We start from the raw sequence: 72,089 nt of genomic DNA, 5'->3' as shown, positions 1-72,089 counted from the left end.
AAATAATCACTCCACTACATGAACATACATGGGATACTTTGCTAAATGATTTGTAGTAGACTCAAAGTGGAGTCTACCCGTATTTTTAAAGCAGCATTAATTTTAAAGGTAAAACCACAGTCTTAATGAACAAGAACGATCATTGTTAAATAAAGGTCTGAAATATTCACCTTCGCCAAAAATCAATGAATTCGAACTTTTTGTAGATATACAGAAATAAATTAGGAAACTTGCCCTGAAGAAATTTTTCCTGAATAAAGAGGGAGAGAATGCAAACCATCGATGGTCAGTTGCCATCCCTAATCAGAGGTTCTGCGATATCTATCGATATATATATATATATATATATCGATTGAACATTATATATATATATATATATACACAGTATATATATATATATATATATATATACACACATATAGACATATATATATATATATACACACACACACGTATATACATACATATATATACATATATATACACATACGTGTATATACGTATATATATATACATACGTATATAATATATATACATACATATATATATACGTATATATATATACGTATATATAAATATATACGTACAAATATATATACACACACACATATATATATATATATATATATATATATACGTGTATATATATACATATATATATACGTATATATATATATACAGACATATATATATATACATATATATATTTTAATTGTTCAATTATTTATTGGGGTGGACGGGGAGGAGGAGCTGGGGCTGGAAAGGAGTGGACGGGAGCGCCGGGGGAACATGGCAGCAGCTGCTGCTCCTACAGTGATTTTACTGATCACTGTTCTGAAGCCGCAGCGGGAGGGTGTCCCGCTAGCGGCCTGGATACATAGCAGCGGCGGCGGCTACCAGAGCCGCCGCCGCTGCTCCTTCACACACAGTGATCACTATGTGATCACTGTAGTTCCGGAGCCACAGCAGGAGCGTCTCCCGCTGCTCCTTCACACAGTGATCACTATGTGATCACTGTAGTTCCGGAGCCGCAGGGGGAAGGTGTCTCGCTGGCGGCCCGGATACATAGCAGCAGCGGCGGCTACCAGAGCCGCCGCCGCTGCTCCTTCGCCATGCTTGCAGAGGGACCAGAAGGTCCCTCTGATGTAGGTGGCTGCGGGAAGATTAGCTTCCCACTGCCGCCTAGTGGGCATTTCTGACTGGTCGTATCAGATACGACCATGTCAGGGAAAGCCCAGCCTGGAGCAGTCATATCTGATACAACCGTGCTAGGCAAGTGGTTAAAAAACTAGGAGACAAAAAAATTAAGTTCAGCTTAACCTATAAAGAAAGCACCGCCCTAAAGAATCTGAAGAATCAAAAGGATCTTATTATTAAGCCTGCGGATAAGGGTGGGGGTATTGTACTCTTAAATGTTAAAGACTATGAAAAAGAAGTCTATAGACAATTAGCAGATGGTGAAACATATATGGTACTCAATTAATCCCTCCGGTAGACCAATAGTCTCTGGGATAGATTCAATTACCACAAATCTGTCAGAATATATTAATTTTTATCTACAGCCTTTGGTCATTTTAAATAGGTTGCAATTAAAAGACACAGGAGATTTAAAAAAAAAACTGAGGGATATAAAATGGGAACCGGAGTTTTATACTAGTGAGTGCAGATGTGAGCTCTCTCTATACTATTATCAAACATGAGCAAGGAGTGGAAGCTGTCACATCCCACTTACAGAAATCAGATTACAATCCCCAATTCCAACAATTTTTAATCAAGGGTATTACATTTATTTTACAACACAACTACATTCTTTTTAAAGATGACTTTTATGTGCAACAGGTCAGGACTGCAATGGGCAACAGGCTTGCTCCAAGTTACGCAAATATTTTTATGGGATCCTGAGAAGATAATACCATCTGGAGTAATAACCCATTTGGAGCAAACCTGGTGTCCTGGTCCCGATACATTGACGATATATTTTTTATATGGAGGGGGGACCGAGGACTTTTAGATGATTTTTGTATTTTTTTAAATCAAAATGATAAGACTATTAAATTAATTTTCGATATTCAGGAACAAAGCATTAATTTTTTAGACATCACTGTATATATTGATATTGGGGCACTTCAGAGCAAAACTTTTAAGAAATCTACAGACTCAATATGTTCATCCATGTAGAAAGTTGCCACCATAGGAATTGGCTAAACTCTGTGCCGGGGGGACAATTTAAAAGATTGAAAAGAAATTGTACAGATCAAGTAGTGCTTGAAAAACAAGCTCTGGACATGAAACAATCTTTCCTGACAAAGAAAACATAACACAAGATCTGGTGGACTTTAGGAATGTTAATAGGGATGATCTGCTAAAACCTGAGGTAAAATACCCGAAACAGAATAAATTTTAGTGGGCTTTCCTTTCAAATTACAGCTCTCAATATAAAGAGGTAGAACATATTTGAAAAAAACACTGGCCCATTTTACAGAGGGATCCAGTGATAGGGAAAGTTATTCCCTCCAAACCATTATTTATCTACAGGAAAGCCGCAAATTTGAAGATGAAATTAATGAAAAGTGCCCATTTTGATTTAAAAGACAAAAGGTCGGAGATAAAATCGACCGGCTCCTAGAGATGTGAACTAGGTTGCAGAAACATCCAAAAAAAATTTAATACCAAGACAGTAGACAAAATATATATTAATGGAAAAAACTAAAAATCAGAGAATTTACAACCTGCAATACCTCCAACATTATATATGCCGTTGAATGTTGAAACTTTTATATAGGGAGAACAACACAGAATTTAAAAGTCCGGATAGGAGCGCATCTCCGAATATCCGGAAAGGTTTGGAAACCCATGCTCTCTCCGCTCAATTTAAAACCATGCATAATTGTTCCACAAACGAGATTAGGCACTTTTATGCTATCAAAGCAGTAATTAAATCTAAATGTTGCAAAGATCATCTGGGTCCCCTTGCAAAAGCAGAAATTAAAATAATTTTTAACTACAAAACTTTAGCCCCCATGGGTCTAAACTCAGATTTTTTAAAATGTGATCACAAAAAGATTAATTACAAAATTAATCAAAATAAACAAAAAGCACTAATCCACAGCACTCACCATTCCTAGATTTGGGGTGCAACATGGTATGTAACCACATTGTTTAAATAGATTCACAGGAGCTCTGCACTCACCATAATAACTAACAATAATAATAATAATAATAATAATAAACATAATAAACAGTGATGAGGGCTGCAAGCTTAAATGCATTGATCAATTCATGAACCAAAACCCCACTGTTTTTTAATTAATCTTTTTGTGATCACATTTTCTCATGCACCCCTTTTAACCTGTTTAATCAAACTTGTGTCAGCTGTTTTCCTAGGTGCTTTGCAACAGAAGAGCTTGGTGACTGTCTCACATTTAAAAGCAAAGTTGGTGTAGGCTTTAAAGTTTAAACCATGATAGCATACCCTGAGTTTAATACTAATGTGATAGCTATTCTGAGCAATAGAGTAGGGAGTTGCAGTAAAGTGGGGTCCCATGATGAGGGCTGCAAGCTTAAATGCATTGATCAATTCATGAGCCAAAACCTAACTGTTTATTATGTTTATTATTATCATTATTGTTAGTTATTATGGTGAGAGCAGAGCTCCTGTGATATATATGTGTATTTTTATATTTTTTTATTTTTTTAATCTATGTTCAAACAACCATTTTTTATGTGTATTTTTAAATGTATGTACTATATTAAGATTTATGAACTGCCATTTATACTGGGCTCTATTTTTATACAGAATATGGGACCCTGTTTTATTACTGATAATTTATTGATCTCAAATGGTCGGGACTTCATCATATATTTATATTGACACCGTCACCTTGACAACGAGACAGTAGAGGCTGAAAGTCCACCAAATTTTAGACTTCCCTATGGCAACGCAAGATGTCACTTCCGGTGAGGACAGCATGATGTCCCCTATCTGGGAGCGGGTCTGGAGCATAGCATTGGAGGAGGCGGAATATCCAAAACCGGAACTATAGAAGTGGCACCTTTGAGCTGGGATGATGAAAGAATGTGCACACTATCCCGGCGTCACTTCTGGTGTTGTCACCGGAAGTCACGGCCCGTCTGGATTGTGGCATAGGACAGAATAAGGAGTATGTATTTTACATAAGTCTCCCCATGAAAGGTGGGAATCTGTTATTATACAAACTGATGACGGGGTTTGCAGAATTAATTGTAATTCCAATTGAAGGGTGTATTTAAGGGCGGACCAGGAGGTCTTTTCCCCATACCTTGTGGAATGATTCTTTCAGAGTCGAAACGCGTTGGTGGAGGGGACACATGATTCATTGGATAATGGTATTTGAGATGATATTGGACTGATTAAGGAGCTATTTACCTAGTGTGGAAGTCCGGACCACACTGTATGTTACAGAATTTTTTTCCATCTGACTAGATTTAGTCCTGTGTGTTCCATGTCCATGTTCATGAACTTTGTTTCTTGTTTCTTGTTTAAATAAATACCATTATACAGTACATCATTGTGGAATCGTTTACCATATATGCTGATATATTTTGATTGGAGGAACAAGTTTAAAGATACCTTTGAGTGGATGTCCAAGCTCCAATAGAATTGAGTTTGTGTACGCCTCATTTGTCTTTATTGTTGGTCTGTTTGGAAGTGGCAGAGCATATGGCCATACAGATCCACGAAGAGAAAAGAAACCTTTATATGTGGATTGATTCCCCTCGCTATTGTGAGTGGGGTACGCCATTACTACTTTTCCTCCGGATGCTGTTTATGACTATTGACATTTTATGCTTATATGTATCACCATAGATAACAAAATCCTCCTATGTTTTTCTCTTTTCATTCATTGCATGTTTTATTTGGAGAGAAAACCATGGAGGAATTTTCAAGATACCACTAAAGGATTATCTTTCGATACATCACTGTGCAGTTAAAGTGTTGAATTATATTGTCATTATATTTCTTCCAGCTCCATCCCACCCTTTGAGTCTTTTTTGTTTCTGTAAAACCAGCTTGGTTTTACCTTTAAAATTATTGCAGCTTTAAATATACGTGGAGACTCGCAGGAGTTCCCACATCGGCTGCAGATCGCACCCTATTAAATAAGCCCCAATGGATCAAAGCATAAAAAAGCAGGTAACTTTGTATCTGGAACAAACCATGTTACACTGCAAGGGGTGCAAATACATTTATTGCTGTGCATGCTGGATAAATACTGTCTGCTTCTGCATGAAGCCCACAAATACTGCACAGCTTTATTGTTACACTGCAATTTAGATTTTAGTTTGACCACACCCCTCCCTCCCAAATGGACACCAGGTTGTTCATATGTACTGTCCATGGTGAATAGTGTCTGTCTCTTGTAAGCAGCACCTGCTTAATTGTTAATAGAGGCACACTCGCAGAGCTGAGCCACATATGTGACATAGAAGATAGTCCTAGCATGATATCCAGTGATAAAGGGAGCCACAGTCCCAGCAAATAATACAAAATAAAGCATTACTGACGCATTTTGCCCCTACCACTGGAGGCTTTATCAAAGTCTCTGTCACACTGTCTAATATATTACCTTTTTCTAAATACCTTAAAACATCAATCCCTTGTAGCCTTTTTCCTCTATTTTTTTTTAAAATAGCAATTTAAGTACTTCTTAAGCATGCTTCTTAGCTGTTCTACAATCAGTATATCTTTTCCAAAATCTCTCTGCAGGGCATCCAAATATTTCTGACAGTCACACACACACACACACACACACACACACACACTGCCATCACATGACATCAATGTCGGACTGGAGCATCAAGGGCCCACCAGAGGAATGCAGTGGCAGAGGACCATGCATTAGGGTGTGATCAGTTACCACAGGGGATGATGCCAGCCCCCACAGAGCTTAGACAGACATTAGAGACCATGTAACTGATCCTCAAATAGTGTAACAATGTATAATTCAATTGCGCAGTCTGGAACTTGACATTAGAGCAAGTTGTGGGGCCCACCGGGGATTTCCCCTGTACCCCTGTGGGCCAGTCCAACCCTGCAGGACATGCTGGGAACTGTGAGTCTGAGAGGGGAAAAAGAGGGGGAGGCTATTACAGTACACAAAGCAGATAGAACTCAGTGGTGCGATCCAATGCCTCTCTGCTCAGTCTGTCATGTGCCGCATAACTGTAGCTGCCATTGATGTCCGTGACAAATGGAGAATTATAAATCATTAACAACAGGCTGAAGATACAAGCAAGCAACAGTAAATATTACAAAGTTTCTCACAGCCTACCACAATAATTTAGGTTTAGAAAAACACCTCCTCATTTTTTCATGGCCTTGATGCTTTACATTTATTTAAATAATACATGTTAAAATATTTGGAATTATAGTAAGAATGTGAGACCCTGATTGCTTAGGTAATCTTCAGCTGCACAGAACACATGCGTTACTGACTAGAATAGATGCTGCTCTCATGAAAATGTCATTGGTCTGTGGCATCCATCCTGGCCAGCTTCCTGCACAATCGGTTTCAGGCTTTGCAAACCGAGATTCCGCAGATTATTTTTAGTGCACTAATGTAGTTTACATTCGCTAGTAACATGAGAACAAGGCCAGAAGAATGAGTAACAATAGAAGCCTCTGCTTTGTTTTACTTCTATACTTCTCCTGTCCCTGACAATCATTCAGTGAGGCCTCAGCACTACATCACTTACGACATACGGCAGCTGCATGTTTTTTTCATATAGTGCTATGGTATTATACAGTATATTTACCGATTTTAACAGTATTTCATGTGTGTATCTATGGGGCTTCTTTAACCCCTAGATATCCTGTCTCTCCCTTTATTACCAGACTAATGTTTGCAGTGTCACTGTGTGTCACTAATACCCCTTTTCCACTGCCGCAATAACCTGGGTTATTGCCAGGTCTACCCGGGTCGCGGCTCAGTGTAAAAGGGTCACCAAGTAAACCCCGGGTCGGCAGCATGGTGTGAAAGGGGTCTGTCTCAGGTCTGTCCCGATTTGGAAGCGTGTTCCAAATCCCGGGTTAAACCGGGCATTTGGGTGTAAAAGGGGTATAACAGAGATTAACTTTTTTATTACATAAAATTTATAGGAGCATATTTATCAAAGTCATTTTACAGGAAACCCCCCAAAAATGGATGATACCTGCAAAAATGAAGATTTGTGGTTATGGAAAGGCTTTTATTTTTGTACCATGTTCTTAAAGCTTTATCACTTAGTATATGCTGTTAGAGCAGGAGACCAGGGATAAAAAGCTGCATGCCATATCCCCCCAGCTCACTCTACATTACAGCTTGTAATTGGTCCTCATGATTACACACCTCTACCCATTTATAGTACCTGTAACAAGAACGGAGGCGCAGCTTGAAAAATGACTGCCCCACTGAGCTGGCTGGAGAGGACTGCCCTACCACCTTTTACAATGCAAGGGTCTATGCAGAGGGCTACATAATGTTCACATTTTGGGCTGAAAGCACCTAACTTCAATGTGCAGATGGTCAGCATTGCTAATAAGTCTATGATCAGCATTTTGCCCGCTTTCCTGGCTGATGCCATGATGCCAATATCCTGTACCAGTCAGCCCTTTTTAACAAGTTTGAGAGCAAGGAAATCCCAGTGAGCTGGCTACAAGGTATATGCAATAAACATTATTTTCTATGTTACATTTTCAGGCCTTTGCAATACATGGCTAAATGCACAATTTGGTTACCGATGTTAATATGTGTGCTGTATTTAACTACAGGTGATTCAGGATATGTGTGTAACGTCTGGTTAATGACCCTTCTTTTGAATCCATAGATTCCTGCTCAACTCATATATCTTTTAGGGGTGTGATAGTACGATCCTTTTGACTATTGAAGGTACCTTGACAAATCCAGTGGGTTGCCCCTCTACATCTCTGCAAAGACTCTTGCAGTCCGCTGCACAATTTAGCTTTACACTAATACAGGCCTGAGAGAAAAGACCAACCTCGCAGATCTCCCCACTTCGGAGTAGGAGACGATCCATGGTATTGTGGTCCATGAATGGCATCATCATTGTCCCACCCCTGCTGACCAAGGGTAGGGGCACAATAATACAAGCAACAGAGCCATACCCTGCACCTGGGCCTCCCTCTCCAGCATCTCTTGGCAACCCAAGTAAAAAGTATGACAATTGATTGGAGGTGGACTAATAAAACCTTAATTCTGACTTTTTAGTAATGCATGTATTAAAGGTCAGTCCCAGGAACCTTTTCAAGGGTTAATTTGAATAACAGGATGTGTGATTATCTGATGTAAATCCTGGGGCATAAATACTGGTATATTCTGCACTGGGTTATAAACTGTAAAAAAAAGGCCTGACAGCAGGAAGCTGTCAGTCTGCTCATTAATGCCAGACTGTGCTCTATACAAAGGAATGTGCTGCACTTGCATTTTTGGAGGAAACCACAAGTGGTTAATGAATTCCTCTGGAATGGGCTGCACAGTTAGATCTTTCAGCTGGCTACTTTGTATCACACTGCTGGTTCTCTCCCTCTGACCATCTTCTCTCCTCACCTCACTGATGGGACTCTCACTTTGGCCATTTTCTCTTCTCACTTTAGTACTCATGCAGGCTTTATACAGCTCTTCTCTCCTCACCACACTGCTGTTGCTTACATTATATATACCAAGAGGTGGGGTAGTGGGCAGTTGCAGAGGCCAAGGTCAGCTGCTGAGGGGGACTTTTGCTGCATTGCTGGTGTGGAGGTGGATCTGGATGGGGAATGGAAGGTGATTAGTGCAATTGCCCCCACTTTTCTATCGCTGCCCACTGTTTAGCAGCGCACCTCTGGCAGGGGAAGAGAGGAGAATGTTGCAGCTTTCCTCGACACTCATCCCCTGGAATGTGCCCCTGTGCTGAGTGCTTAGATATGGTCACACCCTGAGCCGGCCCTAGGCATAGGCAGTGGCATTATAGGCAAATGCCTAGGGGCATCCGAAGTCTAGGGTCAGTTGTGGATTGGGGCAGCTGGACGGCGGCAGGCCGCTACTGCAATCAGCTCTGATTGGCCAGCGGTCAGAATCAGCTTCTGCGCATGCACAGAAGCTCATTCTGTCCTAAAAGTAAAATGGCCGCAGGTGGGCTGCTGCGCATGCCCAGCCTCGGCAGCTTCTCCCATAGGCCTTTGCAAAGCTCATGAGTCACACCTCACAGCTCCGCCTCCTGCAGGATTCCCTCCACACACCAAGAAGCCGGAAAAAGCAGGGGCGCCCATGGCTACCTGTGCTTACTATCCCTGTTCCCTGTGATGAGTTTTAAGTAAGCCAGCTGTACTTTGAATGATGGGTTAGGGGTGTGGTCTGTGCTGTGAGGGGAGCTATGGTGGGTGAGTGGTGGTGGGTGCTGTGATCTGTGCTGTGCCAGGAGATGGGTGCTGGGTTGCTGGGAGAGGGGTGCTGGGTTGCTGGGAGAGGGGTGCTGTGAGAGGGGTGCTGTGCTGGGAGAGGGGTGCTGCACTGGGAAATGGGTGCTGTGCTGGGAGAGGGGTGCTGTGCTGGTGGGTGAGGTGTGTGCTGCTGGGTGAGAGGTGCTGTGCTGCTGGGTGAGGGGTGCTGTGCTGGGATAGGGGTGCTGGGTGAGAGGTGCTGGGTGAGGGGTGCTGTGCTGCTTTGAGAGGGTTGCTGTGCTGTGTTGCTGGTAGAGGGGTGCTTGGTGAGGGGTGCTGGGAGGGGAGAGCCTGAGGTGCTGTGCGGGGAGAATGTACCCTATAGAATGCCTTCTAAGGTGGGGGTATAAAGGCCTTCCTCTAAAAGCTGTTCCTTTTTTCTTTAGTTATAGCAGTGTACTGTGAGTGGGGAGCCTGGGGTGCTGTACTGTGATAGGTGAGGGGAGAGTGGTGCTGTGCTTCCAGACAGGCAGTGAAGGGGGCAGTATGTGGTGCCGTGAGGTGGGTAGTGAATGAGGCAGTAAGTGGTGCTCTAAGGAGGGTCAGTGAGTGCTGGGAGGTGGGCAATAACTGGGTGTGCTATATATATAGAGAGAGAAAGAGAGAGAGAGAGACATGGTTGTGTAAAGAGTCCCACATTGGGGAGGCACCAGCCAGGCTCTACACAAATCCCAGTACCCGGCCCCGTCTGAGCTCTCGATGGCCCTGTATATAGCCCTACTCTCCGTATCACACTACTGCTGCTAGCATTTTACATCTCTTCTCTCAGAAGCACACTGATGGTGCTCATACTGTGTAACTCTCTCCACCACACTATTAAGACCGTCAATATGCTGAATATCGACATATATACTACACCCATGAAAAAGATGCTACCTATAGAGCTAATAACCCATCAGGAACTAAATACAACCTTAATAGGTTAACAACTCCAAAATAACAAACTACAGTACCTAAAAATACAGAAAATGTCAGACAGGCTTTTCGGTTATAGGAAGAGGTTAAACAGGAGCAGAAATGGGAAATATACAAATGTAATTCTATTTTTGTTTAGACAGGTGAAAAGGCTTCCAGAGGGGATATGTCTGGCCACAAAACTTTTATTATTTGTAAATCGCTTTATATATGATCACTGTGACAGGAAGTGCACCGGCTGGACAGCTGCTAAAGTGATCACAGATGTCCTTAGACTGCGATATCACAAGCAACAGGCAAAATCTATGAAGCTCTCACCCAGAAGTAGAAGCTGCTGTTGTTTTTATGCTGCCACAGAGATCCACATAAACCACTCTGCTAATAAATAGTCCTGTGGGTGGTCTAGAGGTGGCTTACAAAATGGTGCTATGTGCACAAATTATTGTAACCCATTGCACCCAAGCACCCCATGGTATGCGGGGTCATAACTCCCAGCATTCCGAGAGTCTGGACTAAAGTACTGACAGGTGTTACACAGTCCACTCTTAAAGGGTCATTTTAATCTGGAGGGTGCCTGTGTGCAGATGTCCGTGGGCCCATGAAAAAAAAAGCTGGTGTCAGCACATAAACATATTTCCAGCACTATTATCTGGTGAATGCTTAAAAAAATATGGTTTCATATTTCTGAAGACATTACTGGAACAACGGAGCAGGTGGGAGCTGTAGCAGGAATGGGTGCTTGGTGTGTGGTGTGGTCCCCCCTGCAGGGCCATTTTAAGGTTTGTGTGGGTGCCCAGGGTAACTATCTTGTGGAGCCCTCTACCAATAAAACTATCAATATGATATCCTGGTGATGTTGTTAAAAAGTATAGGGGTCTATTTACTAAGCAGCGTTAGGAGACAGAGTGAAAAGTGATAAGGTGCCAGCCAATCAGCTCCCAGCTTTCAGTTTTCAAGCACAGCCTGTGAGATGACAGTTAGGAGCTGATTGGCTGGCACCTTATCACTTTTCACCATACTTGCCGACATTATTGGGGAGATTTCCAGGAGCAGCAGGAGGGGACCTGCTGCTCTCCTCTTCGGGGGGGCAGGCCAGACGTTAGATGACATTAAGCCCCGCTCCTTTACAGAAAACCCCCGCGATTCACAGGTCCGTGCGGAGGGGGTGGGGCTAAATGACGCGATTTGCATAATTTAGCCCCGCCCCTTCCCTATGGACCGGAAAATGTCAGGTAAAATCTCCCCATCCTGCCCACTGCACTAGGAAGTGGGCGGAATGCGGGAGATATGCCTACTCTTCCGGGGGTGTGGGGGGTTACCAGAAAAATCGGAACCCTCCCGCGATTCCCGGCAGAGTAGGCATGTATGCTTTTCACTCTGTTTCCTAACACTGCTTAGTAAATAGACCCCATAATGTGTAAATACTCCCAGTATCACAAGTGTGCTAATCATACTGTAGTGCCCCAGTTTACATTATGCTATACAGAAAACTTGTTGAAATATTCCACAGTGCCCCCCCCCCCTTCCCCACGCTGTGGGGGATGCTGGGCAGGGATGGATTGGGGGTAAGAATTGGCCTATGTGTGAGCCTGCTGTAGGAGCACGCACACTGAGAAACAGGCATGGTCATGCATCACACGGGCATGGCCATGTGTCACGGAGGTGTGTTTCGAGTCATGGGGCATGGTCTCGCTGCACTCCCCTGTCTCAGCATGCAGGCCCAGCAGAGCGCCTGGAGGCAGAAGAGCTGGACCAGCCCATCAGGCCATTAGCCCTTCTGCCAGATGGCTAGTCCGCCCCTGCCCCTGTGCAACTACCCTGCCTACCCTATTGTTAATAGGGCATGTGCACCCATTGTAAATACACCTATGCACTCTAATCTCATGAAATCAGAACTGTACCACCTAAATCAAGACAGGGTGTATATGTTACAGGCTGCAAATTGTCTGCGAATTAGCCGCTAGATTTAAAGTGGCAATTTAAAAAAAACAAAGAACGGCAAAACCAGGTTGTCCTATGTACTACTGTACATATACCCCTAGAGGTCTGTTCTTGTGCTGGGTATGCATGTATCAATCCAAGCATTTGATAATGAATTGTTAAGAATAACAAGCTGTGCAGGCTGCATTTCATCCACTGTGATCAAACGTAAATGGGCAATCAACCAATATTCTCATAGTCTTTCAGGAAAATTATCATCCACAGGCAATCGGATACCACCCAACTGATGTGTATATTGTTATTGTGTAGCCACAGTCCAATGATCCTACAGTACAAATACCCAAAATGTACTTATGCTGAAAACTACCTACATAGATCATAGGGAATCGGCAGATAGAAATGATGTGACACAGTTTTAAAATATACCAATGTGTTTTATTAATCATATTGTACAAAAATGCCACTGTGTGTTTGGTAAACTTTGTTTCAGCTATAGATCCATTGTACCACACAGTGAGACTGGAGCATAATATCATTACTCTGAGATGGTTTGGTGAATCCTCCACTAATTAACTCCTGCTTGTCTGAAAAAAATCATGCCCCTCATAGCATCATGGCACTGCCCTCCATTACTTCATACTTGCTAACTTCCTGGCTGCCCCCTATAGCTGGCAGGGGACTGCAGCCGGCTTCGGGACACTTGCCCACTTTTCCTGTCACTTGCCCACTCAGTCCTGTCCTCACTTATACCTCTTTTCCACCAAAAACCCAGGTCCGACCTGGGTTTTTGGACATGGTTCCAACCCTGGTCAGACCCAGGTCATACCCATTTACACTACACCTTTGATCTGGGTTACTCCCAGGTCAGCCCTGTTCACACTGAACTCAGGTCTGCCCTGCTAAACCTGTGAGGTTATAAAAAGTGGGAGGTGAATGCTCCACAACCACCAATCCGCTCATTTTAGGCATGATCCAGGTCAGATAACCCGGGTTGCACCGTTTACACTGCACCATTACCTGGGTCCATCCTGGGTCCAACCCTGGTAGCTACCTGGGTTGGATTGCAGGGTCACTTGACCCAGGTTATTTTTCAGGGACCCTTTTACACTGAGCTGCAACCCGGGTAGACCCAGCAAAAACCCAGGTTTTTGCTCTGGTGTAAAAGGTGTATTACACAGTCACATAAGTGGACATGTCACTGCTGCAAGCAAGATCAGTACCCTGGAAACCTCAAATGCTCTGTTCTGCTGTGAACATTCTGATGATCTGATTGGCTAGCAACTTCTCAATCTGTCCTATTAAGAAGTTGTGATACATCTCCCCCATAGTAACAAAGCAAAGTTCTGAGCAACAACCTCAATGCTTTATTTGTTTTCACATATTGGCACCTTAGTAATGAGGCATGTTTTTGCACAGTCTCTATAGAGTCCCATACGTGCCTTCTCTCCCGGTACAGCTGGGAGGCTTCAGAAAATTGGGTGGCGCTCCCAGCCGCTCAGAATAGTGGACAAGTGCCACGGAACCGGCCACCAGGCGCCCACCTAGGCCCTGCCCCCGCTTCACAATGTAAGACCCACTTTCCCGCAAGAGCCCCCATCTCTCCTGAGCTGCCCTGGCAGCCAGGAAGTCGGCAAATACAGTGTAGACTACTAAGTTACTTCACTGTGTCATATCTGCAGCAATATATGGAGAAATTGGCCTTATATAGCAGCATAAACCACCCTCTATGCTCAATTATCATCCAATTTAAATCTATTTTATCAGTATCGGATACTGGAAGGTCCAAGCGCCAGGCGACCTTTATACACTATGGCCCGAATCCGCAAGCTTATTCCTAATCACTGTTATTCTTTTGCTTCACCCTGAGATTAGCAACGGTTTAAAACCTAATTAGATAGGTCTTAGCTGGCATTCAGTCATCCAAATAAAGGATCCTCAATGCACGCGCTGCAAATTGGGTGTAAGGAATGAGACTGTAACCTCACCCTAACACATGTAGGATATTTTAGGTACAACGACTGTGTAAAACGGCTGCGACTCTTTCCATTACAAAGGGCACCTTGTAATGAAGATCCTTATACAGGGAAGCGGTAATAGGCCATGCCATGGAACACAAATCAGGTCTGCCCACAATGCAGCTGGTATCACATTTCCAACAGTCAAGGCCATAGTATAGAAAGATGCTATTTTAACAAACCATTCACAAGACAGGAGTCAATAACAGGGAAAGAAAACCTGCTGGGCTAGATCTCTGTCCCAACTGCACCGTTCTGCTGAGGGTATATACAAGGTAAGAGGTACATCTTGGAAATTGAAATAGCCTTAAAAATAACTTGTCTTAATTGCCATGTGTCCTTTGAGACATATAGAAATATGTGTGTGTGTGTGTATGTATGTATGTATGTATGTATATATATATATATATATATATATATATATATATATATATATATATATATGTAGCCTAAGTTGTTTTTTTACACATGCATATACTCACACACATATACTGTATATCTATATATAATATATCTTAAAGGACACATGGCATATATTTATATATATATATATATATATTATGCATTTAGCTTAAGTTTTTTTTGTTTCAAAGCAATACAAAAATCAATGTTACATTAGTATTATTATTATTTTAATAATAATAATTAATAAAAGTCAAGATATTGTGCAGCACTGCATAACCTAATAACTTAATTTAATTTATGTGGTGTGTTTATGTGAGTATGATAATAGAAGGAATAAAGACATAACTAAGAATTGTAATTGACCTTTTCCATTTGTTATATTTATTTTAAGCTTCAATTATGAAAATGATATATGTTGTATAGCATTTAGGGGACTATTTATTAAACAATGGAAAGCCCTACAGTGTAGCTGTGCTGGCAATAGGATTCACCTGTCGCCATCGTTAGCCCCAGTAATGGTGCGCACACACGGTCAGATAAGCTGTCAGATTTGTACGATAACGATCCTATCTAAATCTGACAGCTTCTGGCCCCTGCAAATGACCAAACGATGGTCGATGCGCGGCCACGTATGGTCGATATCGACCATCGTCGGTAGTCCGTGCAAGCTGGCATACCTGGTTGATATTGAACAGGTTAGCCTGTGTACTATAGGGACTCGCGATCGTTAATCGCGGGTCATTATAGTTGTACAAGGGGCTTGCAGCATGTGTTGGATGTTCGAGAAACGATCATCCAACACATGCAGGACGATCAGATAAAGATCGTTATCGTTACCTGATCGTCCCCCCATCATGTTTAAAAAGCATCTCAGGATGGAGATAACCAAATAAATTCAACAAAAATAACTATTGCTTAAATAATTTGTATTGATTTTTTTAACATACTTTATATATTTTAGTTTGAAATCCCAAGTGTTCTCTTTCCATTCCTCTGCTCATGCGTGATCCGACTAGTCAGTTTTGCACTTGCGTGAGACTGACCCGGCAAAGCGGTACATTAACCCTTACTGCTTACCTTAGGCAGAATTTGATTACAGATTATCACCACAGTTTAATAAACAGACCCCTTAATTCCTGAATGAAACTTACTCCTTTGTTTTTCTTTAACTTTAATCATCAGGTAAATCCTTTCATCTCTAGGTGGCGCAATTTCCCATTTTTATCTGTTGATCTTTTTTTTTTTCATTATGTATCTGTTGTCTTTAATTGTTACTTTTGGATTGCATATAATGTATACCAAGTTGTCTTGTTCAAAGATTTTGAGGACTTCTGTATGGCAATAAACAATAGTTTAGCTCTGTAAAGGCATATCTACACATTTGAATGCCCCATCGCAACATCTTGTAAAAGGACCCCACTTATCCCGCTTTTACACCAAAATTCCAGGTCTGACCCGCAGTTGGAACAGAGGGTCTCCTTCAGACCCGGTCGCAAGCGCCGATGCGCTCGTAACCAGGTCTATGGTTAGCCCTGTGCATGCGCAGTGGCCGCACTGCGCATGCGCAAGCCCCGTAGCGAGAGAGAAACTCTCTCACTCCGGAGCTCTCTACAAAAGGCTGTCGATGTTGTTTGACAGCTCGCCGCGTTTTGTAGGCGGGGCGGGGGTGTGGTTTCACAAACGGAGGCATTCCTTAAGGACTGCCTGCCGTTTTGTGGGCGGCCGCACTGACATCATCAGTGATGTCAGTGAGGAGCTTCCTGCTCGATCAGAGCAGGAAGCTCCCTGGGGCTTGCGGTTGCCGAGACCCAACCTTAGGGTCTCCTCGCAAGCCCCGATGGTCGCGATGGTGCTCACCATCGCGACCTTCAACCTGGTCAGTCACTAAGCTACGCCGCACTAAAAAAGGAAGCGGCCGCCCTCATTCAGAGAGAGCGATCGCTTCTTGCGACCGCCTCTGAATGAGGGCCAGAGTTCCAACCCGGATCAGACCCGGAATTTCCCCCGGCGCCGACCCAGGATATTCCTGAGTCTGCATTGTCCCGGCTTTTCCGGCGTTGAAGTGGACGCTTGGAGATGACGTCATCTCCAAGCACTACTGGCATGCGGCGCACGCCAGGTCATCGTGACCCAGAGCACGCCGTTCACACTGCAGGGTTTCACGGGTCATTCCCGTGTTAAACCCTGCAATTTACCTGGGTTGGATTGCCGGGTTACTCGACCCAGCAATCCAACCCTTTACCCTTTTACACCAAGGAGCTACTCGGGTTGACCCTGCAATAACCCAGGTTTTAGCTCTGGTGTAAAAGGGGTATTACAGTACATGTCCTATCCAAGTCACCCAACAATCCACAACCACCACCAGCCACCAAAAACAACATAATGTTTTACTTAAAGTCATGTTTATAGAGTAAAACAGGTGCAAAGCTACAGTACATTCTTATTCTTGCAAACAATCAGGAATTTCATTCATCTTCTAACTCGTACTAAACCATACCTCCCAACTGTCCTGATTTTAGTGAGACAGTCCTGCCTTTTGGACACTGTCCCACCTGTTGCTGCAGTCAGGGCTGTAAGTAGGGGTGTGCGGCTGGTGCCGACACACAGCGCAGTGCTCTTGTGGGCGGCACTGTCGCTGACCCATGGCCCTTGTTTCTGGCTAGCAGGGCACCATTCCAGCCTGTAACACTGCGGCACTGCTGCCCGTATCGTCCTTCGGACACTACAAGCAGACGCCCAGCTGAGTATGCAGCTGCACAGAGCATCTTGTGGACACTCTGTGCACTACCGCGCTTCTAGGAGCTAGCAGGCACCTTCACTCTGCATAGAGCATCAGCCAATGATTGCCACATGCATACGCTCGGCATCTAAACACTGTAGAGAGAGAGGATGAGAGCAACCCAGCAGCTCGAGAAATGTTGGGTACGCCCCCAGCATGTTGAGCAACTGGGGTGTGATTTACAACCATACCCCCAATGGGGTACACAAAAGGGTAGCATGCAAACATTGGGAGGTATGACTAAACAAATAAAAGCTAATTGCTCATTGATTTATATAGTGAGGAAGCTATTTGTTAAAATGCAGCAATAAGTTTGATTTTAGTGGTGATCACCTAATTTTACCATTATATTATTAAACAGAAAATTTATTAATTTACTCAGCGGTGACTTTACAAGCCATATACGAGTAATTTTGACGATATTTCTGAGGTGTTGTCTTAAGAAATGTTAAAACCCATGGCAAAACCGTCAACAAACAGAGGTTTGTAAAACCGTTTAGTTTAGTGAATAATCCTCTAGGTGTCAAGACTCTCTCCAATTTCACACACATGAGTCAGTCAATTTTAAAAATCAATCTGGTTAATTAAAATAAAATTAGCACATTTAAGTCATTGACAAATATTTCTACTAAGAACTCTACAGCTGATATAAAATTATTTATTTTTAGCACTAGAAATTACTAAAATCAGGTGCACCATGCAAAAACAAAAAACATGTGGATGCACCTATCAACCCCATGAGCATTTGCCGTAGTTGCCTTGCATTTGATTGGTCCAAACTAACTGACATGTATCAATTACTAATATACCTATTTTTCTGTTTCATGAACAGTACTATTACAGGGCTGTTAACATTAAAGTATCCCTACTTACAGTACTGTGGAACAAGTTATAAGGCTGCTATAGAGAATGTTGTTCTTCGAATACTATTGTTTACCACAATGGAGGACACACTGAACATTTAAAGCACTTTGAGTTGTTTTTACCACATTGCCACCTAGGGAAATAATTTTTTAACTAATAATTTGTTTTCAATAAATGGCAAGCACATTGTCTGACGTACCTACTGTCCAAATTTATCTTCATTACTAGCCAAAGAATCTAATCCAGAGTGCTCTAATTTTAACAGCCCCTGTATTTCCCGGAATTCTCTTAGCCTACATAGATTCATGCTTGGAAACTTGTGATGCTCTATGCTCGAGATTCTTTCAAATTTATCAAGAGACCGTAAAAGGTTTTGGAACACATAATGATATAAATTATTTATTCAATTTTCATTTCATTCAACAGCTGTGAACCATTTCCATCATGTCTGGAAGGTAAGGAAGCTTTCTATATTCACATGGCACTTTCAGTAGTGGTATCCAATGTTTTATTTAGAATTCAAATGTTTCTAGTGACTTAGCCTATCTCAATAAAGATGACACCAGAATTTTTGATAATGAGGCATATTAATATTCATTATGCAAAACTTAGAACAGAGGTGGCAATCTGAACCATTCACGATAGATTTCTAAAGTTGACCATTCAGAAGGTAATCTGGCCACTTAAATTTATGTATGACAATATCTAAAGGACCTGAACATTTTTATGCCGGACCAAACATCCAGATCGTAGACTGCATACTGTAGCGTGTTTGGATGATGACCTCATACAGGCGGCAATGTTCAACTACAGATGAACTGTGCACTAATGATCTGGACAATAGACCCCAGTATCTAATGGCAATGTCGAGGTTAAAAGTAAGGACCATGGTACTACACCAACACAGAAAGGCCTCCAGACCTGATTTAATTGTGGCTTGGTAGCTGTGAATTGTAATTGTCCACATTGAAGTTGATGATAGGAAATTGGCACCAAAAAGTGGCATAATGTGTCTCAGTACAATGTATGGTATGGTGCTCACTCCACTATTGTGTTTGGGGTTACATTGGTAACACAAATTATGGAAGGTAAAGATATGACATTCATGTATCTGGGAGAGTTTATTCTTTTAACCATTTGCCTGACGTGGTTGCATCAGGTTGGGTATGAAATACCAGCAGCTGAAAAGCTGCCAGTTCAAATCACGACTATTGAAAATCCAGATGTCGACTGGTAAGTCCCTCCCCTCTACCCCCACTAACCTTAACCCTCCCTTGGTGGTGCCTAACCCTAACTTCCCCGGGGGGTGCCTAACTCTAACCTACCCCAGGTGGTGCCTAACCCTAACCCTGCACCCTAACCCAAATTCCCCCCCTGGGGTCCCTAAAGCTAACCCCCCATCCTGAGCCACCGTGGATACTTACCTGAATCCTTCGTTTGGGATTCCGGAGCTCGGGATGCTGACACCAGTATCCTGATCCCATTAAGGATTTCAGCATCAGCAGTTAGCCGGGTTGTGGGATACCGGAGTCAGTATTATAACGGCTGCCATCCTGCCCGCCGGCATATGCACTACATCCCGGTTGCATCAGTTGTGACCACGCCATGCTGGGCTTTCCCTGATAGAAATGCATACCAGCAGCTGCTGGAAGGTAATTTTCTGGCAGTCACTGGGTTCTGCACACCCGACCAGCCCCTCTGTTCCCTAGGCAACCCCCCAGGCTCCTCCTCCAGGCCAGTTTTGGAAGGGTGATCCTAACAGTTGTAGTGCAGCCTAAGCTCAGTGCTGCTATGGTTGCCACCTTTGTTCTGGCAAAATACAGAATGGGGGCGTGGTCAAAACTGGGATACTTGACATTGCCCCCTCCCCAAAAAATAGAATAAAATACTATGCGTGGGCCACTGCTTTGCTGCAAATGGTACAATGGGACAAATGGGACAATGTCCGTCTCACCATCTGCCCCTGGCCTCCTCCAGTAACCTCCAACAAGCCCGGGAGTGGGTAAAGAGTCTATACTGTTTTTTTCTGTGTACCAAATAAAAATACACCATAACTACTGTATACGGTGGTTTCTCTGCAACGGGGAACCCCTGAAGAAATTGATCCTCCCTGGGCAGACAGTGTCTGCAATCAGTTTTCACTATTCATGTAGGAGATCACAAGGTCCTGAAGATGTCTGTTTGTGTAGGAATATAACCAATGTCATCATCATACAAAAGAGGTTCAACTAGACTTGTGTCTGCGTCCCCTCCAGCCTTCTGCTCCCTCTCTTTCCAGCCGCCTGCCCCATGTGTCTCTGCAGCCTCCTGTCCCATCACTCTAGCCTCCTGTCCCCTCTATCTCTCTTCATCCTCCTGCCCTTTGTGCCTCTACAGCCTCCTGCCCCCTATGTCTCTTCAGCCTACTGTTTCTCTCCAGCCTCTTGCCCTCCATGTATCTCCAGCCTCCTGCCACCTATTTCACTCCAGCCAAATACCCTGTCTTTCTAGCCTCTTGCCCGTCACTCCAGCCTGTCGCCCACCTGTGTCTCTTCAGCTTCTTGTGTCTATATGACCCACAGTGGGTGCTACTATTTGGTAGCAATAATTATTTTGGGGTGACCATTTGGGTGTGGGGCCCCCGGGGTTACTCTGGCTGGGCCTTTTTCAGGGCATCACCACTTAATTCACATAAATACTTTTTCATCACTTTTCTATTTGTTTGTTTATTTATGTAATTTTAATTCTTTCTTATTATATTAACACTTATTGATTATCTTTTACACATCTATCCTTTACACTTCACTATCACCTTTCTTCCATTTTTTGTGTGATGCCCTGGGAATGGTCCTTGGCCGGTTTATTTTTGGGTGCCTTGCTCCTGGGATGTGAACCCGTTAATGTTAGGGACGCCGGTATAGAGGAGCCTTGATGTTGGCCCGGCGCTTAATCATATATATGCAAATGTATGCAACTAATACCTCTGAATTTCTGTTATCATGTAGGATTCAAGTATTTTTGCCAATATTGCTGCAGTGTGCTGGAGGGCATATCCATTTTTTTTCTCTGGTTCAGTGTAAACCCCGCCCATTACAAGCACCTGAGCAATATCATTAAGCTGATTTGAGCGACCACCATACTTTCTATTTGTAAGTTACATAGGGTACCATTGTTTTTTACTTTAAAACCTATGCCAACCCTATGTGAAATACATCAACACGATTCATTCATCCAACTTCGCTTTGGAATTCTAACGGAACTGATTAACCATAGCATGGAAGCTGTTTCTCAAGCTAGAGCCACTGCGATCCGGTCACATGTTCGACACCACAATGTTAACACCACCATGCTTGTCGACATTTCAACCATGTTGATATTCCCTTACGCACATCAATATGATAAATGTCAACCTAGCATGCATGCCACAGCCACTATACCTGCTCTCATAACTAGTATTAGCGGAAATAAGGCTTCTTTTTGAGGACACTATGGCATAAGCTAGATGAATGTATGACAGCTGCCACCTAGTGGGTGGGAATAATGTGATAATAATAGTTATTAATATTAATTGTCAGCACCAAACATTACTTGTTTATACATGTATTTTGTTTTCTTTTGTTCTTTTATCCACCGTCAGTGGTTCAATTTGCTGGCTGTATGAGATGTTATACTGGGCATTCTTCTTTTTACCAAAAGAAAGAAACCATTACCTTGATTTGAATTCTAGCCTTGCTGCCAGTGGCGGAACTACCGGAGACAATGGAGTCATTTGCCGCCGGGCTCCAGCCCCTAAGGGTGCACCTAGCTCCATTGTCCCCCGGGCCGTTCCGGGCACTGCTATGGAGATGGAGTGCCGCTGATCGGCGATCCACCTCCAGCGGTGTCAATACTGGGGGTGCTATCGCACCCCCTATTTGCCGGGCGCCCGCTGAGTGTGTTACCAGCAGGAGCCCGGCTCCTTCTTTCCCCCCGGCGGTAACCGGAGGAACGGAGCGCACTCCTGAGCTCCGCTTCCGGGTCCTGCAATGCACTATGGGAGTGACGTCATGATGTCACTCCCATAGTTCCGAGGAGCGGGCGCCGGGGACGGAAGGCATCAGCACTGGGGTGGGGTTTCAGGTAAGTATAGTGTTTTTTTTTTTGTATGTGTGTGCGCTCGCGGGGGGGGGCTCACTACAGGGGGCATTATTGGGGGCTCACTACAGGGGGCATTACTGGGGGCTCACTACAAGGGGCATTACTGGGGGCTCACTACAGGGGGTATTATTGGGGGCTCACTACAGGGGGCATTACTGGGGGCTCACTACAGGGGGCATTACGGGGGCTTATGACAGGGGGCTTATTACAGGGGGCCTACTACAGGGGGCATTATTGGGAGCTCACTACAGGGGGCATTATTGGGGGCTCACTACAGGGGGCATTATTGGGGGCTCACTACAGGGGGCATTATGGGGGCTTATTACAGGGGGCTTATTACAGGGGGCTTACTACAGGGGGCATTACGGGGGCTTATTACAGGGGGTTTATTACAGGGGGCTTACTACAGGGGGCATTATGGGGGCTTATTATAGGGGGCTTATTACAGGGGGCTTACTACAGGGGGCATTACTGGGGGCTTACTACAGGGGGCATTACTGGGGGCTTTCTACAGGGGACATTACTGGGAGCTTACTACAGGGGGCATTACTGGGGGCTTTCTACAGGGGGCATTATGGGTGCTTACTACAGGGGGCATTACTGGGGGCTTTCTACAGGGGGCATTACAGGGGGTTTACTACAGGGGGCATTACAGGGGCTTTCTACAGGGGGCTTACTACAGGGGGCATTACGGTCGGCTTTCTACAGGGGGCATTACTGGGGGCTTACTTCAGGGGGCATTACGGAGGCTTACTACAGGGGGCATTACTGGATGCTTACTACAGGTGGCTTAAAACTGGGGGCATTACTGGGGGATTTCTACAGGGGCTTACTACTGGGGGCTTGCTACAGGGGGCACTACGGCGGGCTTTCTACAGGGGGCATTACTCGGGGCTTACTACTGGGGGCACTACAGGGAGTTTACTACAGGGGGCTTACTACTGGGAGCACTACACTGGGCTTACTACTGGGGGCACTACAGGGGCCCTTACTACTGGGGCACAGCAAAGGGGGACCACTACTGGAGGTACTGCATAAGGGGACCATTACTGGGGGGCACTACATAGGCGGCACTGCATAGGGGGACCTCTACAGAGGGCACTGCACAGGGGGACCACTACTGGGGAACTGCATAGGGGGCGGCAGCTGGGGCTGCGATAGGTGCTGGGGGTGGTACATTTTAATTTGGGGGGGCACCAACATTTATCTTGCCTCCGGGCACCTGGGATGAAGTTAAGCCACTGCTTGCTGCTGTCCACAAACAATCCTTTACACAGCTTAGCAAAACGCTGACACTAAATAAGCAGCACCATTGTCTCATTAGTGATACAGTCTGAGGGCCTGATTCAGTGTGGATCGCAATTGCAACAGCGAACGCGGATCGGCTGACGGTGCATACTGTGCATGCGTGTATTAGCATTGCGATCATGCATGCAGAAAGAAAGCCATCGCAGATTGAATGACGAGACGTCAGCGTTTGGGGGTGGTGACGGGGGAGTGGTCAGAGAAACGCAGGCGTGCCTGCCCGTTTGACTGTCGTTGTAGGGATGTGCATAAATTAGCCACTGCGATGGCATACGCAGCTTGTGTACTCACTGCGTGCAACAAGACTTGCAATTTCTGGGACAGGTCAGAGCTGCTGTAATTGTGCGTGAGGGTCCGATGTTACTCAATGTTACCGATGTATACGCAGGATTGCGAGGTCTTACGGATGTGAGAAAGCAGTAGTGGGCGTGTCTATGCTGGCTGAGCAGTTGCAATCATTAGCATATTGTCACAGTGGAGCTGCGTGCGTAAACGCCGCTGCGATGGCAATAGCGATCCATGCTAAATCAGGTCCTGAGTCTGATGGTAGTATCTAGTCTTTAGCATTGTTTTAAATTTAAACTAATTTCTTTTCTCTTTTGTCCATCTTCATTTTCATCTGTCTGATGCAGAGAAGTAAGTAGAACATTCATGTACGTTTACCTAATGACTACTCCTCACAATGTAGAAATATCTAACATTTTATTTTCATTCATTCCAGGGTAAATCTAAAATCCCAGCTTCCAGGAAGCTTCTACTCAAGGTAATTTTTATAATATACATTTATATAAGCCAGTATTTTGTCTTAGTGGTTGTGCAGCGCATATTTACTTCAATTTTAAAACCCAGTTTAACAAGATAAATACACGTAATTAGTCTTTTGGCGTGTGGGATGCCGTTGGTCTAAATACTGGCGCCGAAATCCCGACAGGTCAGGATCCCGGCACCAGTATCCCCAACGTTGGCAGCCCGGTACCAGTATCCCAACCGTCGGCATCTCAAAGGTAAGTATCGGGGTGTTAGGGGGAGGTTAGAGTTAGGTAGCGGGGTTAGGGTTAGGCATTAGGGAGAGGGTTAGGGTTAGGCACCTGGGAGGGAGTGTTAGGATTAGGGTGCGTGGAGGGGAAGGTTAGGTTTAGGCTCTAGGGAGGGGGGCGGGGGTAAGGTTTAGGCGGCGGGGAGGTAGGGTTAGGGTAGGGTAAATACTTACCAGCCGTTCCTATGGGTGTCGGGATTCTGACTGTCGGGATGCCACTGTCGGTATTCTGAACAGCGGCATCCCGACAACCGGGATTTCTTATTTTAATTTATTATCTTCTTTACTTTATCATTGTTTTATGCCACATTTAATATAAAGTATTTGGTTTTTTTTGGATATAAGCAGCACATCTGCGGGATATATGTGTGGTTATGCTGATTCACCAGTATTCTTTAACAAACAAAAATACAAAACAGATGTTACCACTTCCATCAGATATGGACAACGATAATAATAATATACCGCACTTCACAGTCGTCTAGATATTGTTGGGATTATGGCCCTGATTCAGAGCCGGACGCTCTGACAGAGCGCTCGCTCTGAATCAGGGCCGGCCTTCTTGTTTGTTAGAGCAGCCTCCTGGCCGCTCGCATAGCTGTGGGTGACCACCCACAGCTATAGCGAGCGGTCAGAAAGGTGGTCGCGATGGTCAAGTCCACCGCAACCATCGTGCTTGCGACTAGATCCTTGTGGTAGGGTCTCGTTACAGCAAGCCCCAGAGAGTTTTCGGCTCTAACAGAGCCGAAATCTCTCCCACTCGTGATGTCAGTGGGGCCAGCCATAAAACGGAGGCGTTCACATGGGAACGAATCCGTTTGGGCAGCCACGCCCCCGCCCCACCCACCAAAGGGGGCGTGCTGTCACTCAACATCGACAGCACGCCCCCTTTGGTACGAGACCTGGAGCGACGGATTGCCCGTCGCTATCCGGGTCTCGTGCATGTGCACGACGGAGCCGGCTCCGTCGTGCGCATGCGCACTGGGCCACCATCGACCGGCTTGTGAGCGGGTCTGAGTCAGGCCCTATGACCACTGTTTTTCTGCTTCATTCCTCTCCCACATCTCCCCCTGCTGGCCACACAAGGCAGTTGGGCCGACATCGCAGCATATGCGGCATGAAATGAGCCGCACTGCCGGATAATAATCTGATCACAATCCATCAGATCAGTGACCTGTAAGGAGACTGCTATCAGTCTGTGGGGGAGGTGTATCAAGCCTTGGAGAGACATAAAGTGGACAGAGACAAAGTACCAACCAATCAGCTTCTAACAGTCATTTTTAAAACGCAGCCTGTAAAATGACAGAAGCTAATTGGTTGGTACTTTATTTCTCTCCACTCTATCTCTCGCCAAGGCTTGATACATCTCCCCCTGTGTGTAATCTCATAACTGGATTACCAGGACATTGTGGTGCCGGACAGTTCCATTCCACCCACCTATTTGTGTGGCCATATACAACATTCTACATATATTATAGCCAAAAAGGCTAAAATATTATCAGGAAAAACATGTACTCTTGATGTTCTGTGCTAGTATTGAAGGATTCAGCCTCCAACCTCAGGCACAGAACTCCTCCTCCTCCTCCTCTTCCTCCTCATCCTCTTCCTCCTCCTCCTTACATTTTAATCTCCTTATATTTTGCAGTAAAGGGTTAATTATATGTTACTAAAGTTTGAGGGTCAATCTTCCGGTTTATGGCCCTCACTCAGAGGCGCTCACAAGAAGCGAGTGCTCGTTCTGAATAGGGCGGCCGCTTGTATTTTTTAGTGCGACCTCCTTGTCGCTAACTAAGCTGTGGGTTACCATCTACAGCTTTAGTGACCGAACCAGGTTGATGGTCACGATGGTCAAGACCATCGTGACCATCGTGGCTTGCGACGAGACCCTAAGGTTGGGTCTCGGCAACAGCAACCCCAGGCAGCTTCCTGCTCTGATCGAGCAGGAAGCTCCCCACTGACATCACTGATGATGTCAGTGCGGCCGCCCACAAAACGGCAGGCGTTCCTTAAGGTACGCCTTCGTTTGTGAAACCACCCCCCTCCCACCACGCCTACAAAACGGGCCGAGCTGTCGATCAACATCGGCAGCTGGCCCTTTTGTAGTGAGCTCCGGAGCGAGAGAATTTCTCTCTCACTTCAGGACTTGCGCATGCGCAGTGCGGCCACTGCGCGTGTGCAGGGCCTAAACATCAACCCGGTTGCGAGCGCTCAGCGTTTGCGACCGGGTCTGAATGAGGGCCTATATCATCTATCGCGGCGCCTCATATGTCTGTTATCACGCAGTACAAATAGGCCAACCCTGTTTATTGAAGCATTGATTGTATTATGAACCACATTACATTAGACAAGGTTTATGGATCCCCTTACATAACTCTGATTCCTTACAGATTGTCACCTCTTATTCCTCATACGATGTACAGATAATCTCATCAGTTCCACTGTATTAGGTGCATTTTTGGGAGTAAAAACAACCCCTCCGCCACCCTATAAAAAATTTAGCTTGAGGAGAAATATTTATGCCAGAGGATCTAGGAGTCGCACATGGAAAATTCCATTATATCCTCATCGTCTCAAAGGGAAAAGGACTTTATCATCCAGAACCGCTCACAGCTCTGGGTACTGAGCGACAAGCAATGAGCTGAGTACATCTGACAGGGCCCTGCAGGCAGCTTATAACGCATCAGTGCTGCTCGGAGTCTCTGACTGATAAGCCCCTCTGATTGTGGAAGCAGTATTCTCTTTACAGGGATAACACATGCACACAAAATAAAGTTCCATAATATATTTTATCACTGTTCATAGTTATTTAGGACTCAGGTTATCACAATTCTCTTGTCAACAACAGTACTATTAACATATACAATATATATTACTCATACTTTCCTACTCTCCCAGAAGTTGCGTGAGGCTACCGAAATTTCAGGTAGCCCCCTCATACCCCCGGAAGAGTATCCGGATCTCTCGCATCCTGCCCACTTCCTAGTAAAGTGGGCAGGATGGGGAGGTAACTGCCGGGAATCGTGGTTCCGTTTGGAGGGGGCGGGGCTAAATTACACTAAATGCATCTAATGATGCAGGAACCAGGCCCCGCCTCTCGAAGCAGCCAGCTGTGTCTCCTGTCCGAGCATCTCTCAGAGAGGAGATATTAAATGTCAGCAAATATGATATTACTGCTTATATTTGTCAAATAGCAGGAAAGAAGAGAAATAACTGAATTGTGCTGGGTGCAGTAGTTATCCAGATAAGTTGGTACATCGGGGTATAATGTATCTGGCAGGAATGTGAGGTATTGAAAAGGCGTATAACGCAGTAGTTGGTGCTGGTGGAGGTTAGTCCACAAGTGGTATGCTGAAAGAGTACACGTGGTATGCTGAGCCAGTACACGTGGTATGCTGAACCAGTACCCGTGGTATGCTGAACCAGTACCCGTGGTATGCTGAACCGGTACACGTGGTATGCTGAGCAAGTACACGTGGTATGCTGAACCAGTACCCGTGGTATGCTGAACCAGTACCCGTGGTATGCTAAACCAGTACCCGTGGTATGCTGAACCAGTACACGTGGTATGCTGAGCCAGTACACGTGGTATGCTGAACCAGTACACGTGGTATGCTGAGCCAGTGCACGTGGTATGCTGAACCAGTACACGTGGTATGCTGAACCAGTACACGTGGTATGCTGAACTAGTACAAGTGGTATGCTGAACCAGTACACGTGGTATGCTGAACCAGTACACGTGGTATGCTGAACCACTACAAGTGGTATGCTGAACCAGTACACGTGGAATGCTGAACCAGTACACGTGGTATGCTGAGCCAGTACACGTGGTATGCTGAACCAGTACACGTGGTATGCTGAACCAGTACACGTGGTATGCTGAACCATTTTATACAGTATATTTATTCAGGCTTGCCTACCCTCCCAATTTTGCTGGGAGCCTCCCGAATATCGGGTGCCACCCCTGACCTCCCCGGACTACTAATAGAAACCCCCTCAGTGGGGTGACTCGAATCGATCTGAATCGCGTCATCGTGGCCCCGCCCCCTGCTTCACAATGCCTTTAATTTCGGCACTGTGAAGAGGGGGCAGGGCAACGATCATGCGGTCACGCTCCTGGCCCCGCTCCAATACGGAGTAATTGCCCGCCCATGCCCCCCGCTGTATGCAGCATTCAGCTCCCTCCCGGAAGGAGGGAGCTAGCTGCATATTGGCAAGTATGGATTTATTATATAACAGGGAATATAACAATTTACAGGCTGTGTTTCAAAAATGTCAGCTATGAGCTGACTGGCCGATACTTTATCTCTCTCCACATTTTCTCTCTCCAAGATTTGATACATCTGCCCCAAAATGAGAACAAATTTATATATTTATCTTATATGGGCAATAAGGCTTTTAGCATAAATCGACCTTTATGTACAGAAACAGTTTCCATGGGAACAGCACATCTTCTGGTAATAAGAGGCTCTCACAGATCCAGCAAGGGGTCCATTCCGATTTTTTTTAAGTGTGACCCTATTATTATGTATCTGTCAGTGTGGAAATGTTCTGCGGTGTGTGAAGAGGTAGCACATGAATAGACTGCAAATTCTGAGTAGAAGAGGTAAGAGGTCTTTCTAAATGAGGCATACAGTAGTTTTATATAGTACATTAACATGTAATAATGATAAGTCAATTTGAGCCCCTGCAGTGCAGAGTACACACAAATCTGCAGAAGTAAAACTGCCATGTAATGTGCTAGTGAACGGGAATTATCTTGTGCAGCAGACTCAGGGCCTGATTCAGACCCGCTCGCGAGCGCTGGGCGCTCGCAAGCGGGTCGATGGTGGCCAAGAGCGCATGCGCACGATGGAGCCGGCTCTGTGGTGCGCATGCGCAAGACCCGGATAGCGACGGGCAAACCGTCGCTCCGAGTCTCGTACCAAAGGGGGCGTGCTGTCGATGTTGAGTGGGGGCGGGCCGGGGGCTTGGCTGCCCAGACGGAGGCGTTCCCATGGGAACGCCTACCGTCTGGGGCCGGCCCCACTGACATCACAAGTGATGTCAGTGGGAGTGCTTTCGGCTCTGTTAGAGCCGAAAACACTCTTGGGCTTGCGGCAACGAGACCCTACCACAAGGGTCTCGTCGCAAGCCTGATGGTCGCGATGGTCTTGACCATCGCGACCATCTTCCTGGGCGCTGTGTCAGAGCGTCCGGCTCTGAATCAGGCCCTCAGTCTTATCTTCCTTCACAAACATGCCCAAAAACAGCACTTAGCAAGTGTCAAACAAAGGGCCTGATTCAGAGCCGGACGCTCTGACAGAGCGCTCGCTCTGAATCAGGGCCGGCCTTCTGTGTTTTTAGAGCGGCCTCCTGGCCGCTCGCATAGCTGTGGGTCAAGACCATTGCGACCATCGGGCTTGCGACGAGACCCTTGTGGTAGGGTCTCGTTGCCGCAAGCCCCCGAGTGCTTTCGGCTCTAACAGAGCCGAAAGCACTCCCACTGACATCACTTGTGATGTCAGTGGGGCCGGCCCCAGATGGTAGGCGTTCCAACGCCTCCGTCTGGGCAGCCACGCCCCCGGCCTGCCCACCAAAGGGGGCGTGCTGTCACTCAACATCGACAGCACGCCCCCTTTGGTACGAGACCTGGAGCGACGGCTTGGCCGTCGCTATCCGGGCCTCGTGCATGCGCATGACGGAGCCGGCTCCATTGTACGCATGCGCACTGGGCCACCATCGACCCGCTTGCGAGCGCTCAGCGCTCGTGACCGTGTCTGAATCAGGCCCAAAATACCAAACAAATAACCGATCAGTAATAAAAGGAAGCCAAGTCACAAAACCAAAACAATCATTTAGTGCGGTAAAAGCATAATTATCAGTGGTACCAGCTCATCTACAGTATGTTACCTTAGACACACGAACAACACATGCTATAAGGCAGCACTACATTAGCTCGGCATGTAGTTATTAGACTGCTGGATGAGATGGCGCTGGTCTAAATGCCGACGGTTCAAGCCCGACACAGGACTTAAGATAGGTGTCAAAATACTGACGCCTATCTTAATCTCGATGCCGGTATCCTGACAGACGCCATCCTGAACAGGGTAAGTCCGGGGCGTCTTAGGAGTTAGCCTCCAGCCTATCAGCAGAGCCAGGGGAGGGGAGTATGTTTTCCTGCTGTCCCTCAACTTGAGGACTTTTCTCTCCTCAATTAGCAGACCAAGGGGAGGAGAGTGTGCATTCCCGCACTCCCCGCTGCTCCAGTACGGCTCTGGCCAAACAGCAGAGCAAAGGAGGAGAGTGTGCATTTTCACAGTCCCCTCTGCTCCATGGACGAGTTCTGGCCAATCGGCAAAGAAAGGGGAGGAGAGTGTGCTTTCCCGCTATTCCCCCATGTGATACCCCTGGCACTGGCAGAAGCCAATGGATGTTGCAGTATAGAAGGCTGCCACCAGGTGGAGCTGTTATGCGACAATACTGAGACTAGTCAGCAACAGGACAGTGGCCCTGATTCAGAGCGAACGCTCTGACCAGAGCGCTCGCTCTGAATCAGGGCCCTCCTCCATTAAAATGGAGCGTGCTCCTGGACGCTCGTATAGCTGTGGGTCACCACCCACAGCATATACGAGCGTGCAAAAAGATGGTCGCGATGGTCTTGACCATCGCGACCATCGGACTTGCGAGGGAAACCCTGCGGTCGGGTTTCCCAGCCTATCAGAGCCAAAATCACTCCCACTGACATCACTAGTGATCAATCAACATCGACAGCACGCCCCCTTTGGTGCGAGACCCCGAGCGATGGAAAGCCGGGTCTCGCGCATGCGCACGACGGAGCTCCCTCCATCGTGCGCATGCGCAGTGGGGAACATCGACCCACTTGTGAGCGTACTGCCGCTCGCGAGTGGGTCTGAATGACCCCCAGTGTGTTTTTGGATGCACGTGCACAGTTGAGACTGGGAGACGCTGAGGAGCAGAGTGCAGAGTGGGATAAGCTGCCACAGGTCTGCTGTGAGGGATAAGCAACTGGAAAAAGCATTATCGCTGAAGTAGTGAGGTGACAGTAGCCACTGAATACCGACTTATGGTGTGCTGAGTGATCGCTGCAGAAGCGCCAGCTGAGATTGAGAGCCAGAGACAGTGTGTCAGCACTGGGAGTCACAGCTGAGATCGGAGGAGGCTGTGGAGCTCATTCAGACTCGCTCGCTAGATGCATTCGCTCGCTCCCAGCGTATGCAAATCCAGCGCACGTCCAGCAAGACAGGCGATCGTACGGCAAAGCATTAGCACACCCACTATGTCTTGGCATTTGATCACTTTGTGTATGCAGACACCCACCAGTCAGGGTTAAGATACCCACTTGCGCACATCTTTTCCAGTAAGTGCATGAATACATTGGTACATCGAGCACCAATGGAACGTCTGGAGTTTGTAGGTGGGGTTACTGACATCACCAGTGATGTCAGTAGTGGACTTCGTGCTCTACAAGAACAGGAAGTCCACTCGCGCTTGCGGCAGCCGAGACCCTACCCCAGGGTCTCGTTGCAAGACCGATGGTCGCAATAATTGCAACTGTCTCCAGCCCGCTCGCACAAGCCGTGGGTGGTCACCCACAGCTTTGTGAGCGGCCGGACACAAACCCCCCCCCCCCCCCCAGATTCAGCAGCGAGCAGCTCTGAATCAGGCCCAAAGTACTGTATAATCCTGCCTTGTGCAAGAGACTGTGGGCCTGATTCAGGGTTGTACACAGTAGTTGCAGCTACTGTGCAATAATATGCAAATGCCCCAGGAGGCATCTTGTGTAAATAGACGCCTCCTGTCAGCTTCTGTGATCTGCAACTGCTACTGAGAATGCAGCCGTCAGATCACTTGCTTGACCATCAGTCATCTGAATAACCTTCAGGTCCCTCCAGTAGCATGTGACATGGCCTTTTGATGGGCTCTCTTATCGCCCATTTTATATGATATAAAAAATGTCAGCGATGTGCCAGCAGCATGCCATGAGTAAATCAGCAATAAGTCCTCAAGCAACTTACGGTATTCACTCAGGAGAGCTCCGGAGCCCACCTGTGATGGGTGAGACTGTGACCGCTCAAACCAATCTGTGTGCCCTCCCTCGATTAATGGTACGAAATAATGCAATGGTGTACCATTTATTTATTACCAGTTATTTATATAGCGCACACATATTCCGCTGCGCTTTACAGAGAATATTTGGCCACATCAGTCCCTGCCCCAGTGGAGCTTACACTCTATATTCCCTACCACATGTACATACATACTAGGGTTAAATTTTGTTTGGGGCCATTTAACCTACCAGTATATTTTTGGAGTGTGGGAGGAAACAGGAGCACTCAGAAGAAATCCACACAAGCACAGGGAGAATATACAAACTCCACACAGTGAGGGCCGTATAGGGAATCAAACCCACGACCTCAGCGCTGTGAGGCAGTAATGCTAACCATTACACCAACTGTGCTGCCATCCATGGTTCCCGTTGGCTGTGGCGCAGGGGCTACTGCCTGACAGCCTAGTAGCTCTGAAGTGCAAATATAGGGAAAGAAAACCATTGAGCCCACAGATACCATAGATGGCGGGAAACTATATGCATCTCTGCCATCAATGGTAAAACCATCTGATATCGGCAGGCAACCATCGATGGTTTCTAATCCCTAGTAAGTAACACTGGCAGGCAGCTGTCAGCGTCTCCATCCTGTGCGTGCCACGTGCTGGTCCTGTTAGCTGGAGGATGGATGGGCAGTAGAGGAAGGAGGAACGAAACACTGCATGCCCTGTGCACTGTTGTGCAGCTATGACACTCCACAGGGGGGCAGGGCGCCATGCTCTAGCCCTCTCAAAATGGCTGGTGCGATAGAGCGGCATGATGCCCGCCAGTCACGCTTATCTCATGGATTCGCCACCCCCCTACATCACTGCCGCACATGCAGAGCTGCACAAGTGCTTCATATCTGAGCAAGTTTGCTCACATATAAGACTGGTAGCAGAAAAATCGGGGGGAAAACAGTATGGGGTTCCCCTGGAAAAATCTGCTACCATGCCTAAACTTTGACAGGCTGGCCGGGAACATTATAACAACTGGAAACTGGAACTTTGGGTCCCCCTGCCATAATGTCCACAAGTCCTAGTCTGTTCAGCACAAGGCTCAATCCTCAAGGGAATCCGGAACACAGAAAAAATTGGGAGCACCTTTGCCCCAGGTAACGTCAGGCCTGTGTTGACAGCACAAGGGCGCTTCCCAACACTCCTCGCCCATGGGTGTTGGAGTGCAATAAAAAGTGTTGTTGTTTTTTTCCTGTCCCAGCAGTGCCTGAAGTGTTTGGGTATGCCGATGCTTGTAGAACTACAAATGGCAGCATCAAATATGTCGACATTCTGGTGTCGTCATTATGAAAATCAGCATAGTCAATGTCGACAATGTGACCGCATACCAAATGGTTTACAAGAGTTTATATTGTTATGTTTTTATGCCATTCTATGCTTGTAACCAACCAAATTAGAGTATTATATAGAAAAAGGTATAAAAGTTTAGGTGTATAACTAACAATTGTCATAAAAGACACAAGATTAGCAGAGTGAGACTACAGTAGTCAGAGATTTGCTGGATACAGGATCGCTGGAGCAGACGAAACATAAAGAGTTTTTCAGGATGTGTCTATTTATAGGTCCAAACTGGTACCAAAATGTTTTTTTGTAAGCCAGTACTGGCCATCCAGGTTAAGAACAAGTTCAAGGGCACTTGTAATTGCAAAAGTACCCTCTGGGGGCTGGGGGAGGCATTATCAGAGTCTGGGTCTCATTCAGACCCGCTCGCAAGCGCTTGAGCGCTGGCAAGCGGGTCGATGTTGGGCCCTGCGCACGCGCAGCGGCCGCACTGTGCGTGCGCAAGCCGCAGAGCGAGAGAGAAATTATCTCGCTCCGGGACTCACTACAAAAGGGGTGGCTGTCGATGGTGATCGACAGCTCTCTCCATTTTGTAGGCGGGACGGGGGGGTGGCTACACAAACGGAGGCGTTCCTGACGGAACGCCTGCCATTTGCGGGCGACCCCACTGACATCACTCGTGATGTCAGTGGTGAGTTTCCGGGTGTAATAGAGCCGAAAGCTCACTGGGGCTTGCGGTAGACGAGACCCTTCCACAAAGGTCTCGTCGCAAGCCCCGATGGACGCGACCATCGCGACCATCAACCTGGCCACTCGCTAAAGCTGTGGGTGGTCACCTACAGCCTAGCGAGCGGCCAGGAGGCTGGCTTAGAAAATGGAAGCGGCCGCCCTCATTCAGAGCGAGTGCTCGCATTTTGCGAGCGCCTCTGAATGAGGTCCTCTGTTCATAACACTTTGACAAATTACCCTAACTCGCAATGCACGCTGTACAAAGGTCTAGTAATAAACTACAATAATCACATTTATGTTATTGTGGTTATCAAAAAGACTTTCTAATTGTGCTTACTGAATGCTATAGCTGCATACACACACACACAACGATTTAGTAAATTAACGATTTTAGTAAACGATTTTCGTTTCTTTTTTTCAAGGGAAAAATGAACGAAAATCATTTACTAAAATCGTTCATTTACTAAATGTAATGATTGATTTTTTTTTAACTACAAACGATTTTTGCATATCCCCTTACTGAAAATCGCTGAGTTGGTCAGTCTGACTGAACTACAAACTACAAACGTGAACGCGTATGAACGATAATCATTCATCGTTTTAACTCAGAAAGTGAACAATTCTTTCAACGATTGAACGATAAATGATATCGTTATCAATAATCGTTCAAAAAATTGTTGTGTGTGTATGCACCTTATGAGTTACCTTGGTGGGGTGTTCCTCCTTCAGCAGCAGCTCTTTCCTATAACACACCCCGGCAGAGAGGCAAGGTTTCCCCGGCCAAACACAAAGAAAGGCAAACAGGGGTTTGCTATAAATAATAAAATGGTGTTTTCCATAACCCGAAAGGGAAAGAATTGATTCAAGAAACTTAAACACACAATGTAATAAAATCACAGACACTATGGGCCTGATTCAGAGCCGAACGCTGATTTAGAGCCGAATCAGGGCCCTCCTCCCTAAAAATGGAGCGGCCTCTTGGACGCTCGCATAGCTGTGGGTTACCACCCATAGCTTATGCGAGCGTCCATGATGATGGACAAAACCATCGCGACCATCGGGCTTGCGACGAGACCCTGCGGTAGGGTCTCGCTGCCGCAAGCCCTGGAGTGATTTTGGCTCTATCAGAGCCAAAATCACTCCCACTGACATCACTACTGATGTCAGTGGGGCCGGACTCAGATGGTAGGCGTTCCCATGGGAACGCCTCCGTCTGGCAGCCACGCCCCCGGCACGCCCACCAAAGGGGGCGTGCTGTCAGTCATCACCGACAGCATGCCCCCTTTGGTGCGAGACCCCGAGCGACGTATTCCTCGTCGCTCGCCGAGTCTCGCGCATGCACATTCGGCCAACATCGACCCGCTTGCGAGCGTCCTTCGCTCGCGAGCGGGTCTGAATCTGGCCCTATATGCACTTTAAGATCATCACACATATGGCAAATATGTAATTAAATTTGACCTTAATACTATGTTACTCACAATATAAATCAATCTATGCAGTCAATATTAAAGTCCCAGATAAATTTGGTGTAACTACAGGGGGTATTTATGTGCACGTTGAGGCACAATTATCTTGTTACAGTTGAATGCAGCTGTAAGCCAACTTTTAGCAATGAACAAAATATTGCAGAGCTGTGTATTAAAGATGGTTGTATCAAACAAACTGCTACTGCTTCCCGTGGAATCCGCTGTATAGGCAGAGCAGATATGTGGACTCTGGGCCTGATTCAGAGCTGAACGCTCTGACCAGAGCGGCTCTGAATCAGTGCCCTCCTACCTGAAAATGGAGCGGCCTCCTGGCCGCTCGCATAGCTGTGGGTGACCACCCACAGCATATGCGAGCGGCCAAAAAGATGGTCGCGATGGTCTTTGACCATCGGGCTTGCGACGAGCCTGCGGTAGGGTCTCGCTGCTGCAAGCCCAGGAGTGATTTTGGCTCTATCAGAGCCAAAATCACTCCCACTGACATCACTACTGATGTCAGTGGGGCTGGCTTCAGACGGTAGGCGTTCCCATGGGAACGCCTCCGTCTGGCAGCCACACCCCCGGCACACCCACCAAAGGGGGCGTGCTGTCAGTCACCATCGACAGCACGCCCCCTTTGGTGCGAGACCCGGAGCGACAGCTTGGCTGTCGCAGTCCGGGTCTCGCGCATGCGCACGACGGAGCTCCCTCCGTCGTGCGCATGCGCATTGGGGTAACATCGACCCGCTTGCGAGCGTGCTGTGCTCGCAAGCGGGTCTGAATGACCCCCTCTATTCATGATGAAGTGAAAAGCCCTGTTATCAGTGATAAAGGGCTTTTCACTTCATTGTCTTATGGATGGAAGGTGTTTACATGGAGAAATCTAACATTTCTCTGATTAGTGTTAGAATCGCTTCCCCATACAATAGTATATGGAGAGTGATTCAGAGAAGAACAGAACATCATGTTTCTGTTTCGCTTCTCCATTTCATTTCGCCATCCGGACATGACTAAATGAGCCGAAGCGTACCTCGGTAGTGACAGAGGATACTTCTCTGTAGCTCCGCCCCTTCTGTCCAGCATGCATCCTTTGACGTAGATAAATGGTGAAGTGCAATGCAGTGCCTGGCGCATGCACAGTGTGAAAAAAAAGTTACCAGGCTAGCAATACTCACTGCTCGCCTAGATCGCACGGGGGCTGCTTATCGGGGGATGTTGCGGATAAGGTAAGTATTTTCTGAATGGCTATAAAACATATGATGCAATATAAAGTGATATTTTTTGGTAGACATTTTATATTTTACAGAACCCATAGGATAGTGTCCTGTGTAGTGGAGCAAATTTTAGTATAAATATCTCACCCAGTCCAATGGATGTTGCTGAGGCAGTTTCTTCTCAGATGTAGGCAAATCAGCGTAGGTATAAAGGGGTTGGGTACTGGATGCCGGCGATCAGGATCCCAGTGGTCAGAATCCCAACGCCTGCATCTCAACATGGTTAGGATACAGACAACTCTCGGTAAGTATCCTAACCCTACCCCTGAAACTAACACTTCCTCATCGCAGCCTAAACCTAACCTCCCCCACGCAGCCTAAGCCACCCACTAGTGCCTAACCCTAACCCACCCACTAGTGCCTAACCCTAACCCACCCACTAGTGCCTAACCCACCCACTAGTGCCTAACTCTAATACACCCACTAGTGCCTAATCCTCCCCCACGCAGCCTAACCCTAACCCTCCCCCATGCAGCCTAACCCTAACCCTCCCCCTAGTGCCTAACCCTAACCTACCCACTAGTGCCTAACCCTCCCACTAGTGCCTAACCCTCCCCCAATGCCTAACCCTAACCCTCCCCCTAGTGCCTAACCCACCCACTAGTGCCTAACCTTAACCCACCCACTAGTGCCTAACCCTTCCCCTAGTGCCTAACTCTAACCCACCCACTAGTGCCTAACCCTCCCCCCAATGCCTAACTCTAACCCTCCCCCTAGTGCCTAACCCTAACCCTCCCCCCAGTGCCTATCCCTAACCCTCCCCCTAGTGCCTAACCCTAACCCTCCCCCAGTGCCTATCCCTAACCCTCCCCCTAGTGCCTAACCCTAACCCACCCACTAGTGCCTAACCCTCCCCCCAGTGCCTAACCCTAACCCTCCCCCTAGTGCCTAACCCTAACCCTCCCCCTAGTGCCTAACCCTAACCCACCCACTAGTGCCTAACTCTCCCCCAGTGCCTATCCCTAACCCTCTCCCTAGTGCCTAAACTCTCTTGTCTCTGACACTTGCTGTGCGCTCTCTTGGCTGAGGGTGTCAGCAGGATCATAATTTGACACCATGCGGTTCTTAGTTTGACTCTGTGTTACTTCTGTAGCACTCCCTTCTACTTACCTTTTCTTTGCTGCTTAGTTCAGCTTTCTGCTTATTTGTCCCCCTTTCAATCTGCTGCTCATCTCTGCTCCATGGCGTCATCATCTCTACCCTCCCAATGGTTCCAATTGTCATTCCTCAAAACTGCTATTCAAAATGGCACTGGCCACACTGCCCTTTTCCAAAATGGCCTTATGTTAATGGGATGTTGCTCAAATTTCACTAATGTGCACCATCTTCTTAGTCATAGCCACAGGTCCTCATACATGCAGCCATTTTTGCCCGGGGCCCCTCCGTTTCTCTCATAGGCCTTGTCTCCACCACCATTGAACTGACACAGAACCATCACAGCCCCGGAAAAACCAGCTACATGTGGTAGCTCTCAGGTCTCCAAGTAGGAGAAGAGGACGCATTAATAAAATGTTTCCTTAGGTGGTAGTGCACTTTTTTTGTAGACCTTTCAGGTCTCTGAAGCAAGGTTTCCCCGGTAATATAAGGCATGTAGGTCTATCGAAAAAATCTGCAAGTTGCTTCTTAGTTTTGCCATTGAATTTTTCCTTTTTCCTTTATTACCTGTGTGTTACTAGATAGTTTATTGGTTGGATTTCTTTAATAGACTCTTATGCTGGCAAAAGCCAGCGAGGATCTAGAAAGAGAGATTAAAGAAACAGAAGAGGAGAAGGCAAGGACACTTGCAGAGAAGGTGTCACCCTTACAGTGCAATGGGCTGAGTCTTCAGGACTTACAGGTAACAACTTGTTTTCTCTGTTTACTCAATAACTAATTATTTACATAGTTATCAATAACTTAATGGGAACTTTTCAAGCATCTTTTGACATGATGGTACAGTACGTAGCTTAACACATGTACATATTACAATTACTAGCTGTTTCCTGCAGCTTCACAAACGATGAAATTGCTTCTGCCAACATTATTTTTATTTGAGGTGTTCTAGTTGTATTGCTTTGCATATGTAACGGCGAGTGTCCCACGTGACCAGCAGCGACTGGTAGCAGCAGTGCCTTCACCCACCACTCACACCAATGTCACTGTGTGCCCTCTGCACAGACTGCTATGTAGCCAATCCATTCAAGTGACTACGGGCTCAAAGCACCTCCTCCCCCACCCATTACCGGTCGCCAGGGCCGTAACTAGGGTAGTGCGCAGGGCAGGGGGCACTGTTTGGGCCTGCCAATTTTCCTGTTTATTATCATTCTCACTTGTAGCTTCCTCTTCATTTATCCCCAGCATCTCCTGGCCTCCCCTGTCTCTTCCCTGGCCCTACCCCATGAGGCCATTGCCCTTTTTCAGGTGCACTATCTTATGTCCCTATTTGAAAAATGAAGGGGAGGGGGGTGCGCCAATGCTCTCTCTGGCACAGGGCACCAAAAAGTCTAGTTACGGCCCTGCTGGCCGTGCGCATGATGCCACACATATCTTTTGCATTGATGATGCCATTAAATTTTGTTTTTGTTCAGCTTTAACTGGACAGATCGATATGAAACAAAGTACTGGTTATTTCTAGGAGTTTCCACTACACAATGATGCCGTTTTCATGAAAATCGGTTTTGCGCCGACTTGAAACAGACAGACACAACTTTCTTATAATAGAATTATAGAATCATTTGTACTTTCAGTTAAAATTCTTATTTTTAACATTCATTCCTTTTTGCAGAAACTATGCGTGGAACTTCATAAAAAGATCGACGTTGTAGATGAAGAACGATATAACATTGAAGAGAAAGTCAAAAAGAATGCGTTGGAAGTAAGTAAAACACAGTCCTCCTTTATTGACAGTATTATGAGAAAGCCAAACAGAATTACACGTAGAAGAATCTGTTCGGCGACATCGTCATTGATGCTGCAGCTATATTACAGGAAACCAAAAATCTGCAAAAGGTACAGTATATAAAATATCAAGATTGCTTCAGGACTAAAACAATAAAATCCAAATTAAAACAAATGCAGACCTGTACAGATGCACATACAGATTTATTGTAGGATACAGTTTCCATTCAATGGTTCACACTAAGGAAAAAATTTATTACTGGATATAAACATCCAATTTTACTATTTTGATCTTGCCCAGGGATATATTAGCGTACCTAATATCTGATTGGCAGTTTTCTGAAACGCCAATTATCCGATCACGATCTACGGAAACCAAAAAATATTTTTTTGATGCTGTATTAGCCCATAACAACTAAATTGTATATTAAAATAACAAAAAATTCCTAATGTCCAATCAGTAAAACAAAGCGATTATCCAAACTTCCCTCAGTCCCAACTGGTTCGAATTATCGTTGTTCTACTGTGTATATATATATAATATATATATATATATATATATACTGTATAAACCTATATGATGGGCGGCATTGTCCGGTTATGTTTCCAGCTATTTTATCAATTTGCTTTCCAGTTGGACATGTGGCTGTGCCCGAATTGCGAGAGGCGACATGGTTTATATATCATTATATTTGGTGTGCTAGTAGGGTCATATTATTCTAATATTCAATAATTTCTCTGAATAAGTATTAAAATATAACTTTTATTACCTTTGTATCTTAAAATGTTTCAGCTAAATCCAAAAATCAAGGCGAAATAATAAAATTGAAAGAGTTTAAAGAATTTAAAGTAGCCATCGGCGAAACGCACATCGGCATCCATGTCGCCGCTGGTCTGCAGCACAATTGAATCCTAAAACACGTTAACATGTATTATAACATGTATCATTTCATATATAACATGTATAATTTCAACCAGATTTACGGGGACTGTTTGTGTTGAATAATATGAGCCGCTGCTCAGTGGCTTTATCAGACAAGCTAGAACACTATGCACAGTACATGTATAGATGGAGTAAACGGAGAGTGAGATACGAGTATATGTGTTGTACAGGACACTGTGTACAGCATATATATATAGACGGAGACACAATGATTTGCAGCCAGTTTGGGGCAATTGGATTCAATATCAAAATATGAGTGTGACAGTAATAATAACTAATATCAGTTTGTAGGCAATAAGACCTTATAAGGCATGTTGGTTGAAGCTGCTGTAGGCTGACCACAGATGACCACTAGTGACCTGTGTTTTCTGATCTTACAACCATGCCAAAAGGTAATGATAAGACCTTGCGTGGCGATTCAAATCAATAATCAATGTCAATAATGCAATAATAACTTTTCTCGACAACAGACAGAGCGTTATATATTTAAAAGCATAAAGCATTTTTATTCCATATTAATGTCCGTTTTATATATACAGTAAGCCTGGCAATCCAAGGGGCCTATTTATGACAGATCAATTTAGTCAATTTTATTTTTTCCAAATCTAAAATGAACTTTCTAGGAGAAGATTACAGCTAAACTACTTCAATCTGTTTCTGTAGAACGCCAAGTTTTTTTTACCATAAGAACATCTCTCAAAGGTCATTGCAATATACCGAATCCTCTGGCCAAGGTCTTACTTGTGCTATGGATCGTGAAGAGATGTTGTTGGGGTCGGGGGGCTGAAACAAGGTTATAGCCTTCAACCCTTAGCTATCTCTCCAAAGGTCACCGTTCTAATCTGCCACCATGTTACACTGGATTGTTCTTTCTTTTTCCACTTAGATTGACAGTTTAAATCAAAAGATATTTGACCTCAAGGGAAAATTCAAGCGCCCTACTCTGCGTAGAGTCCGCATTTCGGCAGATGCTATGCTGAAAGCCTTGCTGGGATCCACGCACAAGGTCTCTTTAGATTTGAGGGCAAACTTGAAATCAGTGAAAAAGGAGGATGAGAAGGTAAGTTGCATGGGAAATGTACATCTGTAATGGACTCATCATAGCATGTTTATACCGTGTCTACTCATCATAACACCAGAATTAAAGAGTAATATTGGCAATGAGGGTTCAAATTCATCATTTTCTGCCTCGTGTCAACACATCGTCAAGTAGAGACTGAAGAAGGGGGTACTGTACACAGTGACAGATCTAATGTCTATGGGATTGTGAATGGAAAGAAATAATAAACTATGGTCCGGGGGACAGAATCAGTATGTAATGCCGGCTGTCGGGATCCCTCCTTTCACAATACCGACAGCGGCATCCCGATGGTTTGTATCACGACAGAGGTCGGGTAAGTATACTTACCCTCCCACCTTCTCTCCCTAACCCTCCCTTCTAGTAGCCTAAAGCTCCCCACCCCTAGCCCTCCCTGTTAGTGCCTAAACCTAAGGGTCTCATTCAGACCCGCTCGCAAGCGGGTCGATGTTTGGCTGTGTGCACACGCAGCGGCCGCACTGCACGTGCGCAAACCCCGGAGCGAGAAAGAAATTCTCTCGCTCCAGGGCTCACTACAAAAGGGGCGGCTGTCGATGTTGATCGACAGCTCGCCCCGTTTTGTAGGCGTGGCGGGGGGGTGTTTTCACAAACAGAGGCGTTCCCAAGCAAACGCTTGCCGTTTGTGGGCGGCCCCACTGACATCACTAGTGATGTCAGTGGGAGAGCTTCCAGCTCTATTAGAGCCGAAAGCTCTTTGGGGCTTGCGGCAGACGAGACCCTACCACAAGGGTCTCGTCGTAAGCCCCGATGGTCGTGATGTTCTTTACCATCGCGACCATCATCCTGGCCGCTCGTTAAGGCTGTGGGTGGTAACCCACAGCCTAGTAAGCGGCCAGGAGGCCGGATCATTTGTTAGATGCGGCCGCCCTCATTCAGAGCGAGCACTCGCATTTTGCGAGCGGCTCTGAATGAGGTCCTAAGGTCCTGATTCAGACCCACTCGTGAGCGCTGAGCCCTCGCAAGCGGGTCGATGTTGGCATGCTACCAAAGGGGGCGTGCTATCGATGGTGAGTGACAGCACGCCCCCATGGGAACACCTACCGTCTGGGGCCAGCCCCACTGACATCACAAGTGATGTCAGTGGGAGAGCTCTCTGCTCTGATAGAGCCGAGAGCACTCCAGGGCTTGCGGCAACGGGACCCTACCACAAGGGTCTTGTCACAAGCCCGATGGTCGCGATGGTCTTGACCATCGCGACCATCTTCCTGGCCGCTCGCTATAGCTGTGGGTGGTCACCCACAGCTATACGAGCGGCCAGGAGGCCGCTCTAAAAATTAAAAAGGACTACCCTGATTCAGAGCGAGCGCTCTGTCAGAGCGTCCGACTCTGAATCAGGGCCTAAGTCTCCACCCTTCGTGCCTAAACCTAACCCTCTCCCCTTAGTGACTAACCCTAACCCCCCCAGTGGTGCCTAACCCTATCCCTCCCCCCTAGGGTTGCCTAACCCTAACCCCCCCCAAAAAAAACTTGAGTAACCCCGCTACATTACCTAAACCTAAGCCTCTCATCCCTGTGGTTAACACTAATGGCTCCCTGGACTTAGCTCATTCGGGCTGCTCCCCTTTACGTGTTCCGGTGTCGGGATTAAGATAGGCGTTGGTATTTCGACACCTATCTTAAGTGCCTTGTCGGGCTTCCTCTTTCGGGATTGAGACTGGCGGCGTCGTGGCCACCAGTCTCATAACTACATCCCCCGGGTGACTGTAGAGGGTGCAGGGTGCATTGCCCTGTGCTCTGTATGGTGGCACCGACCACAAACTCCAAGTTACAGTCCTGTATGCAGCGTGAGACGGGTTGGGTACGGGATCCCGGCGGTCGGGAATCTGGCGGTCAGAACACCAACAGAGGCATACCGACAGTCAGAATCCCGACCCAACTAGGTAAGTCCCCTAACCCTAACCCTCCCCCCCAACAGCCTACCCCTAACCCTTCCCCCCCCGCAGCCTATCCATAGCTTTCCCTCCAGTAGCCTAACCCTCCCCCCTTGTGCCTAACCATAACTCTAAACGTAACCCTTCTTCTATCCCTAATATTTATAATTGGGATACCGATGGTCAGGATTCTGGCACTGCGTTTCCAACTGCTGTTGGGATTCCAGCGTCGGTATTCTGAGCGGCAGCATCCCGACCGCCAGGATCGTAACTACATCCCTGTGAGATCCCCCTAGGCCCCTGGGCCCGTGTGCATTGCACACCCTGCACCCAATATAGATTCACCCCTGGACACTCCCCAATGCTGTTATACTGTGGGAGGATTAATACGCATGAATGAGGGTAACAGGATGGCTCTGGGAAAAGATAAAATACAGAGACAAATAATGACACTCTACTGAAAGCAAACTGTGCAAGTAGACTTACACGTCTATTTATTAAAAGGGAGAAAAGTCCTTTTAAACCGGGATTTTCTGCTTGGCCCTATACACCAATGTGTCCCCGGCAGGGTTAGCTTTCCCAGGATGGAGATAACAGGAGAGAATGAAAGAAAAAAAAATTTAATCTTAGAATAAAGCATTCTCAGTGGACAATATTTTAAATACATTTAAAAAAGCCTGTGTTTTGAGTTCCGCTGCACATGGATGACTCAGGTAGGTGAGCATGTACTCTGAAACTGGCCCCACTCAGCAGTCTCACCAAAATGTTATTGATAAATTACAGTGATAGGAGATTTGCCCTATCACCAGCTTTTAATAAAGGCCCCTTAGTGACATCTTAAAAGAAAACAGGTAACACTTTATAGCATTCTGTATCGTATAATGTATTCCCTACTGTCAATTTTCAGGATATTAGAATGTAGAAGCCACCAAGATGTCTTGTGACCATATAATAAACTATAGAAAAAGTAATGTTCTACTGGTCACAGAAGTCCTACGTAATAATCTACAGTACACGTTTTCCTAATAAACACTCTCAAGCGATGACATCAGATCTCACAGATTATCCCAGAACTCACTGTTTTTACAGAAATGATTTATGCTTGCATTTCAAGAATATTATTATGCATTCGTCTGTAAACATTTTGATTAGACAAAAACAATGGGAAATAATTGAATTAGTGTTTCTACAAATTTGTATCTTACAAAAAAATTGTATTTTCAGTTTTAATGGCATCTATAGTTTTGGTGATAGCGAAGTTATTCACTAACATTTTTGAAACATTCAAATCTATAGCATCCAATCAGACATCAGCTTTCATCTGTCTAGTGCAAATCAAACAATGGAAGCAAATGCCTGATTGGCTGTTGTGGCTTAGTGCAGATTTATACATTTGAACAAGGGTAATAAATAATACTGTTTTTTTGGAGGGTTTTTTTTCGTAATTATTATTTATAACCATGTAAAAGAGTCAGGAAGCTTCCACACTGGACCACCCCCTTATGTCATCATACAGCCAAGCCCGCCATGGTATAAAAGTCAGCTGAATAACACACAGAATACAGATCGCACATGAGCATAAAAAAAAAAAAACCTCTCATGCATCTATACTAGAGATGTGTGTGGATCCCCGTGTTTTGGTTTTGAATCTAGAATAATTTTCATGTTTTGGTTTTGCAAAAACACCCTCAAGTGGTTTTGGATTCAGATAACAATTGATTAAAAACCTAAAAAGATTGCTAAAATTTCCAAATCCAAAACCCGAGTTTGGTTTTTAAATCCGAGTTCCGAACCGGCAACAGATCCGAACCGGGATTCAGCTCCAACCAGGTCACAAAAGTGAATCTGAACCTTGACCCGTTTCTACTCGAAACACCTAAATTCCAGTGTGTTTCTAAAATCCGGACCTTCACATCTCTAATCCATACATACTGTATGTAGATTTGGTATAATTTTGCACAGGAACATGGGAGGGAGGAGAATGTAAGCATTGGTCATGCAGAGTAAGGAGGTGCTCGCACAATTGTGTCATGCAGACCACAAAAAAGATTCATGTGCACCTGTCATCCCTGCTTCAGCACACTGATGATGACCAGAAGCCGCTTCTGATTGGTTGGGCAAGTCTTGATCCCTCCCACTGGTCCTATTACCATTATTAGTTTGACTGATGCAATCTACTCACATTATTTAAATGATATTTGCAATGGGTCCAATGCAGGAAAGCAGATCGTCATTTCTTTTTTTTTAAATGGGAAGATAGTGAATGCTTGTATATAATTGAACTTAAATAGTACTTTAATGTTATATTTCCACCTGTATTTAATTGTATTTTACATGGCAAATGTGACTTTTTATTTGATAATAACATTGTCCAGCCACAGACTGTCTTATGTATATACTACTACATTAAAGTACTTCAGCTTTTGCCATTAAAACTGGCAATCCACATCTCCTGGTGTACACCTGGTGCATGTACTACTGTTCTCTCCTAATGTAAAACCTAGGTGGCATCATTATGGTGCCATCCCCATGGTGTAATACCACAAATAAAAGCATTACATGCCATGATGATAGGAATCACAGCGAATCACGTCACCACTGTCCCACCCACATCACTGTAGACATCGGCGGGATCTGGGAGGATTGTCCTAGCTTCTGGGAGCCCTGGAAAAACCTTCTGATGTCTCCCAAACATTATGGGGTATATTTATTAAAGTGCGCGTTTATAGAAGTGGAGATGTTGCCCATAGGGACCAATCAGATTCTAGCTATTATCTTCTCTAGAAGGTGCTAGATAAATGATAAGTAGAATATGATTGGTTGCTATGGGCAACATCTCCACTTCTATAAATATGCACTTTAGTAAATATACCCCTATGGGAGAGTATGCAAATAAGCTTACATATATTATCCTTGCAGATCTGGATGCATCTTGAGATGCGTCCTGCTCTGCCAACTGCACAAGCTTCTGCATTTTCTTGCATCCAATGTCATAAGCACAGACATAATTATTGAATATCCCCTCCTGCCGTCTCTGCAAGGAGTGATTGTAGGTTGGTAGGCAGGGTTCTCCAAATGACAGAAAAATACCCTTATTTGGGAAAGCCCTGTGACTTAAGCACAACAGATTCCATATGGGTGTATACCTGTAGTTGCAAATAAAACAAAATAATAAAATAATTTCATATAACAATACTGCTCATTATCAAATCCAGCTAAACCTGTTATTTGGCTTTTCAGCAAACCCTGTAAATCTGTTATAACTAAACTAGCAATGACAGTGTTACTAGTGCCCTGCGGCTCTTTGCCTGTGAGTATTATCTATGCAGCACTTTCTCTGTTTTGAAGTGATTAAACTAGAAACATCAGTACCCCAATTCAGTGGTGTAACTAGGGGAATGCGGGCCTCACTGAGTGACACCATCTGAGGGGGTGACACCAAAATAGCAGAGCTTCGTTCTCTGTTATTCTGGTGTCACCTCCTTGGATGGTTTCACCAAGCAGCGGTGATGGATGATACTGGGCAAAACCCCAGCATGATGAGAATGCGGGCATGAGGCCACACCCTTTTGCAAGCGCTTGCACCTTCGGCAATTTGAAGGGGTGCAGAGGTGGGGTTGACAAGGTGAGTAGGCGTATTGGGTGACACTAACCATAGTGACACCACTTCCCCTATTGTCCTACCTGCCCGGGGGAAGGAATGTTTCATTAAACTCAGTTACCACAATAGTGGACAGCCTGTTCCATACATTTGGCCACAGGTAGCATGTCATTGCTATTTGGTGGCATAACAAAAGCTATAGCAGCCACTACCATACTTGCCTCCTCTCCTAGACCAGCCTCCCAGATCCATCCATTTCCCCAGATAGGTGCCTGGTTCGGGGTCTTGATAATGTGCCCCATTCACAGCTGTACAATGCGGCAAATCGGGGCATTGTACAGCAGTGGTGTGGCCATGATGATGCGCTTCACTGTTCTATGTCCCTCACAGCTTCCACCTAGGCTTCTGCTTCTGGCATCTCCCTGGTAGGGATGGCCTTCGGTGTGATGGGAAGCAGTCGTGAAGCCGACGGACGGAATCCCGACCGCCAGCTTCCCGACTGTCTAATCCCAGCAAGGTTTAATGACAGGCGTCAAAATCCCGACGCCTGTCATTTTACCTACGCCAGAAGTCCGACGCCCCGCATCCCAATCGAAGGTAAGCCAGGCGCCGGGCGCAGACAGCCGTGGGGGGTGGGTTAGGTTAGGGGCTCCCGGGGAAACTTAGGGTTAGGCACCCTACGGGAGGGTTAGGTTTAGGCTAGGGGAAGGGGGGTTAGGGTTAGGGACCCCCGGGGGGGATGTTAGGGTTAGGCACCTCCTGGGAGACTTAGGTTTAGGCAGCGGGAAAGGGGGGGTTAGGTTTAGGCATTTAGAGGGGGGATTAGGGTTAGGCACTGGGGGGGGGAGGTTAGGGTCAGGCACCCCTAAGGGAGGGTTAGGGTTAAGGTTAGGGGGGGGGAGATTAGGGTTACTTACCTTAATCACTGTTCGGGCCGGCGGTAAATCATGATAACCCCATTGATTGCACCATTGGAGGTTAACCACGATGGTATGAAACCATCAGTGGGAAACTATAAATTGTTTCGCTCACCAATGGTCGTCCCTGCTCTAATACTCACTGGGAGGCAAACCAGAGATAAGGATGGGGCTTGACTGGTCACACAAGGGGGAGAGGCTAGGCTCTGTGCCACGGCAGCAGGAAGAAAGAAAAAAAACATTGTGCCACTGACCATCGACCATTGGTTGTTAACTATTGATGGCTATCCCTATTCCCGTAAAGCCAAGTAAAAGGTCAACAAATATTCCATAGATCCAGAATAAAATATTTATCTTCAAGGACCTTAGCAGTTTGGCTGCATTAAGCCAGCATCAGATTTGGTAGTGATGCCAAAAGAAGTGTGCCTATACTCCAGGCAAAGGTATAAATCTGTACCTATACGTTTTAAAATATCATTGATGCGTTTTTACTGTTAAGTTTTTTTAAAAAACATATTTTATTTGTATGCCTGACAGCAAATACATACATAAACCAGTACCACCTGTTACACAGCAAGAACATACCACACAAAACATTGAACAACGAAGTTCAGGACATACTATTAGGTTTTTATATTTATAATGTTTGGCTTTTCTTCTGTCACAGGAGAAAGCCGTTGAAGTGACTGACTGGCGTAAAAACATTGAAGCCATGTCTGGGATGGAGGGCAGGAAGAAGAAGTTTGACACCAGTACTGCATAAAACAGGTAAGAATATATACCAAATGGTAGTGAGCTAGGGGGATGTAGTCAGGATTCCCGACGGTCAGGTTGCTGATGGTCAAAATACCGACAGCTCCATCCCAACGGTCAGAATCTCTACACATTTTGACTGTAAATATTAGGGTAAGGGGGAGGCTTACAATTAGATTTAGGGGTTAGAGTTAGGCACTAGAGGGTGGTTTAGGGTTAGAGTTCGGCACTAGAGGGAAGGTTAAATTTAGGCACTAGGGGGAGGGTTAGGGGTTAGAGTTAGGCACTAGGGGGTGGGTTAGGGGCTAGAGTAAGGCACTAGGGGGAGGGTTAGGGGTTAGAGTTAGGCACTAGAGGGAGGGTTAGGGGTTACAGTTAGGCACTAGGGGGATGGTTAGGGGCTAGAGTTAGGCACTAGGGGGATGGTTAGGGGCTAGAGATAAGCACTAGGGGGAGGGTTAGGGTTAGGTGTTACAGTTAGGCACTAGGAAGAGGGTTAGGGGCTAGATTTAGGCACTATGGGGAGGGTTAGGGGCTAGAATTAGGCACTAGGGGGAGGGTTAGGGGCTAGAGTTAGACACTAGGGGGAGAGTTAGGGTTAGGGGCTAGAGTTAGACACTAGGGGGAGAGTTAGGGTTAGGGATTAGAGTTAGGCACTATGGGGAGGGTTAGGGGCTAGAGTTAGACACTAGGGGGAGAGTTAGGGTTAGGGGCTAGAGTTAGACACTAGGGGGAGAGTTAGGGTTAGGGATTAGAGTTAGGCACTATGGGGAGGGTTAGGCCGTAGAACGGGAGGGTTAGGGTTAGACTGCAGGAGGGGTGGGTTAGGGTTAGGCTGCAGGAGGGATTGATTAGGGTTGGTGGAGGGTTATGGTAGTGTTAGAATACATACCTAATTCTGTCAGGATTTCACCGTCTGGATACCTCTGTCGGTATTCTGTCCATCGGCATCCTGACCGTCGGGATACTGTACCCAACCCCATATCAGGTCATATGAGAGTAGTCAGGTATATAAATGGCAGCTTTAGCATTAGTTTTATACATTGCAGTTATTCTTAGTTTAGCTTGTAAATAGCAAAACTGTGCCAAGTGGTCTGATCACGAAGATCTAGACTACCTGGGACATGAAGGGGCTAAGGACCTGATTCAGACCCGCTCGATAGGATGTGTTCACTCGTAGCCGGACGATTTTCGCATTGTGCACGAACCAGTGCGAGAGATTGGGAAGCGTTCGCTCGCTGCGCATAGACAGCCCAGCAGAGTTTGTGACAGGAGAAGCTGTTTGTGGGTGATGATAGGGGCTGGCCATTAAAAATGGGGGAGTGGAGGTGCGAACGCAGGCGTGCCTGAGCGTCTCAATGCCATTTCAGAGGTGTGCATAATTTAGAGACAGCATCATAGTGCACGTAACCAGGCTGGTTTTTACACTGAAGTGCTCGCAGTACTTGCGGTAGGGTATAGTCAGCCACAAGCGCTGCGACCGCATCCGAAGGTACTTGATGGTACCGATGGTTACATACACTTCCTGGATATGACGTGCACAAGTGGGCATCTTTAGACAGGCTGGTGGGTGTCTGCATACACAAAGCGATCGCACGCCAAGACATAGTGGGCGTGCTAATGCCTTGCCGTGCGATCACCTGCCTTCCCAAATTTGAACACGCATCGTGCGAGCGGGTCTGAATGGTACAGTTTTGTATCTTATATGTTGAACAATTTGAAAAGAAAAAAATCACTTTTAAGCATTTGTCAAATCTATTATTACATTTCTGTGCAGTTCAAAGGATAAATATAGATTGTAAGCTTGCAAGCAGGGCCCTCTTACCTCTATGTCTGTCTGTTATTACCCTGTTTTGTTCTATCAATGTTTCCAATTGTAAAGCGCAACGGAATATGCTGCGCTATATAAGAAACTGTTAATAAATAAAATAATAAATAAATAAATAACTGCATCAAACAACACGTCACAGTCCATGAAAAAAGCCTATAAGCATAACCTATTGTCATATTACTTTACATTGTGCCGCAGACCTCACATACTGTATGTGATGGATACTCCCTAATGTTGTAATGGAGAATGAAGAACTATAAAAACGCTACAACATAAATACATTTTCTGGGGTTATCTGCAAATAATCCTCTCCATAAAGAGAATGGGTTTATGGCTAAAGCCATGTATATAGCAGGGGCCTATTATCTGGCTTCAAACACCCTACTTCCGGCAAACACAGCTCTAATCACTAGAGACAGGGCTTTTAGCTATTTATCAGAGGCTATTGCTGGTGGTGGCTATCCCCAGCAATGACCATCTCCAACTAAAGTTTCCCCGTGATAATCGCCAATTCAACAGGGACATGCTTCTGTCAATTCAGCAAGATTCCCAGTTATCCTTCGATCACTATGGTCATCTCAGGGCGGAGATGGTGGGGGAACGATGAAGGAAAAAAATGCTTCATTAGGTATAAAGTAAATCACTTATTCCATAAACAGTTTTTTTTCCCCTTGTCTTTACCAATTTATTTTTTTATTTTTGTAATCGGATCTGTAACTGGAAGCCCCAATCTAGGCTCCCTGCACTGGCCTGGCAAAGAGTATGACTACTCTTTTGGCCCAAATTACTACATACAGTTCGGGTAAATGTACTAAGCCCTGGAGAGAGATAAAGTGGAGAGAGATAAAGTACCAACCAATCAGCTCCTAACTGTCACTTTACAGGCTGTGGGGGTTTATTCATTATGTTAATTATCGGGGTCCGGGAGGATGCCGATAATTAACATTCTAACTTGCGGCGAGCGTTGTAGCGTTATTTTTGTGATGAATGGTCCCAATACTTAATTCCTCCATTGGTAGGTGAAAAACGACAGTTAGGGGCTGATTGGTTGGTACTTTATCTTTCTCCACTTTATCTCTCTCCAAGGCTTTAATACATCTCCCCTAGTCCTATCAGTTTCTATGCTGCACTAAAGTGTAAATGTTTTGCAGAGTGCAGCAAGATTGTCCCAGCAAAGTAAGGATATGAAGCCCAAAAACAGTGCCGGCTCTAGGGGTGGTCGACCTGAGCGGTCGCACAGGGGCGCCAGCCATAGAGGGCGTACCCCTCCCCAACATCCCGATTTCAGCGGGACATTACTTCCGCAGCGGTGCCGGACCCCGGAGACTCTGAATGGGTGCTGCGCGCGTGCGCTCGGCATCCATTCAATGACGGGATAGGGCTGGGGGAAGCCCAGCTAGTGAGGCTCCCCCCAGCCTGACGTTATTTGGAGGCAGACACTCCTCCTAATAACATCAGGTAGGGGACGTGGTCTATGGTAATTAGGCCATGCCCACATTTTAGGGCGCGCTGGAGGGGGCCGGCACAGGGTGCTCCGATCCCTGGAGCCTGCCCTGCCCAAAAGTATGACCATTTCTAACAGCATACACCAGTATGGGGCAGAAAATGCAATAACAATAAATCATATTTAATTTTATAATTCCTTTAACTATATAATTGAAACAAAAAATATGTGAAGCACCATTACAAATTGCCAGATAGAGAGAGAACATGTATAATTGCAAAAAACAAAACAGTAAATTGAAGAGTTCAAAAATCTAATATTTGATGCATTAACAAAGAAATGTACTATAACAATGGGAGTTTGAAGAACACTAAAGCGCATTCAGTAAACCCCTATGTAAAGCTTACGGCTGCTGTAGAGACATTTGCTACATTAATAACTTCTCTCCTATGGTTTGGCCCCACTCATAGGATATTTTTGGCATTAATCACTGCAATTCCAAGAATAGAAGGAAAGGTCTTGCTGACAGTGTGACAGCAGAAGTGTTTAAGGTTTCCATTGTGGCGCTCTACTGTGACTTTGGCCCTCATTCAGAGCCACTCGCTAGCGGCAGTACGCTCGTTCCGAGCGATGTTCGCACATCTGCGCATGCGTACGGATCGTTATACGCATGCGCGAACCAGTCAGTGCGGCCGAAATTCATGTGCTCGCAATATAGCGAATGCCTGCTATTTTGAGTGACAGAATGAGGCGTATGTGGGTGGTAACAGGGGAAGGTGCTTGAAAATGGGGAGTGGAGATCCGAACGCAGGCGTGCTTAAAGGTCAAAACGGGCGTATTATGGGTGTGCATAATTAATACAGCAGCGTCATTGACCACGTCACTGGGTTATTTAATAGCCAGAACTGCTCGCAAGTTTGTGGTAGCAAAAACCAACCACAAGAATAGCGAGCAGTTCATACGCTGGTCGATGTACTCGATTAATCTAATAAATAGCGGACATGACGTATGGTGCGTGCGGCCAGGGGGCGTTTTTAACAAATAAACGAGCGTATGTTTTGCTCGCTCATTCAAACTTAGAGGTGTGAACAGACTGCAATTTGCGAACTGATCATTTGAATAGCCACCCCTTGTTTTTGAACGAGCGAGCGCAAATAGCGAACGGCTCTGAATCAGGCCCTTTGTCCAATAAAAAAAAATACATCCTGACTGTTGTTTTACTGTCAATCAAGAAAACAGCAGACAGCTTACATGTGTAAAAAAATTATTTGCAGCACAATTTGCAATTTAGCAGATAGTTGACTCAGCCGCATAGTAGTTGCAGACATAGCACAGAGAACAAAGGGTAAAGGGTAAAGGATCCACGTTGGATTCTCGGTGTTGACTGAAAGAATTGTTAATTCCATGCCAACAGGGCGAGGCAGTCTTCAACCACATGCCGGTCCTTTAGTAAATCAGTGTGTATATTATGTCTCCTCAATGATGTGTTGTCAGTGTTTACAACTTTTTCAATCTCCAAGCTGTGACTGTTGCCAATACTCCCCCGGTAGCTTTCTTTCCGCAACTCCATGATCCATATACTTTTACTACACCTGTGTAAAATAGTCAAATGTTTTCTACCAGTAATTCAAAATCATTGTTTTGTTCAATCATGTAGACAGACATTTATAATATTTAATAATGAGATAATCATACAAGTGGTAACTTGCTGACTCTATAACTTTGCTACTCTAGACCCAGGCTTATGTGGCTTTTCCAGAAATTCAGAACTATATTCAAATTAGTTCCTGTGTTTGTCCCCGCCACATCTGCTGGAAGATGTACCACTATATGTGGATTCCATTTTATTTTTTTGTGCTGACCCATGCCCCCATTTTCCTGCTGCAGTGGTTTTACATGGTCATATGTAAGTATCATTAAAAAAAAATGTTGGGAATAATTCAGCCTTATTTCAGTCCCTATATATAAATAATATGTGCTATAAATAATGAATAATAAATAAGTAAACTAAAAATAGCGATAAAACCAAGAGCTGCCTACACTCCTGCAACCCTAAGACCAGAGATGTCCGCGAGAGATTAAATAGATGGACAAGATGGGAACAAGAGCTGTTTTTGTGAATGAGTTCACCTGTATATTACTTTTGATTACAGCAAGGAATACGGCATCCATGTTTGCAAAAGATCAATGTATATGATTCAAGATAACTATCACTCCAACATATCTGCTGGGTGGTCTTCTGCCCTTGTACTATTACAGGAGATACTGGTATAATAACGGTCAGCCTTGTTATGTTTGGTTCACTGTATGCGCTGATATTCTTGGAGCTGGAGATTAGAACTCAGTTACAAAAACAGCCCCCTATATTATGCCATGAATATAGAAGACTAGGGATTCACCAAAATCCAGTCAAAACTAGGGGGCTCATGCCGATTGGACTCAAAATGGGTGTGAGGCACATAGAGAAAAATGCCTGCAATAATAGTCTATATTCACCTGATACAGAATATGCATCTGACTGCACATCCACAGCTTATGTGCCTGCTATACACCAAGCCCCTCATAGGTCCCCTCTCTAACGACCTGCGATTCCCAGTATTATCTCCGCTGCAAAGTGAGTGGGAAGTGGGAGATCTACACACTCTTCCAGGGATGCGGGAGACTGCCCAAAAAATTGTGAGTTCCTGCACCTTCCGGGAGAATCGGTATGCTCAGTGCAAGAGATCAATCTAAAACTGGCTTCTCTTCTCAGTCTGAAACAGGCTTCCCTTCTCCGTACCCGGGAATCAGAATAGCACGGACACTAGCTACATGCCCGTAACACTCCCACAAGACAGAACAAATCCGGGCGATCACATTGTTGCCACCCATAACCTCGAAACGCCTATTTCGCACAAAGAAAAATTAGTGCAACTCAGATTTGGATGGAGATACGTAAAAATGCATAAATTCACGGTATGCTAAACCTCGCTATTTACATCCGCGCAGAGATCCATCCGATTCAGAATCACCCCCAGAATATGTAATGACCATACCTTACAGATAGACATGAATGAAAACAATCACATATACAAAACAAGCAATGTAAAGTAACCGTCTAATCGTATGATACTTTTTTATTACAGACCAGAAGAAAAAGAAATTGGAAGTTTTGAAGATCTTGAGAAGTGTTTTTTGTTAAATAATTATCAATAAGACCATTATCACTGATTGCTACAGATACCTCCATGTGTAAAACCCTGCTTACGTACTTCATCTCACCAGCTTATTTTCAAATGGCCATAATAATAAAAACAAAAAGTTGCACAATTGTCAAGTTTATTTTATGTCCATTTCAAAGCTTGGTTTGCAAGCATAATAGAGTAGAATACAAATATGACTTGGGTATTATTGTTTGTTAGCTACAGTACACACATTACAATGTCATGCCGTTGTGTAGTCTACACAATAGATCTTACAGGATGGGTTTATAGGGGGAGAATAAAGTAAAGAGCCTGCCGACATGGTGCTAAGAAGAAGCGCTATTAAGTTAAAGACCGCTACTTAGGCGTAAGAAGAGTTAATCGGTTCTGCACTTTTGCAGAGCTTATAACCTCCTTAAAATCCCGTTCCGCAAGGGTAAGGCTGTGGCCGCATGAGATGCGACGACGTCAGTAAAAGCCCACTTACCGGGAGTCACCTGGGATGTGACTGAGCCAGGCAAGTTGGTCAAAAAATCTATAGTTCTGGTGTAACTTACAGCAACCAATAAATGAGTTTTTATTCTCTAAACTGCACAAGAAGAAGTTAAGCTGGGTACACACTATACAATATATGGGCTGATCTTTCGATCCTTGATGGATCACAACGACCATTGTATAGTGTGTACCCCCAAATCCACCCAATTCATTGTTTGACGAATTGGATGGTCGCATCTTCCCATCTGTTGTGCTGTACATTAGACAGGACGGTGCCATGGATGATGCGGTGTTGTTATATTAAGCATGTAACAATATATTGCGTCATATGGAGAATCATGCAGTGTGTACTGCAATGTAATATATCGTTACATCGCATCACCGCGTCACTGGTTCGGCACATTGCTTAGGTGTGTACCCAGCTTAAGATCAGTGATAGGCAACCTGATACATTTAGGGAGCCACATGGCCAGCACTCTAGTCTCCAAAACGGCCACACCTTAAGTCTAACCAATCAGCACCTAACTGCCATGTCACAGGCTGTGTTTGAAAAGTGACAGGAGCTGATTGGTTGGTACTTTATCTCCATCCACTTTATCTCTCTGCAAGGATTAGTAGATAGACCTCTTATTCAAAGAAGGAGTCACCTATCTGTAATAACATATCAGCAATGTTGATCCGATCCTGCATCTTCAGATGCAGCACACGGATCTAAGATGCCAGCAGAGGCATCTTCTTCTTCAGATGCCTCCTTCAGCGTAAGCGCCTGTCTCTATATCAGGCCAATGAACCCTAGTGTGTATGTACATGTTGTAGGGAATATACATTATAAGTTCCACAGGGACAGGGACTGTGACACATGGGAGCTCTAGGCTTGAGCTGGCTAACCCCCAAAGATCATTGACAGTTTCAGGACTCATATAGTGATCTACTGTACCGGGCCAGACAGCAGAAAGAGGAGAGCTGCTAGGTGCAATGGACAGCCTCTATTTTTGATGTATAGTCCTTGAGTCATTTAATTACACTGCCTCAGTATTATTAGAAAAAGGGTAAATGTTCTGTGGGTTTCCCAACTTTAAAACACTTTCAAATAGCATCTTATGCATAATATAAGTTATGGACACAAAAATGGAAACCAGAATATAACCAGTGTATAGGGCATTGTGACACTATGAGCCTGATTCAGCGGCGATGTCGTCCACAATCGGTCAATGTTCTCTGTGCATGCTTGGATGGATACCGCACAAAGACACAGATCAAAATAGCATGCAGATAAATGCAGTTTAGTTGGGCGTTTCTTGGAGGTAAGAGGGGGGGGACGGTGGCTAGCCCGTGTCACAGTCGGCAACCGTATCCAAAGACGCAATTGCACTGACCCCGGGAGCCATATTCAGAAGAAGAAAATGCACCTGCCATAGTTGTTGCTGTGTATAAAGATGCAGACGTGGCTGTGTATAAAGATGCAGATGTGGCTGTGTATATAGAGGCAGACGTAGCTGTGTATAAAGATGCAGACGTGGCTGTGTATAAGTATGCAGACGTGGCTGTGTATATAGAGGCAGAAGTGGCTGTGTATAAAGATGCATACGTGGCTGTGTATAAAGATGCAGTCGTGGCTGTGTATAAAGATGCACACGTGGCTGTGTATATAGAGGCAGACGTGGCTGTGTACAATAATGATGCAGACGTGGCTGTGTATAAAGATGCAGACGTGGCTGTGTATAAAGATGCAGACGTGGCTGTGTATAAAGATGCAGTATTGGCTGTGTATAAAGATGCAGTTGTGGCTGTGTACTATAATGATGCAGACGTGGCTGTGTGTATAAAGATGCAGACGTGGCTGTGTATAAAGATGCAGACGTGGCTGTGTATAAAGATGCAGACGTGGCTGTGTATAAAGATGCAGTATTGGCTGTGTATAAAGATGCAGTTGCGGCTGTGTACTATAATGATGCAGATGTGGCTGTGTATATAAAGATGCAGACATGGCTGTGTATAAAGATGCAGATGTGGCTGTGTATAAAGATGCAGTTGTGGCTGTGTACTATAATGATGCAGACGTGGCTGTGTATATAAAGATGCAGACGTGGCTGTGTATAAAGATGCAGTATTGGCTGTGTATAAAGATGCAGTTGTGGCTGTGTACTATAATGATGCAGACGTGGCTGTGTATAAAGATGTAGACGTGGCTGTGTATAAAGATGCAGATGTGGCTGTGTATAAAGATACAGTATTGGCTGTGTATAAAGAGGCAGATGTGGCTGTGTACTATAAAGAGGCAGACGTGGCTGTGTATAAAGATGCAGTTGTGGCTGTGTACTATAAAGATGCGCTGTGTATAAAGATGCAGACGTGGCTGTGTATAAAGATGCAGACGTGGCTGTTTATAAAGATGCAGACGTGGCTGTGTATAAAGATGCAGACGTGGCTGTGTATAAAGATGCAGACATGGCTGTGTATAAAGATGCAGACGTGGCTGTGTATAAAGATGCAGACGTGGCTGTGTATAAAGATGCAGATGTGGCTGTGTATAAAGATGCAGTTGTGGCTGTGTACTATAAAGATGCAGATGTGGCTGTGTATAAAGATGCAGACGTGGCTGTGTATAAAGATGCAGATGTGGCTGTGTATAAAGATGCAGATGTGGCTGTGTATAAAGATGCAGTCGTGGCTGTGTATAAAGATGCAGATGTGGCTGTGTATAAAGATGCAGATGTGGCTATGTATAAAGTAGGGGTGTGCACCGGCCACTTTTCGTGTTTTGGTTTTGGATCTGGATCTTTCTTCGTGTTTTGGATCTGGATTGGTTTTGCCAAAACCACCCTTCCGTGTTTTGGGTTCTGGGTTTTGTGTTTTGGATCTGTATTTTTTTGAAAAAAAGCATAAAAACAGCTAAAATCACAGAATTTGTGGGGTTTTATGCTCCTATTCAATTATTAACCTCAATAACCTTCATTTCCACTCATTTCCAGTCTATTCTGAACACCTAACACCTCACAATATTGTTTTTATGGCCAAAAGGTTGCACCGAGGTAGCTGGATGACTATGCTAAGCGACACGAGTGGGCGGCACAAACACGTGGCCCATCTAGGAGTGACACTGCAGTGGCAGACAGGATGACAGTTTGAAAAACTAGGCCCCAAACAGTACATACTGCAAGAAAAAAAAGAGGTGCAAGATGGAATTGTCCTTGGGCCCTCCCACCCACCCTTATGGTTGTATAAATAGGACATGCACACTTTAACAAACCAATCATTTCAGCGCCAGGGTCTGCCACATGACTGTGGCTGAAATGATTGGTTCGTTTGGGCCCCCACAAAACAAGCTGGTAATTAATGTGTCCCTGCACAAACTGGCTCTACGGAGGCAAGATGTTGTCCTCATCCTCATCCACCGATTCCTTGGATAAAACAGGGAAAAGGGATTTAGGTGTCCCTGGACTGCTTACGGTCTTAGCCAAAGTTTCTGAACTTGACAGTAACTTTTTATGAACGCGCTGCAGGTGCCGTATAAGGGAGGATGTTCCTAGGTGGTTAACGTCCCTACCCCTACTTATTTCACCTTTACATATGGTACATATGGCAAGACAGTTGTTGTCCGGATTTGGATAGAAATATTGCTAGACCAAAGAGGTGGAATGTTTGGTCTTCTGCCCAGGCATGACAGTGACGGGCTTTGTCATCCCACGGACAACAACTGTCTCCCCCGGAGCCTGATTTAAACAAACCACATCACCATCAGAATCCTCCTCGCCAACTTCCTCCTCAGCGCCAGCTACACCAGTATCCTCATCCTGTTGTACTTCAACAGTGACATCTTCAATTTGCATATCAGCAAGTGGACTGTGGGTGCTCCTTTCAGCACTTGCAGGGGGCGTGCAAATGGTGGAAAGAGCCACCTCTTCCCGTCCAGTGCTGGGAGGGTCAGGCATCGCAACCGCCACCACACTTGGACTCTCCTTGGGGATTTGTGATATCTTCTTAGAACGCACAGTTCTTCGCTGTGCTTTTGCCAGCTTAACTTGTTTGATTTTTTTAGCGGGAGGAGGGCTTCCATCGTCATGTGAAGCTGAACCACTAGTCATGAACATAGGGAAAGACCTTAGCCGTTCCTTGCCACTCCGTGTCATAAATGGCATATTGGCAAGTTTACGTTTCTCTTCAGGTGATTTAAATGTTTTTTTAAGGTCATTTTCCTGAACTTTGTCATTTGGGATTGTATGTGCCCTCTACTATGACATTGGGCATCGGAGAAAGTTTGGTCCTCCATTTATGTTATATTGATATATACGTGCGGCTAAGGCGCACACAAACACAGAAAATTATTTTTTATTTTTGTTGGAGACTAGTGCACTTTGTGCACCACCCTTTAAGAAATGAGCCAGCCGGCCCTTTACTTATGGGACACAGGCGCACGCTTGGCGCTGCTCCTTTGTTGATGCACGTGCAGCCACAGTGCACACAATTCACAAACACAGAAAAAAAAAATTATTTTGTTTGGAGTGCCCTTTGGGGGTTACAGCACCCTTTAGCGGTCAATCCAGCCGGCCCTTTATTTATGGGACACAGGCGCACGCTTGGCACTACTTTGTTGATGCACGTGCGACTACTGCACACACAATTCACAAACACAAAAAAATATATTTTTTTATTTTATTTGGAGTGCCCTTTGGGGGTTACAGCACCCTTTAACGGACAAGCCAGCCGGCCTTTTACTTATGGGACACAGGCGCACGCTTGGCGCTGCTCCTTCGTTGATGCACGTGCAGCCACAGTGCACACAATTCACAAACACAGAAATTTTTTTTTATTTTGTTTGGAGTGCCCTTTGGGGGTTACAGCACCCTTTAGCGGTCAATCCAGCTGGCCCTTTATTTATGGGACACAGGCACACGCTTGGCACTACTTTGTTGATGCACGTGCGGCTACTGCGCACACAATTCACAAACACAGAAAATATTTTTTTATTTGGTTTGGACTGGAGTGTACTTTGGGGGTTACAGCACCCTTTAATGGACAAGCCAGCCGGCCCTTTACTTATGACACAGGCGCACGCTTGGCACTGCTTTGTTGATGCACGTGCGGCTACTGCGCACACAATTCACAAACACAGAAAATATTTTTTTATTTTGTTTGGAGTGTACTTTGGGGGTTACAGCACCCTTTAACGGTCAAGCCAGCTGGCCCTTTACTTATGACACAGGCGCACGCTTGGCACTACTTTGTTGATGCACGTGCGGCTACTGCGCACACAATTCACAAACACAAACAAATATTTTTTTTTATTTTGTTTGGAGTGCCCTTTGGGGGTTACAGCACCCTTTAACGGACAAGCCAGCCGGCCTTTTACTTATGGGACACAGGCGCACGCTTGGCGCTGCTCCTTTGTTGATGCACGTGCAGCCACAGTGCACACAATTTACAAACACAGAAATAATATTTTTTTTTTTAGCACTTGGAGGGAGCACCCCTGACGGACAGAGCACCCCCTGGACAACACTACAGCACCCCTTTAGGACTGGGACACTGCACAGGACTTTGGAGTGGACACAGCCCCTATGGACAACTGACTGCACAACACAGTCCAGCCAGCCCCTATGGACTTTGAAGTAGTGGACACAGCCCCTATGGACAACAGCAGCACAGCGCAGCACAGCACAGCACAACACTACACTGCACTGCACTACACTACACTACAACACTACACTACACTACACTACACAGCCCAGCCAGCCCTAACTCCCACCCTCCCTCTTCACTGTCCACAGCCGAGTGAGAAAATGGCGCCAACGCGGGTACCTTATATAGGATAAAAAACCCGCGAGACCCGGAAGGCGGGATGATGACGTTTTGCCTCGTTTTCAGATCCGAGTCAGGCGGGAAAAGTCGAGCCTGACTCGGATTGGCCTCGGATCGGGGGGGCTCGGGGGGTTTGGATTTCAGAAATCCGAACCCGCTCACCCCTATTATAAAGATGCAGACGTGGCTATGTATAAAGATGCAGACGTGGCTATGTATAAAGATGCAGTCGGAGCTCTCAATGCCTGGTTTTAAGATGGTGTAAAATGTTGCCTCAGGCATTGTTCCAGAATACTACAGTACATAGATGCTATATTGGGTACAGATCTAGAAACTTAGAAGGCCATGACAAATGTGGATGGGGGCAATGTCCGTCTGGAAGACACTCCTCTGCTCAGGATAGAGATGGTACACACGGAGATCACTTAGTACTATTAAGTGGCACTTAGCATTGACATTGTCTTCTGAGTTAATGATTGCACCCAAACCACAGCTCAGCTAACCCTAATGCCTAAACTTGACACTAACGTCGACATTTTCACTCTGTCGACATGTCAGGTCTCGACATTTTCCAGATTCATAATGAATGCAGACATAGTAAATGTTGTCATTATGACTGCATACCCCCTTAAACAATCAAGAGAAAAGCCATTGTCTATCCACAAGTGTCATCTGGGACATTTCCATCAACTGTAGAGCTTATGTCTGCCTCTATAGCCATATGCAGCAAGACACCAGTGTGCAGCACCATCTCAGCATTGGTATCATATAGGGGCCTATTCATCATGACGACATAATTATCACTAGTGTTAATTATGTTTTAAACTCGCGCGCGAGTTTAAAAAAAACTTTTAGAGACATTCATCATGCTTCACTGACAAGAGTATCACTTCCGAAAAGGTGCTCTTTTTGCGGAGTCAGCTTTCGGGACAGTGATTCTTTTCCCCCTACAGGTGAGGAATCCTTACTGTGTCTGCCCCCCCTCTCTATTTCCCACTGTCTTTTACCCACTCCTTCCCGCGGCCTCTAGTGTCCGATCCGGCCCCCTACCAACATGCCCCCCTTGGGTGTCCAATCGGGCCAACTCCCAATGTTTTAAAGTAGCAATGATTTAAAAGGCAAAACCAGATTGATTATGCCTTTTAAATGACTGCTACTTTATAACATTGGCCAGTCTCATACGGAACTCGCAGTTGGCAGGTTATTACATTTACCACCCAAGAATGAGAACGTCTCTGCAAATTACAAAACAAAAAACACCCTTGTAAAAATTAGGAGAAGAGAAACCGAAAGATTAAGTAAGAAAAGAGGTGTTTTAAATCTCTAGGATGGGGGCCGGCATGTATGCAAATGACTTGTGGGAGTTAGCCTATGGCAGTCAGGGGTGGGTTTGCAACAGGAACTCTATATAATGGGCTTGAAGTGTAGGCCTAACCCTCTTTGTTCCAGATTTCGGTCAGTAACAGAGTTTGTCAGTTAATACTGATTTCATTGGTGCTTTTCTTTTGCTGCATTATCTCTCCCTATTTATCCCTCTACATATTCTTCTTTCTTTTCCTTACATTCTTCTTCTCCTCTCTTTCCTGGCCTGTCCATTTTTGCTTTAGTTTTCCCTGTTGCTGGCCACATTCATTCCACTCCTTACCATGCGTCCCCGGCGCTCTGTGCCCCCTCCTGCCCGTTTTATGCATCCTGAAGGCGACCAAGGCCCATCCCGGCGTCGTGGAGCGGCCCCTGCTGCTGAGTCAGCGGCTGCTGCTCATGGCGCCACTTTGTTGACCTCGCGGGACCCGCTCCAGCGTAGGGGGGGCGGCCTCTGCCGCGGACGCGGTGGGTGCTGCTCCCGGCACTGTTCTTAGCTGTGACCGATGTCGCCGGGTGGCCCCTGCCACGGATGCTGCTTCCGGCGGCGCTCAAGAATCGCCGCGGGTCCCTCGCCGGCGTGGGGGAGTGGCCTCCGCCGCGAACGCGGCGGATGCTGTTACCGCCGCTGTGATGTCCGGGGCTCGGCGTCGCGGGGTGGCCCCTGCCACGGATGCGGCGGGTGTTGCCCCTGACGCCGCTGCGGCTGGAGGGAGGAGTTCGCGCCGGCGTCCGGCTTGGCTGAGCCCGGGCCCGGCTGTGGCTCCCTCTCATAGTCGCGGACGGGAGCAAGCCGCGTCAGCTGTACGCGGGCGTGTGCTCCCGTCTCACACTGGGGACATAACCTCCAGTAAAAGGAGGTTCCGCCGGGGGCACAGAGCTCCATCTAGGACACAGCAGGGCTCTGCTGTGCCTAGGGCCCTTCCCGTTCCCCGCTCGCAGCAGGAGGCGCCCGCCATGTTAGTAGCTTAGTAGAGGGGGCAGACATTTTGTGTCCAGCTTGTCCCAGGCTCCTAGTGCTGACAGGATGGCACAAACACAGTCAGCCCCTGCAGTTTTGCCTGTTGCTGCCCCTCCCTCAACTGCTGTACAGCCAGAACCCTCAGCCGTTGCTTCTGCCTTGTCTACTCTGGCTGCTGTCTTTGCCCCATTTTTAGCATCTCCGCCTGCAGGCCCTTTGCCTAACCAAACTTTCGCGCCCGCTAACGCTTACTCTGCGAGGGTCCAAGGGGGGTCGGAGATTGAGCAGTTAGTGCAGGCATTGAGGGCTATCGCACCTAGTTTGGCCCCACAAAGTTTAGGGACTACTGCACCCTCCCTACCGCTGAGTCAGAGTTTGAGTCAGAGCAGTGCGGTTGTTGGGTCGCCTGCCGGAGAGGCGGCAGCCGGTGTCCTCTCCTTTTTCAGATGACGATCTCGAGGAAGGGGAGTTGGTTGACGTAGATGTCGGGGAGGGGCCATCCAGATTTTCCTCTGATTCTGTGACATCGGAGAGTTCAGGTGGGTCTTCCTCAGACTCTAGTTCCTTGACATCTTCTTTTGCTTCCTCTATCTCTAACACGGACAGCGCTGGCAGAGCCCGCAAGAGAGCGGCGAAATATGCAAAACTCGAAGCAAGGCGGCGCTCGAGGCGTAGGTATCGCACCCCTAAGCGTAAGAATATAGAGAAACGGTTGGAGGGTGCCGCAGGCGTACACTGCGACAACACCGCAGTTTTACGAGGTTTAAGGGTGACTTGCCGCACTAAGATCTGCAAGGGAGACTATGTGGATATCTTTGCTCTTACGGAGAAAGCTAAGAAGGCATTTAAGGCGGCCAGGGCAAAAGGCGGTATAGGGCTAGAGACGTTCAAATCTTACAATAATTGGCTGGCCGGTTTTTGCATTTTCTCAGCTTGTTATTTGGAGACGCGTCCAGGTGAGCACCTGAACGTCATTAGATATCTGCATTTAATTCACAGCATGCAGTTATCTGCCAGGGGCATGGCTTGGCGCACTTACGACGAAGAATTTAGTCGCAAGCAGGATGGCAGACAGGTTGTGGATCTAGGGTGGAAGGACGTGGAGGTGTGGCTGGAAGTCACGCAGCCTTTGCGTCCTTCGTATGAGGGGTACAACGCGAGCAAAACCTCTAGTTCGGTTCGTCAAGGCCAACAGCAGGCGTCTGGGGGGAAATGCTTCGCGTTTAATAATGCCTCCTGTACGCAGGGACGAAAGTGTAATTTTCGTCACCTCTGCTTGCCAAGTGTTTCAAAGCGGGTTCCCAACAACAGCCTGCTCAACCAGCGAAAAGCGCTAGTGCTAAATAAAGCTCCATCCCCTGTCCACGTCACCATGTTAGCAAAATGGTTGAATTGGTACCCGGTCCCGCAGGACGCAGAATTTTTGTTAAACGGTTTCAGTTTTGGTTTTCGTTTACCTATTTGCAGGGATGTTGACACAGGCTCGCCTAGGAATTTGAAGTCTGCGTTTGAGTTGCCTCACATTCTTAGGGAGAAGGTCGATGGTGAAGTTAGCTTAGGGCGCATGGCAGGTCCTTTCGCGGAAACCCCCATTAGGGATCTTGTGATTTCCCCGGTGGGCGTGGTTCCCAAGAAGATTCCAGGAAAATACAGGCTCATTCAGCATCTGTCTTATCCGCCAGGCTCGTCAGTAAATGATGCTATACCAGTTGAGGATTCCTCGGTGGTGTACCAGTCGTTTGACAAAGCTTTGGACGTGGTTAGGTTTTATGGTCCGGGCGCTCTGATGGCTAAGATAGATGTTTAGTCAGCTTTTCGCCTATTGCCTTTACACCCAGAGTAATTCCGATTTATGGGTTTTCGCTTGGACAACGGATATTACATAGACAAGTGTTTGCCTATGGGATGTTCTGTAGGGGTCATTCAGACCCGCTCGTGAGCGGCAGTACGCTCTCAAGCGGGTCAATGTTCCCCCACTGCGCATGCGCACGACAGAGGGAGCTCCGTCGTGCGCATGCGCGAGACCCGGCGAGCGACGGGCTCTCCATCGCTCTGGGTCTCGCACCAAGGGGGGCGTGCTATCGATGTTGATTGACAGCACGCCCCCTTTGGTGGGCATGCCGGGGGCATGCCTGCCAGACGGAGGCGTTTCCATGGGAACACCTACCGTCTGAAGCCGGCCCCACTGACATCACTAGTGATGTCAGTGGGAGTGATTTTGGCTCTGATAGAGCCAAAATCACTCCAGGGCTTGCGGCAGTGAGACCCTACCTCAGGGTCTCCGTCGCAAGCCCGATGGTCGCGATGGTCAAGACCATCGCGACCATCATCATGGACGCTCGCTATAGCTGTGGGTGGTAACCCACAGCTATGCGAGCGTCCATGAGGACGCTCCAAAAAAAGGTAGGAGAGCCCTGATTCAGAGCGAGCGCTCTGGTCAGAGCGTTCAGCTCTGAATCAGGCCTTGTGTCATGTGCATTTTTCGAGCGATTTAGCACTTTCCTACACTGGTGCGTGGAATTTTCTTGCGGTGGTCATGGGATAGCCCACTATCTCGATGACTTCCTTTGTGTCGGCCCTGTCGGTTCTGATAGATGTAGTTTTTTGTTGTTTTCTTTGCAAGCGCTGTTTTTTAATTTTGGTGTTCCCGTTGCTGCGGACAAGACTGAGGGCCCTTCCTCTTGCTTGTCATTTCTAGGTATCGAGATCGACACCTCGGCAGGTGCTTGCCGCCTGCCTCTCGATAAGGTCGACAAGTTGCGCAATGCCATAGCGGAGTGCGCGGGTTCCAGTAGAATTACCCTGCGGCAGGCGCAATCCCTCCTTGGCCTGTTAAACTTCGCCTGTAAGGTCATACCAACGGGCAGAGTTTTTATGCGTAAGCTAGAAAGGGCCACAGCTGGGGTCACTAAGCCGAGACATTTGCTACGTTTATCCTCCGAGATTAAGCGGGACCTCTCTGGGTTTCGTTTCTTCGGGATTTTAATGGTGTTCGGTTGTGGATGTCTCCAGCCGCTGACAATTTGCGGCTCAAGCTGTTCACTGACACAGCAGAAGCCACGGGGTTCGGCTGTTACCTTGATGGCTCCTGGTGCGTTGGCCGTTGGCCGGAGGAATGGGTGGTGAAGGGTTTGACTAAGGACTTGCTCCTTCTCGAACTCTTCCCCATAATAGTTTCTTTTGAAATCTGGGGGGACCGTTTACGCAATCGCAGCATCATTATCAGTGCGACAACCTGGGCGTGGTCCATGCGATCAATCGGCAACGCGCGGCTTCCCTGCTGGTTTTGCGCTTGCTAGCACAGCTGGTGCTCACATGTCTGCGATGTAACATCATGTTTAAGGCAAGACACGTGCCCGGGGTGGAGAATGAGATAGCCGATGCGTTATCACGGTTTCAGTGGGCTAAATTCCGATATTTGGCCCCTGGTGCTGACGCTGACGCGGTGCTTTGCCCCTCTTATGTTTGGCAGGTGATCGAGCCGGCATGGAGGGCTTAGCAGAACAGTCTCTAGCCCCTTCCACATTGCGAGCGTACCGTCAGGCATGGAATTAATGGGAAGATTATTCCCGTACCAGCAGGCAGGCAGGTAAGGGTCAGCATAAGTCGATGCTTTCTTTTATTTGGAGTCTCCGATTGGCTGGCAGATCCAGGGCTTCTGTGACGTGCTCTTTGGCAGGCATTGCATTTTTTAGTAAGTTGAAGGGACAGCCTGACTTTACAAAAAGCTTTCTGATCATGAAGGCTTTAAAAGGTTGGGCAAGGGTCTCCCGGCCAGTAGCTGACCGTAGGAAACCTGTGGATGCTCATTTGCTGCCGGCTGTGTTGGGGGCAATTCGCGGAATTGCTCTTACCGAGTACGAGGCAGTCCTGATCCCATTGGCATTTTCAATGGCTTTTCACGGTGCCTTGCGGGTATCGGAGCTGGTAGCATCTTCCAAATGGGTTGATGCCACCATGCTCCTCTCGGATGTCTCAGTCAGTGAAGGGTCTGTGCTGTGTAGGATTCGGCGGTCAAAGACCGACCAGGCTGGTAAGGGCAGGTGGATCTCATTGAGTCCGTCTAAGGACGAACGGATCTGCCCTGTGGCACTAGCTATGCGCTACGCATTGGTGCGGCCGGATGTCCCTGGTTCATGGCTCATGCATTTGGACAGGACTCCGCTTACCAAATACCAGTTCGGTTGGTTTTTGAAGAGATGTGTAGCAGTTTTGGGCCTCCCGCCTCAGGATTTCGGTACACACTAGTTTCGGATCGGAGCCGCAACTTCGGCCGCAGCTGCGGGTTTCTCGGCATCGGAAATTAAGGCCCTCGGGCGTTGGAAATCCGATAGTTATAAAAGTTACATTCGACCTAGGCGTTAAGGTCCTCTGTTTAAAGTCATATCGCAGTTTGTTCTTGTGACGTTTATATTTTATGCTTACCTCGTTTTTGTCTTGTCTCATGTACTGTCTTGTCTTGTCTGTTACCCCTGTCCGTCCTACTCGGGATTAGCTACTCGCCATTGCTGGCAATGGGAGTCTTGAGGGATTTTACAATTTTTACCTGAACTGACGGATTCAATTCGGCTATCTCAACCATTTAATTAGGCCATAGTCCATCCCTCAGCAGGTTTTTATTTTACCTCTTGCCGAGTTCACCTGTTTTTTCCCAATTCCCCCCCACCCATTCTTCCCCTTTGTGTCTTCTGTTTGTCTCAGCCACTTTAAATAAAAAAAGTCGGCGAACAATAGAAAATTTTTCTTTTTGGCAGATACTCACTTATGTGATATATGATCCCACTAATACACCATAAAATTTTATTGTTTTATGACAATTACTAATTTTTTCTTTACTGCTTTCCTCCACCTTTAGGATTGCTCTTTGACACGCAGGACATTTGGGTGATAGGCCACTCATATATTTTCTGGGCTGCTAGGTTTATGAGTTAAGATCAAGCTCCAACTTTTGAACATTCAGCTAGGGTCCGTTGGATAGGTTCCAGAGGTATGAGATGGCATTCCTTTTGTCCTAAACTGTTAGAGTATGCAAGGCTTTTTGGTAGGCCACGTATCTTGGTGGCTCATTTAAGAGGCAATGATTTAGGTAGACGGCCCACTGTAGGCAATCAGTCACAAAATCTTCTCCCATCACTCTTCTGCCGCCCCTAAAATGCCACCCCCACCATGGACGATGAAGTCCATTCCCTTATCTCCCCCTCCATCTGACTCATGGATTCCATACCATCACACCTCCTTCACTCCCTCTTGTCCACTGGCTGCTCCCATCTCGCTCACCTCTTCAATTTATCCCACTCCAAGGGTATCTTCCCCTCCTCCTTCAAACATGCCCTTGTCTCTCCCATTCGGAAAAAACTCAATCTTGACCTCTTCTCACTCTCTAGTTACCAAGCGGTTTGTCTACAACAGGGGTAGCCAACCATGGTCCTCAAGAGCTACCAACAGTGCATGTTTTGCAGATCTCCTCACAGAATCACAAGTATAATAATTAGCTCCACCTGTGGATCTTTTCAAATGTGTTAGTGAGTAATGACTGCACCTGTGCATCAGCTAAGTGGTCTGGAAAATGTGAACTGTTGGTAGCTCTTGAGGACCGAAGTTGGCTACCACTGGTCTACAACCATTTCACCTGCTACCTCTCTGACAACTCTATCCTTAATCCCATCCAAACTGGCTTCCACTTCCTCCACTCCACTGAAACTGCCCTGGCCAAAGTCACCAACAATCTTCGCCCAAATCCAGTGGCCACTTCTCCCTGCTCATCCTCCTAGACCTTTCTGTGGCCCTCTTCTACTCTACACCCTTTAGACCATCAGTCTCTGACACCATCCACTCTTGGTTCTCCTACCTCGCCATCCACTCCTCATCTGTTTCTACCACAAGTTCCACCTACCCTTCATCAATTCTTCCTGTAGGCACCCCAAAGGGTTCTGTCCATGGCCCCCTGCTCTTTTCTCTATACACCTCATCCCTGGGTGATCTCATCAGCTCATTCAGCCACCAATATCACCTCTATGCTGACAACACTCAACTCTACCTCTTCTCTCCTGATCTCTCCCCTGGCCTCCTCTTTCAGGTTTCCAGTTGACTTTCTGCCATCTCATGAATGTCTGTGCACCTCATATTCAACATGGCCAAAACAGAACTTATTGTCTACCTTCCATCTGGATTCTCTTTTCCTCCCATCCGCTCTATCACTGTCAACAACACAATTATCTCCTCTGTTCCCAAACTCTACTGCCTGGGTATAATTTGTTGACTCCTCCCTCTCCTTTACTCCAACTTGCAATCCCTTGCTCAATCCTGTCGCTTCCAGCTCGGCAACATCGCTAGCATCAGACCCTTCCTCTCTCAGGATTCCACCAAAACTATTATCCACTCTCTGATCATTCTTCATCTTGACTACTGCAACCTTCTCCGTACTGTTTCCCTCACTCCCTTCTTGCTCCTCTTCAGTCTGTACTTAACGGAGGCAGCGAGACTTATCTTCCTATCATGCGGCTCCACATCTGCCTTCCATCTCTGCCAAGCCCTTCACTGGCTACCCTTCCCCTAAAGAAATGTCTTAAATCTTCTCACCCTCACGAACAAGGTCCTCTCCAACTCCACTGCTCACTACATCTTAAACCTCATCTCCTTACATACTCCCTCATGCCCACTCCAGTCAGCCAATGGTATTCGTCTTTCCTCCACACTGGTTACCCGAATCCCAGATTGCTCTCGTGCTGCCCTTCACCACTGGAATGATCTCCCTTGTTCTCTCAGGCTGCCCCCCAGCCTGCATAGCTTCAAACTGGCGCTGTTCAGGAAAGCAATCCTTCCACCACTTAACCATGTCACCTCATACCCTGGACACCACTTCCTTGGGCTCTCTGCACTAGCACTCCACTCCTTCGCTGTTTTGACACCACCTTCAGCGCTCTAAACCTATTTGTTGTGCCCACTCTGAATGGGTACGTTTCAACATGTGCTGAAAAATTATTTTGCTCCCCCTTCCTCCGTAGCTGTGCTGAGAGTTATAGTTTTTTTCATTATTTGTTTTACTGTAGTATACTGTTTACTGTACTGTACTGTTTTACTGTGTAGTTTCTTATTGCAGGAATCTCTTTTGGTATCCCCTCTGTATGGCACTGTGGAGCTCATGTGGTGCCCTATATAGAAAGTTCAATAACCATAATAGTTATAAGATAATTTTGGGGCAGATCTAAACATTGTGTTTGAGGGTGGGAGTTTCCAAACGTTATTACTTTGTAATAAAAATATATCTGTTGGAC

The 72,089-nt window shown here is 46.2% G+C and overlaps 1 protein-coding gene across 1 annotated transcript; it reads left to right on the top strand.

The window, feature by feature from the left end:
• Positions 1–24,517: 24,517 nt before the first annotated feature.
• Positions 24,518–56,317, top strand: LOC148504781 (troponin I, slow skeletal muscle-like). The gene is made up of 6 exons (XM_088448499.1): positions 24,518–24,560; positions 39,386–39,517; positions 40,445–40,534; positions 42,387–42,560; positions 49,656–49,756; positions 56,142–56,317. Exons 2-5 carry the CDS (start codon positions 39,392–39,394, stop codon positions 49,749–49,751), a joined length of 486 nt encoding a protein of 161 aa, XP_088304625.1. The 5' UTR covers positions 24,518–24,560; positions 39,386–39,391; the 3' UTR covers positions 49,752–49,756; positions 56,142–56,317.
• The last annotated feature ends 15,772 nt before the right edge of the window (positions 56,318–72,089 follow it).

This window comes from Taudactylus pleione, unplaced genomic scaffold (genome assembly GCF_031769625.1).
Source record: "Taudactylus pleione unplaced genomic scaffold, aTauple2 ptg000456l, whole genome shotgun sequence".
NCBI lineage: Eukaryota > Metazoa > Chordata > Amphibia > Anura > Myobatrachidae > Taudactylus > Taudactylus pleione.
This window is presented reverse-complemented; position numbering and strand designations above follow the sequence as displayed.

Bases quoted from the DNA above. Each gene is read 5' to 3' on its own strand.
- LOC148504781 (XM_088448499.1), top strand. From the start codon at position 39,392: ATGCTGGCAAAAGCCAGCGAGGATCTAGAAAGAGAGATTAAAGAAACA. The intron at 40,535-42,386 runs GTAAGTAAAACA...TTTTCCACTTAG, and splicing joins TCAAAAAGAATGCGTTGGAA to ATTGACAGTTTAAATCAAAA. The intron at 42,561-49,655 runs GTAAGTTGCATG...CTTCTGTCACAG, and splicing joins TGAAAAAGGAGGATGAGAAG to GAGAAAGCCGTTGAAGTGAC.